Below are 72,089 nucleotides of genomic sequence, written 5' to 3'. Positions count from 1 at the left end.
TGCCTGTTTGTTTTGGCTGAGACTTCCAATACTGTGTTGAATAGGAGTAATGAGAGTGGGCATCCCTGTCTTATTCTGGTTCTCACAATGCTTCCAGATTTTCTGATTGTGTTTATTGGGATCTTTTCTCTTTTTTCTCTATTATTCTACCCAGTAGTCTATCAATCTTATTCTTTCAAAGCAACTTTTCATCATGTTGATTGATATCTTGTATAAATTTTCATGTCAGTTTTATTCAGCTCAACTCTGATTTTGTTTATTTATTTTTTCTGCTAGCTTTGGATTTGGTTTGCTCTTGTTTTCTACTTCCTCTGGTGTGATGTTAGGTTGTTAATTTAAGATCTTTTTAACATCTTAATGTAGGCACTTAGCACTACAAACTTTCCTATTAACACTGCCTTCATTGTGTCCCAGAGGTTTTGGTATATTGTAGCTTTGTTTTCATTATTTTATAGGATTTTTAAAAATTCTGCCTTAATTTTATTCTTTGCCCAAAATTCATACAGCATTAGGTTGTTTAATTTGCATGTAATTTCATGGTTTTGAGAAATCTTCTTGGTATTGATTTCTATATTTATTGCACTGTGTCCTCACACAACTAATTTCTCTTAAATGAATGAGGAAATGTCCATTAAGTGGAGACATGTAGTTGTTTCTATTACCCTTTTCAATCTTGAGATAACTTAGAATCATCCTAATGTTTTATTATCTTCATAATTCCCAATTAAATGAGTCTTCAAGGCATCTTCAAAATATATTAAACATTAATGTTGTACTCATATTCTGTGTGTAGTATAGCTATTTATACAAAATATTTTTTCTGATCCATCTTATTTTGTAGTTTGTTTCCTTATAAGATTAATGTTGCAAGTTTCATGACTTCTTTTCAGAAAATTATCTCACCATTAGTAAAAGGTTTATCAGTAGAATCCTTACATTGATTTTTGTATAAGAAATGTTTTCTTATGTTCTTGTTTCCTTTCCTTCTTTCTTTTTTTAATGAGTTTTTTTAAAATATATACTTTAAATTCTGGGGTACATGTGCAGATCATGCAGGTTTGTTACATAGGTATACACATGCCATGGTAGTGGTTTGCTGCATCCATCACCCCACCATCTATGCTAGATATTTCTCCTAATGCTATTCCTGCCCAATCCCCCCATCCCCTGGTACTCCTACCCTAAAACCTCACCCCCCAGGCCCCAGTGTGCAATGTTCCCCTCCCTGTGTCCATGTTTTCATTCTTCAATGCTCACTTATGAGTGAGAACATGAGGTGTTTGGGTTTCTGTTCTTGTGTCAGTTTGCTGAGAATGATGGTTTCCAGTTTCATCTATGTTCCTGTAAAGAATGTGAACTCATCCTTTTTTATGGCTGCATAGTATTCCATGGTGTATATGTACTACATTTTCTTTAACCAGTCTATCATTGATAGGCATTTGGATTGATTCCAAGTCTTTGCTATTGTGAACAGTACATCAATAAACGTATGTGTGCATGTGTCTTTATATGATTTATAATCATGATTGTGTATTTAGAAAACCGCATCATCTCAGCCCAAAATCTCTTTAAGCTTATAAGCAACTTCAGCAAAGTCTCAGGATACAAAATCAATGTGAAAAAATTGCAAGCATTCCTATACACCAATAATAGAGAGCCAAATCATGAGTGAACTCCCATTCACAATTGCTTTGAAGAGAATAAAATGTCTAGGAATACAACTAACAAAGGATGAAAAGGACCTTCTTCAAGGAGAACTACAAAGCACTGCTCAAGGAAATAAGAGAGGAGACAAACAAATGGAAAAACATTCCATGCTCATGGTTAGGAAGAATCAATATTGTGATAATGGCCATACTGCCCAAAGTAATTTATAGATTTAGTGCTATCTCCATCAAGCTACCAGTGACTTTCTTCACCAAATTGAAAAAAAAACACCTTAAACTTCATATGGAACCAAAAAAGAACCTGCATAGCCAAAACAATCCTAAGCAAAAAAAAAAAAAAAAGAAAAAAGAAAGAAAGAAAGAAAGAAAGAAAAAAAGCTCGAGGCATCACACTACCTGACTTCAAACTGTATTACAAACACACTATAATCAAGACAGCATGATACTGGTACCAAACATAGATATAGACCAATGGAACAGAATAGAGGCCTCAGAAAGAATGCCACACAACTACAACCATCTAATCTTTGACAATCCTGATGAAAACAAGCAATTGGGAAAGGATTCCCTGTTTAATAAATGGTCTTGGAAAAACTGGCTAGCCATATGCAGAAAGCTGAAACTGGATCCCTTCCTTACACCTTATACAAAAAGTAACTCCTGATGGATTAAAGATTTAAACATGAGGCCTAACACCACAAAAACTCTAAGGAAACCTATGTAATACCATTCAGAATGTAGGCATGGGCTACATGACTAAAACACCAAAGCAATGACAAAAAAAAAAAAATGCCAAAATAGACAAGTAGGATCTAATTAAACTTAAAAGCTTCTGCACAGCACAGCAAAACAAAACAAAACAAAACAAAACAAAACAAAACAAAACAAAAAACTATCAGTAGAGTGAAAAGGCAACCAACAGAATGGGAAAATATTTTTGCAATCTACCCATCTAACAAAGGGCTAGAATCTACAAAGAACTTTAACAAATTTACAATAAAAAAATCAACCCCATGAAAAAGTGGGAGAAGGATATGAACAAACACTTTTAAAAAGAATACATTTATTCAGCCAATGAGCATATGAAAAAAAGCTCATCATCACTGGTCATTAGAAGAATGCAAATGAAACCACATTGAGATGCCACCTTATGCCAATTAGAATGGTGATCATTAAAAAATCAGGAGACAACAGATGCTGAAGAGGATGTGGAGAAAAAGGAACACTTTTACACTGTTGGTGGGAGTGTAAATCAGTTAAACCATTGTGGAAGACAGTGTGTGATTCCTCAAGGTTCTAGAAATAGAAATACCATATGACCCGGCAATCTCATTACTGGGTACATACCTAAAGGATTATAAAACATCCTTCTTCTTTCAAGTGCAAGAAATAGCAGCACTGTTTAAATTGCCGTGTTTTAAATTTTCTATGATTTGCATTTTGAGGTTTTGATGAAAAACATCACAGAAATCTATTCAATACAAAAAATAGGCTGTTGCTTTTAAGAGTTAACACAGGTAAGGAAATTACAAGGGCTCTTCAGGTGATTTCTGAGGAAGTATTATTGTTTAGCTTTTAAAACAGAAATGATTGAGGAATAAAACACCAATTATACTTTTGCTATCTGTAGGAGATACTGAGTGCATTAACTAGCATCTCCCTTATCTCTCCTAACTGGCTGATGGGCCACACATGCACCCGTTTCCAGGTGTGACCTCTTTGCAAGTGGCTGCCTCAACAAATATGCTAGCTCTCTTTAGAGGACTATTCCACTCAGGGACTGGATTATACAGGAGTACAAATGTGTAACCCCTGATTTCAACTTGAGATGAGTCCAAAGAGCCATCTCAGCTTAGAACTGCCTGGAAGACTGGCAAAGGCCTCTGCTGCAACTGATCAAAGTTCAAGCTCGTCTTCATCTCAATCAGGCTTCCATCTGCCTTTCTCAGGTATGTTCTATATCAGTCCTCTATAAACTTCCATCACTCAAATATTTATCATGAAGTTGACATTCAAGAAAACTGCATAATCCTCTAACGGTAAGAATGAAATCAGGTCACTTGCAAAGACTTGGACAAATTTGTCCTCTCTTTTTCCTTTCTTGTCAAGTCACATTTATAATACAAAATGGATGTCCTCGGGAGAGTCATTTAATTGAAGAATTTAAGCCTGATGCAAATAGACTGTAGATATTCACTGAGTAGTAAGCAGCACAAAAGTATTCACTTTAAAAGTATGCTTTTTAACCCAAACTCTAGACTAAATAAGTAGATTTTTTTCAACAGTGGATGTTTGTATACAACTGTACAGAATGTGAGAGAGATGAACAATGATGTATTAAGAAGAAAATACGTAAATCTGTGTCAGGATCAACAGGGTTCTGTTAAGTTTTAAATATAGCAAGGGCAGAAACAAAAGCTACAGAGAATTTGAATTATTGACTATGATACCCAGAAAGCGATTATCAAATATGAATTGTGATGATAATATTTCTAGCTGTATTTCTCTTCAATTGAATATCTTATCAATAATTACAGCATGTTTGCTGCAAGAGTGAAAAAGGAAATCAACAGCCTTTCTGAAAAGAAAAATAATCCTGTATTGGGCATAAGCAATAGTGCTTATATAAACATGCTTCAGTATAAAGCAGCTAAAGAATACATAGCATTGCCCTAAGAAATTCATACACCTTCCAAAGTATCAAAAGTATTACTAAAATAAATCCTTAATCCTACAGAATTTAGTTAAATAAACATATTTTTCTCTATATTAAAAAATATATAACTTTTTGATGTGGTGTTATAAACTTGTGGGAGAAAATCTGTCACCCTTGTAATTATCTTAAAATAAAATCATGGCTTTATTTTGTATTAAAAACAGTGCTTTCTAGAAATTGGGCTCTAATATAGAGCAGCATTACATTTAACTGAGTTTAAAATATAGCTATGAAGAAATGCATGGAAACTTCTAGTTTAACTGCAGAAATATGGCTTATATAGATATATACATTTACACACACAGTTACACAGGCATATTTATTGTGTTGTTGTATGAGCATGCATGCATGTGCATTTGTATGTGTGTAGTAATGTGAGGTGCATGTGCATGTATGTGTGTGTGCTGTTGAGCAATTAATCACTTTATACTAGGGCAACAGAAAAAATATTTCACATAATGTAATCGAGAATTAAATATTGATTTCCCTAGAATATAGTGAATTAGGGAATGAAACTACTCTTGCTGCTCTGATATTTCACCGAGGTAACATATACGTTTATTAAAGGTGTCTTTATGCATGCCTTTATATAAAACTCTTTCCCAAATAGGAGAAAAGATAGATATGGACCATAAGGAGTTTGTGTTCTAACATAAAATAAGCTTCAAGGTATAAATATCCTAATTTATAGTATACTGATTAACTTACTATTAGAAAAATAAGTACTTTGGGACTCCTCAATCGAAGTTTTGTTCCACAGCAACTAGGCAAATATTTGAAGAGAATAGCTGCATTATTAACTTTTATTTTCAGAGGTTGTCAGCATTCATAGGAAAACAATAAAGAATTCATTCTGCAAAATGGTTGATTCCTTGGGTGTTTTATGGTCCCCTCACTACCATATGTTACTACTAAGAGAATAGTTTTTCTCCCTCTTTTTTTCCTCCTTGCCTATGAAAAGTTGAAATAATTACTTCAATAGATTATTTTCCCCCAATATCTGCAGTCAGGGAGATATTTGATAAAATTATCACCTAAATATGTTACATAGGGTATTAATGACATAAATTGTTGCAAATACAGGTCTGGAACACAACATTGCAGATTTTCTGGCCATATCATAGGAAGATTGCAACACTGAGACTCATACTGTTGTCACATACCACTCCCACGCCCCCCTCCACTGCACCTCCCTTGCTGTGGTACCACAGTTACATCGAGATGACTATGACTAACAAAACCCTCTAGGCCTCAAGTTCTTTCCCTTCAGCCAGCATATGAAACATAAAGCCCTCAATCTCCTTCATGCATGTTTCCACCTTGTTCTGAAACTTTTCATTTTTAATCCCGGCACTTAATTCCAAAATAAGTAGCCTTCCTAAATCTTCAGCCTCTTCCTTCAACCATCTATCTTCTGCTTTTAAAGACTTGTAGATTTCATGAGGGTAAAGTTTTTATAGTTATTTTGTTTGTTTGCACAGAAGTATATGTTCTCTCCATCTAACAACCATGGTTTAAATGTCTGAAAGTGAGGTAAGCATTCTTCTATCCATTTTTTTTTGGCCATCTTTTCAGCATTATTCTTCTACCCTATGAGGAAAAGTCTTTATCATTTGTGATTGCTACCAAACTTCTATGCCACACCCATTCTTTCTGAATGCAATCAACAGATGACATCTTAGTTTATTCTTTATATCCTATGAAGTCTTTAATATTTTCTCTCTACCACATAATTCCAAGTATTGGAGTGGATGATTTTAGTGTTGATGATAATGAATCCAATACCTTAGTTATTTCTGCTCCCTGACATGCAGGATTCAAATGAAGATTTCTTCCTATCCTACCTCGATCACTAATGTACTTAGTCACTCTGTGGCTTTTGTTATTATTATAATCAGAAATACCAAACTCCAACATGTTACTTTCTGCTTATAGACTGATATGGTTAGGCTCTGCATCCTCACCCAAATCTCACTTTGAATTCTAATAATCCCCACATGTCAAGGGAAGAGCCAGGTGGAGATAACTGAATCATGGGGGCAGTTTCTCCCATACTGTTCTCATGTTAGTGAAAAAGTCTCGTGAGATCTGATTGTTTATTTATAAATGGGACTTCCCCTGCACAAGCTCTTTTACCTGCTGCCATGTAGGATGTGACTTTACTCCTCCATTGTCTTCCACCATGATTGTGAGGCCTCCCCAGCCATGTGGAACTGTGAGTCCATTAAACCTCTTTCCTTTATAAATTACCCAGTCTTGAGTATATATTGTTATCAGCATGAGAAGAAACTAATACAGTAAATTGGTACTGGGAGTGGGATGCTGCTGTAAAGATACTAAAAAATGTGTGTACAGGAGATGGCTGTGCTTTAGTCAGGAGTAGGCTGAGGTGGCCTTTAGCTGCAGCAAGACTCAGTGGGTTTTGAGTGCAGAAACACAACTCTGCACATTATGCAACCAAGTCAAGTGAGGCACATTATGTGACCACTCACATAAGCCCATGCTTGGCTTGGAGCCACTATTGTCTGTAAAAGTTATAACTACCCTGCTGATGCTGTACATATTGCTTGCACCCAGAGAAAGAATAAAGCCATGTCACAACTACCTACGATTACTTGAGTGCTTTTCAGCTACCCCCAACCAGTCCCTTGGACTTTAGCTTGGGCTAGAACCTGACAATATGGAAGTGACGTTGGAACAGAATAACAGGCAGAGTTTGGAAGGTATTGGAAGGCACAGAAGACAAGAAGATGTGGGAAAGTTTGAAACTTCTTAGAGACTTGTTGAATAGCTTGACCAAAATGCTGACAGTAATAGGAACAATGAAGTCCAGGCTGACGTGGTCTCAGATAGAGATGAGGAATTTGTTTGGAACTAGAATAAAGGTTACTCTTGCTATGTTTTAGCAAAAATACTGCCAGCATTTTCCCCCTGCCCTAGATATTTGCGTAATTTTGAAATTGAGAGAGATAATTTATGGCATCTGGGAGAAAAAATTTCTAAGCAGCAAAGTATTCAAAAGTAAGTTGGGTGCTGTTAAAAGCATTCAGTTTTATGTATTTCCGAATACATGGTTTGGATCAAGAGTTTATTTCAAAAGGCAAGCAGAGTATAAAGTTTGGAAAACTTGTAGTCTGATGATGTGATAGAAAATAAAAACCTGTTTTCTGAGGAGAAATTCAAGCTGGCTGCAAAAATTTGCATAAGTAATGAGGAACCAACTGTTAATCATCAAGACAATGGGAAAAATGTCTCCAGGACATGCCAGAGACCTTTGCAGCAGGCCTCAAGGTCTAAGAGGAAAAAATTGTTTCCTGGGTTGGACCCAGGACCTTGCTGCATTGTGCAGTCTCTGGACTTGGTGCCCTGTGTCCCCACAGCTCCAGCCATGGCTAAAAGAGGCAAGGACAGCTTGGACACTGGATTCAGATTATGCAAGCCACAAGCTTTGGCAGCTTCCACATGATGTTGAGCCTGTGGGTATATACAAGACAAGAATTGAGGGTTGGGAACATCCACCTAGATTTCAGAGGATGTATGGAAATGCCTGGATGTCCAGACCTCTGTGTGCTACAGGAGTGGAGCCTGCATGGAGAACCTCTGCTAGGTCAGTGCAAAAGAGAAATGTGGGGTTGGAGCCCCACACAGAGTCCCCACTGGGGCACTGCCTGATGGAGCTGTGAGAGGAGGACCACTGTCCTCCATGCCCAGAATAGATCCACCAACAGCTTGGACCACGCACCTGAAAAATCTGCAGACACTCAATGTTAGCCCATGAAATTAACCAGGAGGAAGGCTATACTCTACAAATCCACAGGGGCAGAGCTGCCCAAGACCATGAGAATCTACTTTTTATATCAGCATGACCTGATGTACGACATGGAGTTAAAGGAGATCATTTTGGAGCTTTAAGATTTGACTGCCCTGCTAGATTTTTAGATTTGCATGGGGCCTCTAGCCCTTCATTTTGGCCAATTTCTCCCCTTTGAAATGGATGTATTTACCCAATGCCTGTACTTCCATTGTATCTAGGAAGTAGCTAAGTTAATTTTGATTTTACAGGCTTGTAAATGGAAGGGTCTCATTGGCTTGTCTCATTGGCTTGTCTCCAATGAGACTTCAGACTGTGAACAATTGAATTAATTCTGAAATTAGTTAAGACATTGGGGGACTGTTGAAATGGCATGATTGTGTTTTGAAATGTTAGGACATGAAATTTGGAAGTGGCCAGGGGCACAACAATATAATTTGGTTCTGTGTTCCTACCCAAATCTCACTGTGTATTATAATAAAGGGTGGGGCCCAGTGGAGATAATTGAATCATGGGGCATTTCCCCCATACTGTTATCATGATAGTGAATAAGTCTCATGAGATCTGGTGGTTTATAAATGGGAGCTCCCTTGCACAAGATATCTTGCATGCCGCCATGTAAAATGTTCCTTTGCTTCTCCTTTGCCTTCTGTCATAATTGTGGGGCCTCCCCAGCCATGCAGAACTGCGAGTTCATTAAACCTCTTTACTTGATAAATTACCCAGTCTTCCATATATCTTTATTATCATTGTGAAAGCAAACTGATACACAGCCTGAATGCTTCTTTCTTACCCCTCAACTCCAACTACTTTTTTAAATCACAGAGGGACTTCTGTTTCCTTGATGCCATGATCTTATGGTAGTTCAGCATTTTTTGGGTCTCCTTAGTGATATTCTCAGGGTATGCCTTATGGTTCTTGATCAATACCATGTCTATGTTGTATTCCTCCCTCTTTCTCATCTTTCCAGGAAAATTACAACCCTGGATTTATACTACCAACTTCCTGGGGCTGAGAGAATTTGAATAAAACAAGTTAGTTCTCAATATTGGTGCTACAACCAAAATTATATTCTCCAACCTCAGATGGAACCTTAACATTGCAGGGTAATTATTTTAGTCATTTTTAATCTTTACTTCTTCAGTCCCTCATAACAGTAACCCTTCACTATTCCCCATCTCTCAGCAGAGGACTTTACTTTCTTGCTCCCTACTTCAAAACAACTGGGGCTTTTAAGAGTTAGTTTCTTCACTCTTCTTTTTAAATGCACTGATAGCAGAAGTTTCTTAATCTCAAATGAAAAGATGTTAGGTAGCACTGGCTTTTAGCTCAGTAACCAGTCACACCTTTGTGCTCATTTTAGATATAGCTGCCACATTTTCTTTCTTTGTTTTTTTAAATTCTCATATTTTATTTTCTTAGCCTAAGAGTAGTTACCTTAAAGACATTCAGAAAAATAACTGAAAAGGCCACATCCTAAATCTGAGATTTCCTCACCTTATTCAATTAACAAGTTTTATTTCTTTTTAATCAAAATTCTATTAATTCTATCTCTCCAAGCAGTAGATTTTCTGGAACATAAACAAAACTAAATGTCTGGAGTCAATTCACTCATATTAATGCTTATAAGCCAGACAGATTTTGTCCATTTTTTTCTTATAATGACTTAACCAAATACAGCATACTGTCTACACTAAAGGTTAGCTTTCTCTTTTACTACTCTCTCCTTAGTAAGAATGTATCTGCCCTCCACGCCATTTTATAAGTGGCAATTTATAAAATGATTACTACTTACTGACATGTTTTCTATCTGCTATGTCAGCTACCTCAGTGACATGGCCAAACTATGAACGTTATATATTTCAGAGTCCAGTTATTGCAGCCTCTCTGCTTATACAAGATTCTTGGTTGACAGCTTTTAAAAATTTTTATTAATACCTTAAATATGTAAGCTTCTGATATGTGTAGATGATTTTTGGATGTGTAAATAAATTTTGGAAGTCTTCAATTATTATATCTTCCAAATGTTTTGTCAGCTGCTTTCTTCTCCCCTGATTCTCTTATTATGCATATTTTAATGAACTAATGGTATCCCACAAGTCTCAACCTCTGATTATTATTTTTCTTTTTTTAAATGTTTTTATGATTGCATTACCTCTATGATTCCATACTCAAATTTGCTAATGCTTTCTTCTGCCAGCTCAAATCTGCTCTTGAGTCCCTCCAGAAATAAAATAAATTCTTTTTTACAATTTATTTTTCTTTTTGAAATTATCTATTTGATGAGACATCATTATTTCTTTTTAAATGGCTTCCTTTCATTTTGTAAATATATTTATACAAGTACTTTGAATCTTTGTCTGTTAAGTTCAACATCTGGGCCTTCTTAAAGCTATTTCTCTTCCTTCATCACACTTCAGTGCTTCTTTGAATGTCTTGTTATTTCTGTAACTGAAAATTGTACATTTTAGATAGTATAGTATAGAAATTCTGGATACTGACCTCCTTTGTCCCTCAACCTCTGGCATTGATTGGTATTGCTGTTTTTTATTTGTTTAGCAAGTTGAAAAGACTAGTTCAGTGAAATCTGCTTTTCATGAAGGGTGCTGCTTCTGTTATCTCACCTCAATTATTTTTATTCTATTTATCTTTAAAACTGGATTTTTAGATGTCACCCTTAGGGTCAGTCCTATTTAGTATTCAAATACTGTTGGCCAGATGTGAATAAGTCCTCTGACCACTAAGGTTTTTGTCTTTTGCCATTAAATTTCTGTGTAGTTTGGATACTGTTTTCATGATTCAGGGAGTTTTCAAGGTTGCCTTATGATTATCAGGAACCTGCAGCTTAGAACTTGCAGCTCCCTCCCTGATTGCTCCTCAGAGGACATGCCCAGAGTATCTTGACTGCCAGAATAACTTTTGATTTTAGCCAGCGTCTATTTGACTATCTCTTTCCTTGATTTTACCATTAAGCTTCTGACTGGACTGCCTTGTTGGTATCACACCCAGCTGTTATCCTTCCCAAAATGCTTACACTGCTGCTCTTAATGTCCCAACTCTAACCTCATTATATTTTATTTAAAAGTTCATTCTATATTATTAATATAATTAACTGACTTTGCCATATCTGGATAACCAGACAATAAACTGTATAGGTTTTCCAATATTTTCTAGGTTTCCTTTACCTCCATGTCTAATTAATGACTAATTCCTGCCAACTTTACCTCTTGGATATGTTTCAGACCTGTGTTCCTCCCTAGTTTCACTACCACCATTCTACCTACAACTATCATAGGTAGTCTTGATGCATTCATTCTTGGACACCTTAAAATTATCTCTTCGTTCCACTCCATGTGGAACAGCTTATGTAAGATGTGAATCATTATAATCACAAAACCTATTGAACAGCCTTTAAGGGTGTTACCTTTCCTATTGAATGAACTACTAAACCCTTTCATAATTTTATGGCCCCATATGTAAAGATTTCGTACAGTCTTATGTCTTCCCACTCATTGTCTTTTTTTTTTATTCTCTGATAATCAAAATAAAATGTCTCTGTTCTCCATTTAGTCCATTTTCTTCACATTTATATTGCTTTATACAGATTGTTCCTTTGTCTGGAATTTCTTTCCATCTTCCTTTCTTTTGATAATTTGCACGCATTCTTAAAAACTCAATTCTGGCATTACACTCACCAGAGAGGCATTTGAGAACCCCCAGATTGAACTAAGGCCCCGTTTTATATCCTTTGAGTTTTCATCAAGCTCTTCCACATCAGCAACTGAAGTTTATTATTTGTGAAGGTTCCTTCTGCCATGCTCTGAGTTCCCTGAGGCAAGAGCTATTTTCCCTGTCTTCAACCATTGATGGCTTCTTATAGTTTTGAGGATGGATGCCGAGATTCTTAAAATAATCTGGAAGTCTCTGAGTAACCCATATAATCTCTTTAATTCAGGCCTCTGCAGATTCTGTTCTTTAGTTTAGAATGTATTCGCACACTCTGCTCTCCCCTCTCTAATACGCAAATTCCTTCCCCTTGTTAACTTGAGCTTCCTTCTGCTTTCACTTCAAATGCCACTTTTTCAGAGAAAGCTTCTTTGAAATTAAAATTATGTTAACTCTCTCATTTATATTTCCCAAGACACCCCTTTATCATTTCTTCATATTAGTTTGTAATTATACATTTACTGATCATTTGATTAACGCCTCCTCCCCACCAACCAGGATGATGTTTAAATCTCTGCTAGTAAGGGTTGTATTTATTGAGGTGTTTCTGTTACCCCTAATGCTTGGTGCTTAGAACACATTGAATAAGTAAATATGTTTTATATATTTATGAATTGCTTGCAGACTTTTATGATGAAGCCAGTGCTTAATTCAAACAGTCTGGCTTTAAATTGTGCTTTCTGAACTGAAATTCATACTGCAAAAGATTGATATTCATGAAATATTTAACACTGATAATAAGTATTAGAAAATATACAAAACAAGTCATATTCATAGTTCAGTTTTCAACTAAATATTTTTATTTAAAACAAGGCATATTTAATTAATTCAGTATTTGGGGCCTGTCAATTAGATAGAATAGTCTTAGATTTCTAAAAATGTACAAAAATGTCTATTTTCCTTTTGCTTAGCAGGAACTTCCCTGTGAAGTTTTGGTTGGAGTCTTCTCCCCTGACCTGTCACATTCTTTGTAAATCAGCCTGGTCCAGACAGGTTTTCTTTATGTACGGAAACTATCTCTATCACCTCACTCATTTGAATACATTGGATTATTTGTTTACATGCCTGACTTCCATGCTGGAATATGGGCTCTTTCAGGAAGCAACTTTGTTACCTTAATATTTTTTTTTCTTAGCATTTATTACAGTGTCTGGCACAAGTAGATTTTCAATTAATATTTGTTCAATATATAAATGAATCAACCAATGAGGATCTCAGAAACACTAAATGCTTTTCATAATTTAAATTATGATAAATGGTCAAGTCTGGAATCACTTTCTCTGAAAAAATCTTTTTCTTCACAATAAATAATCCCAACAATGAATATATTTGCTAATTTTCTTTCTGCCTGGTGTATTTTATGCTTCTACTTTTAATCTACTTATCATTCATTCAGGTATCTGCTTTAGTGTCTTCTCTTCTCTTGTGAAACATTTTTACTGATTTTTGAAAAAAGCTCTAAGTCTGAAATTGTTCATTAAGAGAATTTTGTACAGTTATGAAGGTATGGATCCAATTACTTAAGAATAACTGTTCTTGATTTCTATTCAGCAACTTCATTTGGAGTCTCCAAAACATTTAAAGGAAAGAAGAAATTCTCAGTCTTGTGATCTATTCTTGAAATGGTTATTCTAGTCAAAACAACAAAAATGTAATTATACAGTAAAACATAATGGAAAATACACACAATCATATAACATTTTAAATTAAAAGTTTGGTTATTACTGTAAGGACATTTCACTTGTTTTAAATGTGTGAGCAAGTGCATGCATGTATGTGTGTAGATTGTTATTATACTTCTTTCCCAGGTTGGGCTGCTTTACTGCCTGCCAATAGGTTAGCACTTGCTCTGTATTTATTATCAAAGTAGACTTTGTTTAATGTACTGTCTAATATGGAAATATATTATTGACTAATTGTGTGATGTTGATGAGACACATGATACAGGCAGAATTCTTAACTTCAGGTCAGATTTTAAAGACTCTTTAAAGCCCCTGAAATTGATCACACAACATATTTTTCCATTGACATATTTTGGGGAAAGGTGGCCTTAGAGTCAAAAATCAGCAATTCTGAATTCCAATTCTCATAATCAACTCTTGCTATCCTTTTACTGGAGGAATACAAAGATTCCAATAAAGATTTAGATTCTGAGCTCCTTTTGCTTTAGCCAACCTTGTTATACATTCCATTAACATAATGATTTTTATTTACTCAAATCCTTTATTTGTCAGGGAATTTGAAAATTCTGTCCTTTAGAGGAGACATACTCATTATTTTTATCTTTATTAACTGTATTTTTAATTTTTAAAAAAATTTTTGGTAAGCCTCAGTTAGTCAACTCAATATAGTCTGGTAAGTTAGTGGGTTTCTGGTTTCTAATAAGTAAGAAAGTGCTGTTAATCAGCAGAGATGGTAGCATACAAACTGGAAGATACTGAGAGAATGCTAATCAGGCACACATACTACCCTACAAGCCCACTAGCATGAAAAGCTTTCTCACTGTTAATTTTCATTTCTTCTAGTGTAGACGTGTAAAGAGAACCACTAAAGAGATAACTAATATTGTTAGAGTACTGCAGAACACTCTGAGACAAAAAACACAACACAAGCAGAAAGGGTAAAAGCAACATGCCTCATTAGTCACCTATGTGCAGCCAATTGCAGAGTCTGGCTTGTAACTGTAGAAGAAAAACATTAGCAAAACAACAAAAAACATAGCAGTTTATTTATTTTTATTTATTTATTTTTTTACAGTTTTAAAGCTCATTATTTATTGGATTTGAAAAACTTTACCAATGTAAGCTTTGGTATAAAAGCAAGACTTGGTAAACTGATTCTTAGCATAAATATTTTTTCATAATATTCTTAATTATTTTTAATGTGTATATGTAAGATGTTTTATTATTTTGCATCTTTTTTTCTTTTTTATTGCATTTTAGGTTTTGGGGTACACATGCAGAACATGCAAGACAGTTACATAGGTACACACGTGGCAGTGTGCATTGCTGCCTTCCTCCCCTTCACCCACATTTGGCATTTCTCCCCAGGCTATACCTCCCCAGCTCCCTCCCCCTCGCTGTCCTTCCCCTATTCCCCCCAATAGACCCCAGTGTTTAGTACTCCCTTCCCTGTGTCCATGTGTTCTCATTTTTCATCACCCACCTATGAGTGAGAATATGCGATATTTCATTTTCTGCTCTTGTGTCATTTTGCTGAGAATGATGTCTCCAGATTCATCCATGTCCCTACAAACGACACGAACTCATCATTTTTGATTGCTGCATAATATTCCATGGTGTATATGTGCCACATTTTCCCAATCCAGTCTATCATCGATGGGCATTTGGGTTGGTTCCAGGTCTTTGCTATTGTAAACAGTGCTGCAATGAACATTTGTGTGCATGTGTCCTTATAGTAGAACGATTTATAGTCCTTTGGATATATACCCAGTAATGGGATTGCTGGGTCAAATGGAATTTCTATTTCTAAGGCCTTGACGAATCGCCACACTGTCTTCCACAATGATTGAACTAATTTACACTCCCACCAACAGTGTAAAAGTGTTCCTATTTCTCCACATTCTCTCCAGCATCTGCTGTCTCCAGATTTTTTAATGATCGCCATTCTAACTGGCATGAGATGCTATCTCAATGTGGTTTTGATTTACATCTCTCTAATGACCAGTGATAATGAGCATTTTTTTATATGTTTATTAGCCTCATGTATATCTTCTTTTGTAAAGTGTCTGTACATATCCTTTACCTATTTTTGAATGGGCTTGTTTGTTTTTTTTTTTTCCTGTAAATCTGTTTTAGTTCTTTGTAAATTCTGGATATCAGTCCTTTGTCAGGTGGGTAAACTGCAAAAATTTTTTCCCATTCTGTTGGTTGCTGATTCACTCTAGTGACTGTTTCTTTTGCCATGCAGAAGCTGTGGAGTGAAGTTCTTTGAAACCAATGGGAACGAAGACACAACATGCCAGAATCTCTGGGACACATTTAAAGCAGTCTTGAGAGGAAAATATATAGCAATAAGTGCCCATATGAGAAGAGTGGAGAGATCCAAAATTGACACCCTATCGTCAAAATTGAAAGAGCTAGAGGAGCAAGATCAAAAAAACTCAAAACCTAGCAGAAGACAAGAAATAACTAAGATTAGAGCTGAACTGAAGAAGATAGAGACACGAAAAACCCTTCAAAAAATCAATAAATCCAAGAGCTGGTTTTTTGAAAAGATCAACAAAATAGACGGATCACTAGCCAGACTGATAAAAAAAAAGAGAGAACAACCAGATTGATGCAATAAAAAATGATAAAGGGGAAATCACCACAGATTCCACAGAAATTCAAACCATCATCAGAGAATATTACAAACAACTCTATGCACATAAACTAGTAAATCTGGAAGAAATGGATAAATTTCTGGACACCTGTGTCCTCCCAAGCCTAAACCAGGAGGAAGCCAAAACTATGAATAGACCAATAACAAGGTCTGAAGTCGAGGCAGCAATTAAGAGCCTACCACACAAAAAAAGCCCAGGTCCAGATGGGTTCACAGCCGAATTCTACCAGACACACAAAGAGGAGCTGCTACCATTCTTTCTGAAACTATTCCAAATAATCCAAAAAGAGGGAATCCTTCCCAAATCCTTTTATGAGACCAACATCATCCTGTTACCAAAACCCGGCAGAGACCCAACAAGAAAAGAAAACTTCAGGCCAATATCCATGATGAACATAGATGCAAAAATCTTCAATAAAATACTGGCAAGCCAATTGCAACAGCACATCAAAAAACATAGCAGTTTAATCATTTCCCAGTAAGATTATGTTTAATTCAAACAAATAATCCAAAAGATTTAAAGACAGAACATAAAAAGGTTCCTTATAAGGGTATTTTCCATGCTCTGCTGGTTCACATTTTCATCTGTAGGGACCTGTCACATTATGTCCTGATGTAATGACATCTTTGATAACATGAACAAGTGCAAGCAGAAATAGAGCAACAGCAGCAAAGTGACTGATTTACACTTTATTTCAGGCATTGGAATCAACTCCTCATGTGGATTTTTTCTGCATCTAGTCCAAATGCCATTCCAAGAAGCTGCTCATTTGAACATCTATGCCACCAGTGGGTGTACTTAATATGCTCTGGATTTCAGTGACCATGGCAGAATGGATGCTGAACACTACCCAGTGTCAAACTGTGTTTTCTAGCCCTATGTCAGAGTCCTTTCGCCCTGCAACATTTGTAATTTCTGAACAATTCCCATAAAACCTAGGAGTTGTTGACCTGAGCTAAACTCCTTATGGCTAGCAATGTCATTCTCTCTCTCATTTCACTTTCCAGGTTGATAAAAATCAATACTTTCCTCCATAGAATTCTGACTTTCCAAGAAGCACTCAGGTTCATATGAAATGTATGGAACAGATAAAGGGATAAGAGCTGTTATTTTATCTTCCATAGCTATTTCCTAATTTCATCCAAGCAGAGAAGAATGCTGTAAATGTTACATGAAATAATTATTTTGAAATTAATCAGTCTGGGATTTTTGGATAGTGTTAGAGTAATTTTTAAAAAAATCACTCATGATGTCATTAACATCTAGCTTTATTCAAACTCAGTTAAAATAAATTTTTGAACCTAATTCCCATTATTAACTCCCATGCCTATGTATGACTTCAATGATTGCTGCTTTATTTTTAAAGAAAGTAATGATTGAAAGTTATGATTGAAATGTAAAAATAAATAACCCTAAAAAAACATAGAGCCGTGACTTCTCTTTTTGTTTTACTCTGTATCTCCCTGAAAAATAAGAAAAAAGATTTGCAAGAAATTCTTCAGATTCTTTTTCTTTTGGAAGAAGCTTGTCTAATTTAGCCTTCCTAAAATTAATGTAACTAGTCATTCTGAAAATGGCTTCATTTTCCATTGTCTGGGCTGACAAAAACTAATTTAATCTGCTCCATATGATGAGTCCACTTCCATGCCATGCTCTCAGAACAGAGTTGGCCAACTTTTTGTAGAGCCAGAGTGTAAATATTTTAGGATTTGTGGGCCATATGGTCTCTGTTTCAAGTACTCAGCTTCTGCCATTGTAGAGTAAAAGCAGCCATAGATAACACTAAGTGAGTAAGTGTGGTTGTAGTCTAATAAAACTTTACTCATGAAATCAGGAAGCGAGGCAGATTTGACCCACAGACCATAGTTTACCAACCTCTGCTCAAAGAGAATGATTCTTGAAATTTATCTCATACCAGAATTACCTGGCAAGCTTGGTCATGTCCTGTATTGAAGCTCCACTTTAGACATTTGAAAAACTGTTTTCTTTCTGCTACGTAAATTATATTTACATTATACATAAATATAATATATATAAAAGCAGTATTAGTATGTTTAATACACAGTTTAGGCCGTTCTCTGATGACCCTAAAAGCATATATCATTGCTACAGGACATATAATTCTTGAGAATTTTATTCCATGGTTCCTAGATGAGGGAATCAATTGTTTTCTTTCCATAATTTTTAGGAAATATTCTTACGGTTTTCCACTAGAAAACACTCAAAGTGTTTACACTTAATGTGATTTAAAAAAATCAAGGATGCTATTTCTACAATGACTGTGCTTTAATTGGATTATTTTACTAATGTGAACCGTGACTTCTAAATAAACCAACATGAGGTTCTTGAGAATCTAGGGAACTACCTGTGTGTAAAATGTAGGTAATTAATCTGTTCTGCATCAGTCTATACAAGAAAGGCTGTTAAACTACCAAGGCCTGTGAAATGGTGGCACTCAGAAGGGCAGATGAAAAGCAAGTCTGGCATTTGCACAACAAAGGAAAACAAGTTAACCCAAAGGCTGGAGACCTGGGTCCCAATTCTAGAAAGTATCTGGTATAAGAACTGAGCTCCAGAGGGACACACGGCACATTTTCCTTCCTTATTTTTATATTGCCACCATGCTGGCACCAGAGTAGATGATCATTAAATAAGTACTAATTGCCTGTTTGTCCTGGCAACTAAGATAGAAATTATAACAGATTGAAAAAAATATACCATATGCTTTATTTATATCTATGATACACAATTTAACATTTATAAAGACATCATTGAAATCATTTCCATCCACATAATGGAGTTAAATGTCCAGTGCCCTGCGAGTTTCAGGGCATATGCCACTACCTAAGGTACTTAACTATGCAACTCTGAAATCCAGATTGTTCTATGAACGTTTATTTTCAGTAAGTAAGTAAGAGAATTTTCCACTGCCATTTCATCTTGTTTCTACATCTAAGGAAATCTTTTATAATTGGCGATCAAAGCGCAGTACTTACTTTATTTATATGATTGTGTTTTGACTGATTCAGTTTTTCATTATGTAATAAAAAATAAAAATATACATTAGATATTTTATTTCTAGTTGGTTGACTAGCTTGTACTATCAAAACTGTAAACAAGGCATTACTTAAGTAGTAGAAAAAATAATATAAAATAAAGAAACATTCCCTAGCTAAAGTATGCCATATGACTAATCATTATTTTAATGAAGATATTATTATTATCAATTTCAAAAAATAGACTTTCTTAAGCAAGGAAAATAATGATCTTACAGCAAATTTGAAGAGAGGAAAAAATGTTCTCCCTTTTAAGTATTGTTTGTTCCTAAAAAGCTGAAGGTAATAAAAGCCTATGAACTAACACACATTGAAAATCCAAAGAAAAGTGATTTTTTGAGAAAGTAAATCTGTTTCTTAATGCTGTTACTTAACTCTAAACTGAGTATTATTAAATAAAAATGGCAAGAATACATTTTCTCATCACAGACCATGTTCACTCCAGACCCACTTATGTCCTTTACATTCCTGTTACAATCTCCAAGATCCCTTAAAGGGAAGATTCTGGAACATGGTTTTCATTTTTAACTCCTTATGAGTTCATTTGAGGATATATATGTATGGCTACTTGTGTTTACGTGTGTGTGTGTGTGTGTGCACTCACATGTGTGTATGTGTATGTATGTGTTTTTTATTGTATACTATAGTGGAATGATCTCCTGAATAGAGTGCAAACATATTTTCTTTTCCTTTTTTGATAAACAGTAGTATATTGTAAATCCCATTTATCTTCTCTCCATTTTTATTTAATGTATCCCTGACATCACCCACAGTAGTATACATAGAGATAGTTCTCAATATTTTCTAAAGCTGTGCAGCATTCCATAATGTGAATATGTAATATTTTATTAGAAATTTGGGGTTTGAAAATGGTACCTTGTATATACATCATTTTACATGTTTGCCAGTGTGTGTTTTAGATACATGTCTGGAAGTGAAGTGGCAAACTCAATGGATAGCCTGCATATGTTCATTTTGATAAGTATTACCAAACCAGCTATATCTAAGAATGATTGCTTTCTCACACACAGCCTCACCAAAAGAATATGGATATTTTAATTAGCTTTAATTTGTAATTCTCATATTATGTAAAGGTGGAACATCTTCTTGTTAAGTTAGTGTCTGTATTAGTCTGTCCTCTTGATGCTAATAAAGACATACCCAAGATTGGATAACTCATAAAGGAAAGATGTTTAATTGAATCACAGTTCCAAATGGCTGTGGCGGCCTCACAATCATTGCAGAAGGAATAAGAAGAGGAAAGAAACTTCTGACTTGGCAGAAGGCAAGATATTTTGTACAGGGAAACTCTCCTTTTTAAAACCATCAGATCTTGTGAGAATTATTCACTATTGTGAGAACAGCATGGGAAAGACTTGCCCCCATGATTCAATTACCTCCCGTAAGGTCCCCTTCATGGCATGTGGGAATAATGGGAATTGTAATCCAGGTTAAGACTTGGGTGGGGATACAGCTAAACCATATCATTACACCCCTGGCCCCTCCCAAATCTCATGTCCTTACATTTCAAAACCAATCATGCCTTCCCTAAAGGGGAAGTCTCCTAAAGTCTAAACTCATTTCAGTATTACTTCAAAAGTCCAGTCCAATGCCTCAGGTATGACAAGCAAGTCCCTTCTACCTATGAGCCTGTAAAAGTGAAAGCAAGTTAGTTTCTTCCTAGATACAATGGGAGTACAGACAATGAGTAAATGCACCCATTCCAAAAGGAGGAAATTGGCCAAAACAAAGGGGTTACAGGCCCCATACAAGTGCAAAATCCAATAGGGCAGTCATTAAACTTTAAAGTTCCAAAATAATGCCTTTGACTCTATTTCTCGCATCCTCTTATATTCAGATCATGCTGATGCAAGAAAGTGAGTTTCCATAGTCTTGAGCAGCTCCACCCCTGTGACTTTGCAGTGTACAGCCCCATTCCTGGCTGGATTCATGCACTGACATTGAGTATCTGTGGTTGTCCAGGTGCATGGTGCAAGCTGTTGGTGGATCTACCGTTCTGGGGTCTGGAGGATGGTACTCCCATCACACAGCTCCACTATGCAGTGTCTCAATAGGGACTCTGCATGTGGCAGATCTTACCCCACATTTCCCTTCTGCACTGACCTAGCGGATGCTCTCCATGTGGGCTCCATTACCATATCACACCTCTGCTGGGACATCCAGGCATTTATGAAATCTAGATGGAAGTTTGCATACCTCAGTTCTTGACTTTTGTATATTCACATGCCCAACATCATGTTAAGATGCCAAAGTTTGGGGCTTGCACCCTTGGAAGCCATGGCCTGAGCTGTACCATGGCCCTTTTTAGCCACTGCTAGAGCTAAAGCAGCTGGGAAGCAGGGTACCATATCTTGGGGCTGCACACAGCATGGGGACCCTGGACCCAGCTCAGGAAACTATTTTTTCCCCCTAAGCCTCAAGGCCTGTGATGAGAGGGGCTGCCATGAAGGTCTCTGACATGCCCTGAGGCATTTTTCCTATTGTCTTGGCAAATTATCATTTCATCCCTTGTTACTTATGCAAATTTCTGCAGCTTACTTGAATTTCTTCTCAGAAAATAGGTTTTAATTTTCTACTGTATCACCAGGTTGCAAATTTTCCTAACTTTCATCCTCTGTTTCCCTTTTAAACCTAACTTCGAATTCCAAAACATATCTTTGTGAATACATAAAACTGAACGCTTTTAGTAGTACCCAAGTCACATTTTGAAAACTTTGCTACTTAGAAATTTCTTCCACTAGATACCCTGAATCATCTCTCTCTCAAATTCACAGTTCCACAAATTTCTAGGGCAGGGAAAAATGCTGTCAGTCTCTTTGCTAAAACATGGCAAGAGTCACCTTTATTTTGGTTCCCAACTAGGTCCTCATCTCCATCTGGGACCACCTCAACCTAGAACTTCATTGTCTATGTCACTATCAGCATTTTAGTCAAAGCCATTCAACAAGTCTCTAGGAAGTTCCAAATTTTCCCATGCTTTCCTGTTCTTTTCTGAGCCCTCCAAACTGTTCTAACCTCTTTCTGTTACCTAGTTCCAAAGTCACTTCAACACTTTTGGGTATCTTCACAGCAGCTCCCCACTCTACAGGTATCAATTTATGGTATTAATCTGTTCTCATATGCCTAATAAAGACATACTTGGGACTGTCTAATTTATAAAGGAAAGAGGTTTAGTTTACTCACAGCCCCACACAGCTGGGGAGGCCTCACAATCATGGGGAAAGGAAAAGAAAAAGCAAAGGGACTCCCTACATGGCAGCAGGCAAGGGAGCATGCACAGGGAAGCTCCTCGTTATAAAATCATCAGATCTTATGAGACTTATTCACTACCATGAGAACAACACGAGAAAGATTTGCCTTCACGATTCAATTACCTCCCACCAGGTGTCTCTCATGACACATGGGAATTATGGGAGCTACAATTTAATATGAGATTTGGGTAGGGAGACAGCCAAACCATATCAGTGTCCCTTTGCATTTCCTTGTCTGTGAATTTCATTAAGAAATTGCTTAGTGTAAGGTCAAATTCACTAAAATGACTTAAAAAGTCCTATCTAACCCAGCCTCACTGACCTCATCTATACTTCAGACATACTAGAATCCTTATGGAACCTTGAATACGCCAAATTCACACTTACCTCTGAGATTTTGCTCTTGTTGTTCTCTCCACCTAGCACACCTTTCCCAGATATCTCCATGTTGCTCTCAACCTATGTCCTTCAATTCTATGCTCAACGACCACTTTCTGAAAAAGGTCTTTCTTAAAAGTTTTGTGTAAAATAGAAATTCAGCTCATCACTCTCATCCTGCTTCTTTCTCATAACATTTGTCATCATCTGAAATATTATATGTGGTCTTTTCTTTTGTTATTTTCAACATATCCCAATGAGGGACTTTTATTTGTTGCTGCTGGATCTCCAGTACCTGCAAAGGTATTTGGCACAAAATAGGGCTCTATATTTGTTAGCTGAGTGAACAAACACATAATGAACATGGTTTCCTTAACATAATTAACAGCTGTTACCAGAGAGCATTCCATAGTGCTAATATTTCATTGAGGAATTTCTATTTAGGAAACTGAGTCAAATGCTAGACAATGACTTTCTTATCTAAAAGGAATAGGAAATTCATTAATTTCTATTTTGCTTTGAATTATCAAATTCTATTTTGCTTTCATTATTGTCTGACTAAAAGATGTCATTGAATTAAACCAGTTCTTTCCTGCCTCTCTTTACTTGTGTCCCAACTGCATGAGTTGGTAGCATCTAGAATGTATTCCTTTATCTTTCTGCAAACTCAGACAGACCCTGTTTGTCATCCAGACAAGGTACCCCTCAAAATTGCTCCCCTTTTCTTTTCCTCTCACCTTTAACATAGTCACAAGAATGGGCTAATAGGTATCAATTTGTAAGGCAGCTCATGGATTCATATGAGACTCAAGAATTAAGGTGCTGACAAGGTTTAAGTGGTTTAGTTAGGGCTCAGGGGAAAAGAATGTCTTGAGTAACTTGTTACTGTTAAGAGCCAAAAATGGTGAGTGGTGGCATAATTTTTAATCTTTAACTTACAAAGTAAGTTCCTTAAGAGAATTACATATTCATTTCAGAAAATTTACTTAACACCTAACATAGAACAGTTAGTATATTGCACCTACTAGATACCTCATAACTTTTGCGGTTTGTATGATTATTATGTGAATGCTAAAGAAACACTTGTTTGTATCCTGAGCATAAAATGTATTTCTCTGTTTCCTAGGTAACTTTTTCCTTTATAAGAGCAAAAGATCATTAATCCCTAATATATTGCTAGATAAATCTTTCCATGACACCCAAATGTCACCTGTTTATATATTATTATAACATAGAGTTCTATAAGTTGCCATATGAGAGAAAAGCCTCTCTTTTATGTGTACCTTTCTTGTGCAATATAAAATAATTTATATTCTTGTAGAAGTTAATAGTTGTTATAAGACTTCTCGAAATAATTTATAAAAACACTGCTAAAACCCAATAGCTCAGTGTGAATTCTTAGAACTCTTATCATTTTCCTAACTGAAAAAAAGTAACTGCAGAAGGAATGAGAAGAGGTACAGGTGAAGAGTTCATAGGGCTTGCTTTTTTGAAGTACATTTCCCAGTGAGTTGAGTTGTTTCATTCTCAAAACAGAAACATAATGTAATAAAGACTATGTGTGCATGTTAATATTTAATTATATTTTAAAAATTTAGTTCTTAGTCTCTATGGCAGTGATTTGAAGTAGCAAGTGAAAAACACTCACCTACAAAGCATTTAACAAATGTCGACATAAATTCAGAATTATCTGTGTGTGTGTGCATGCCTCTGTGTGTGTGTGTGTGTGTGTATAATTATTTCTTTTCTAAGTTCTCAACCTAATTGCTGTTTTTGATGGTTTTTATCAGATTTCATGTAACCAAGAGTAGCCCTGTTTACAGACCTTGCTTCTACAATCTATATGGGTTTAATTGATCTTACATCAAAAATAACAATGCATGCACAATAGCCAATTAATGTTCAACTATCAATTGGTAATTACATGTTTATCATTTTTCCCTTTGTATCAAAGTATCTCACTCGAAACCATCAACTCTGTTAATTAAGCTACTAGGAATCCAGTCTCAAAGCTTTTTTATTTCTAAAAGAAACTTTGTTAATTGGATGGTATTTAGCAGGCTGCACGGTGTAGTGCAGGCCTAAGTCAGTGGAGTATGAGAATCGGAAAGAATTTGGTGTTAGCCACATTTGTTAGACCAGGTTTAAAATGCCAGTTTTGTGATTCATTACATGCTTTAACACTTCCAATACTCAGTTTCATCTATAAAATGGAGAGAGAAGTAGCTGGCTTACATAATTGTTATTTCCTAAAGTAATGTTTGGCATATAAGAAGGCTATATATAGACAGAGATGAGCCAATTACATCCTAATTTGAGTACTTTGCCTTGTTTTAATTTAATGTTACTATTTTAATTTTAAGTCATTAGTATATTCTCCATGTTCTCCACTAGTTCTGTGTTATACAGAAACAAGCATAGAGAAGACTCTATACATAAAGCATACCAGTAATGCTTCCTTCTTTGTGTCCATAGATACTTGATGTTTAGCTAACACTAGTAAGTGAAAGCATGTAGTATTTGGTTTTCTGTTCCTGTGTTAGTTTGCTAGGGATAATGGCCTTCAGCTCCATCAATATCCTTGCAAAGGACATGTTCTTATTCTTTTTTATGGCTATATAGCTTTCTATGGTGTATGTGTACCACATTTTCTTTATCTAGTCTACTATTGATGGGCATTTAGGTTGATTCCATTTTTGTTGCTATTGTTAGTAGTGCTGCAATGGCCAAATGTGTACCTGTGTCTTTAGTATACAATGATTTTTAGTCCTTGGGGTATTCACCCTGTAATGGGATTGCTAGGTAGAATGGTAGTTCTGTTTTTAGGTCTGTGATGGTTAATACTAAGTTTCAAGTTGATTGGATTTAGAGATACAAAGTATTAATCCTGCATGTGTCTGTTTGGGTGTTGCCAAAAGAGATTAACATTTAAATCAGTGGGCTAGGGAAGGCAGATCCACCCTTAATCTGGTGGGCACAATCTGGTCAGCTTCCAGCCAATATAAAGCAAGCCGAAAAGTGTGAAAAAGAGATGCTGGGCCTAGCCACCCAGCCTACATTTTTCTCCTGTGCTGTATGCTTCCTGCTTTCAAACATCGGACTCGAAGTTCTTCAGTTTTGGAACTTGGGCTGGCTCTCCTTGCTCCTCAGCTTGCAGACAGCCTATTGTGGGACCTTGTGATCATGCAAAGTAATACTTAATGTCTATACTATTAGTTCTCTCTCTCTCTAAGAGAACATTGACTAGTATGAGGCCTTTGAGAAACTGCCACACTGTTTCCACAGACGTAGTTGTGGAACTAATTTCCACTGTCACCGAAAGTGTAAAACTGTTTCTTTTCCTCCACTACCTCAGCACTACCTGTTATTAGTAGTTTTTTTTTTTTTACTTTTATTTACGTGTTACTTTTAATAATGGCCATTCTGATTGGTGTGAGATGGTATCTCATTGTGGTTTTGATTTGCCTTTCTCTAATGATTACTGATGTTGAGCTTTTCTTCACAGGCTTGTTGGCCGTCTGTATGTCTTTTTTTGCAAAGTGTCTGTTCATGACCTTGGCCCACTTTTCAATGAGGCTATTTGCCTTTTCTTGTAAATTAAAACAATCAACATTTTAAATTAAAGCATGTGTATGAATGCATGAATTATGACTCTAAGAAATAACCATGAAATGGCTACAGATGCAACTTAAGAAATTTACCTAATTTGTATCTCTTTCAAACCAGCAAAGGGTTCATGGAGTGAGCAGACCCCACCTTGCTGCGTTAGTCATATCTAAGGAAGAGTAGCACCTTAGGAACAGCTAGTTTGCATCCAGCAAATCAGAATCACTTAAAGACTCAGATTTTGTTTTTTATGGTTATATACTTAGCAAAATGATATGTGTAGACAGACAATAAATATATATTAGACGATTAATGAATACTCTGTTTATTCGAACATGAAACATCCCAGGAAAAAGCAGGGTTTTTTTTTTTTCTGTGTTTTCACAAACATTATATTTATTAGAAAAAAAATTCTGAGGTTCAAGTTATCTCTCAATTCAACTAACATTTCATGTATTTGATAAATGAAAAGATGCTTAGCTAATATTTAAGGTAAGGTCTATTTTACTGAACAAAATACAAAAAGAAACTCATGTGCACACTGTGTAAGAAATTAAAGAATTTTATATATCCTGTTTTTTTATACCCGAATTTTTAATATTTTTATATATCCTGGTAAACAAGTAGTTGTTTATAGTAGAGAAAGATATAACACATGAACTCAAACATATTCTTCTATAGAGCAAGAACCACAGGTCCCATCATCTCAAAGACTGCCTTCTCAATTGCTAATAAAATAAGGTTCGGTATAACATAAACTTGAACCTCCAGCCATCTGGGAGTATGATTTCAAATTCAATTTCCTCTATAGTAATTTTTTTTTTATTTTTAGTTGAGTAAAATAGCAGACCTCTGTTTCAATTTTTATTTTTCTCCTGGTATCAAGGAGTGTGTGTGTGTGTGTATGTGTGTGTGTGTGTGTGTGTGTGTGTGTGTGTGTGTGGTTATTAGATATATTTCATGAAGTCCTCTCTACCCTACCCATATTTATAAAATTTTTTGTCCAGAGTGTCCAAGACAAATATTGTCTGCATTAGAAGTCTCCCCAGTGTGACTGTTGCTTTCTTGGGATTTAGGAACCCTAGGCGTAAATTGATTTTGAATTAACACCTTGACATATTAATAAACCATAAAACCCAATTGAATTGAGAGTCTTTGTTAGTCTGTTTTACTTATATATTAATATTGTGGTCTTCCATTTCTTGGACAGGGCTAAGAGTAAAGTATTCTCTGCCATGGGGTGTCATGGATATTTTTTCATCTAATCCCAGTGATATGAGCATTTTGTTTGACAGAAACATGGACAGTAGCAGCAAAAACATGTGAGGCCTCCTGCAATTCCACTAAATCATTTGATTTTAGGAGTATAGACCTCTTCTTCCATGTTAATGGCTACTTGATAAGCTCAATTTTTTTAAATCAGATATCAGTCTGTCTCCCAAGAGTTCTATAGAATGGGGATCAGTGCCTGAATGAAACAAATAGCAAGTGGTCATATGGTGTGAGTCTTTCTCTGAATAATATTCATCATGACTTACGCTTGAATCAGACATAAGATTATCTTAGTTACTTTTATATACATAACATATTACTGTTGACTATTGAGACAAAGGGATGGTTGCAAGTTAAGACATATGACCCTGCTACATTTTAAGAAGGGCCCCAATTTCATACTTCTGTCCCTATGTGCCATTATTGAAACACGCAACTTATTACAATAAATCTAAAATAGAAGCATAATAGGAGTTGGCCACAGCACCACAACACAGCACAGCACAGCTCAAAGCCCAAGCTTGCCAGCAGGAAGCAGTACAGCTCAAAGTGCATACTAGCAAGCAGGCATCAGCTCCAGGGGCATGCTCACCAGCAAGGAACAGAGCCTGTGGCAAGTCAAAAGAAAGAGAAAGCTTCCATTTTATCCCTGAAAAATAGAAAAATATTTGTTTTCTTCAACACTGGTAGATGGCAGCACATATTGTAGCAGAAAGCTAAAAATGTTGAGACAAATGGCTCTGGTTTCAAATCCCAGCCTACCATTTACAAACCGTGTGACCTTCATTTGCCACCCTTGAGACTACCTCTGGTGGTGACCATCTTGACTATCCTGCTTGCAGCACCATTTATTTTGTTTTGGCCCCATGGATCGGTAATCAGTTAAAGTGTCAAGATAGATGATGTTACACCTGCACGAAGAAGATACAAAAATGTTTGTTTTTCACAAAATGGGGCTTTCTGAGGTAATGGGCAAGGCAGGTACCAAAGTTGGTCCAGAGTGTCTTGTGCTGAGTCAGAGGTGATGCCTTTAGTTTGTATTGTGGTTAATGGATGGACTAGCAGAGCTGTTCTCACATGGGGGTCATGGTTTTCTTTGTTTGATGTTCTCATGGGTTTCACGGAAGGGAGCACGAGACTTTTGTATGTGTGGAAAGAGGAGATAAAAGAGAGTTGGATCCTGAAAGCTGTCAGATGTCAAACATCAAAAAATGGAGTCAAACTGTTCAGTAGAGTTTAGCATTTAACAAAACCTTAAAAAAATTTTATTTATTGGCCAGGTGCCATGGCTCACGCCTATAATCCCAGCACTTTGGGAGGCCGAGGTGGGTGGATTACGAGGTCAAGAGATCGAGACCATCCTGGTCAACATGGTGAAGCCCCATCTCTACTAAAAATACAAAAATTAGTTGGGCATGGTGGTGCGCAGCTGTAGTCCCAGCTACTTGGGAGGCTGAGGCAGGAGAATTGCTTGAACCGAGGAGGAGGAGGTTGCAGTGACCCAAGATCATGCCATTGCACTCCAGCCTGGGTAACAAGAGTGTAACTCTGTCTCAAAAAAAAAAAAAAAAAAAAAAAATTCTTTTATTTTTCTCAGGTTGCCCTCTAATGATCTCAGGTTTCCCCTTCTCCAAACTCAAATGACATCTGTTGAAAGACAATAATGTGTTTCTCTCAATTTCTCACATTGTTTACAAGAATCGGATCAGTCTTCTGACTCTTACTTACAATTACTTTTTCAGAATTTTTCTTTACTCCTCACTTGTAAGCTCCCAGAAGACAGGAAAATCATTGTTTTCATTCAGCACTGGCAGATGGCAGATGTTTAAAAATGATCCATTAAATGAGTTATGGATATATATTACCTTTTTGGTAACCATTATGTGAAAAAATTGCCAAGTGACTTTGACACAAAGAAGAAATACTGCTCTTTTAAAACTCAGGAAAGCACAATTCAAAAACAAAACAAAACAAAACCCCACAGGTTTCCTCTTTATAGCATAGGTCATCTTTGACAAAGCATATAACACTTTTGAACCTCATTTTCTCAATCTGCAAAATGGAAAAATGGGAAAGTTTTTTTCTTGAAAATCTTTGAACTTCTTTTCTGAGATTTTGTGACTGAAGATAATCTAAATTATAAATTGCTGCTTAAATATTATAGGACTTTGTCAATTCTCCACCCTTATAAGTCATCTTCTATAGATAAATAATGATGACAGCCTGATGGCATTAGGCTCAAAGGTTGGATATGCAATACATTTCAGGAGGGGGCTAGAATGTCGACACCCCCTATAAGTGAGTTCTGTTTACCTAAATGAGAGGTCCTCTATTCCCTCTTAAATGATGCTTCAGAACCTGTATTTATACATATCAACAAACATCACGGAATAATTAGGGAGGGTGGAAATCATTACAATGTCAGCCTTTCCTATTACTGAATTGTAAGCCTTAGATATAGAACTGCCTAAAGCAATTGCAGAATGCAATAGATCCAACTGTATCTCCTTTGAGCCCACAGATCCATCCCGCTATAGCCTACAGGTGCCAAGCAAGGCCCTTCCCCCAACTACTATTTAAACACCTTGGAGAGCAGCTGAGAATTTCAATCATTATTTTTTTTTCCCCAAGGTTCCATAAATCTTGTCTTTTGAAGTAATTTGATTTCTTTCCTACACATGAATACTAAATCTTCTTAGTGGAGAAAAATGATGGGAGGAAATAAAGTGTAAGAAACTAATTTTTATAGAATATTTAAATGGAACTCTTGAAGAATTGTTGTTTTAAACCACTCAATTATACTTCTAACTTAATGCCTTGGGGATGGAAAGATGTCTTTCTAAGGGCCTCCATTCTTATTGCTTTTTGCAGCAATTTGAGCCAGACTTAACACTGAGGTCTAGAGGCAGCACATATAATGGCTAAAATCCAGAAATTTTGAGACAGTTGGCTCTGGTTTCAAATCCTAGTCTACCATTTACAAAGCAAATGACCTTTATTCATTTGTCAGCCTTGAGACTCAGTCTTCTCATGCCTAAAAAGGGAAAATAGTAGTAGCTACTTTGGATAAAGAATGTGAAAATTAGATTGAGTAAATAACCTTAAGTACGTAGAACATTTCCTGGTGCATAATATTATTTTAAGTGATAGCTCCATTTATTTTTATCTCTTATTCTCTATTGCCTTGACATACTTAATTGTATCTTTCTCATGAACCAAATTAGGTCAATGACTGAAATAAGATGGATTTGTGAAGATGAATATTATGTGAGTATCTAGAATGAGTCATCATTCTCATTCTTTTTTTTTTTTTAAATCACAGTTTAAGTTATTTTTTGTTTTGTTTTGTTTTGTTTTTTGGAGTTTTGCTCTTTTTGCCCAGGCTGGAGTGCAGTGGTGTGATCTCTTGGCTCACGGCAACTTCTGCCTCCCAGTTCAAGTGATTCTCCTGCCTCAGCCTCCCGAGTAGCTGGGATTACAGGCATGCGGCCTGACACCCGGCTAATTTTGTATCTTTAGTAGAGAAGGGCTTTCTCCATGTTGATCAGGCTGGTCTCACACTCTCGACCTCAGGTGATCCACCTGCCTCAGCCTCCCAAAGTGCTGGGATTACAAGTGTGAGCCACTGCGACTGACCACAGCTCAATTAATATTTTTAAAAGAGATCTGAAGTGATTTGACCTTTATTTCCTTCATTTTAAGCCAATCATGAAATTTCATAGTAATTTCTGGGGAGGGCCGGAAGCAAAGCAGTGTTAAGAATCATCGGGGCTGTGGACCAATCAGCCCACAGAGGTGCAGGCAAGAGTGGGCCCTCACTGGGGCAGCAGGAGGAGCAGGAACGCCCCACCGGCAAGCAGCTGATGTTCCGAGAACGTGAGAGCTGGTACGAGATGTCCTCAGCAGCTTCCTGCGTGTGCAGCTCCATCAGGCCTCTCCTGCAGTGGCCAGTGTGTTTGGCAGCTGCCTTGGAGTCACCCTCAGCAGAGATGATGGTCACCTTTTTCTGCTGCTCAGCCTTTTCCACCACAAATCTGGCCCTCTCTGCTTCCTGCTGAGCCACCTGTTTGTCTTCCACCACTTCTGTGAACCCCTTCCAGAAAATCAGATATATCAAGGACATGTTGTCCAGGATGAGACCAAAGGTGGCTGCTCACTCTGTAAGGTTGCCAGTCACCTGCCTGGAGACCAGCTCTCTCTGGGTGATTAGTTCTACAACATCAAAGCGAGCCATCACTGACTTGAGGATCTTGGTTGTAATGGACAGCAGCACATGCTCATTATAGTCCCCTTACGCTCATCAAAGCCAGAAAAAAGCTGGCTAGCCAGGGGCCAGAAGAGGATACGCAGTGTGATGTGGACATTCTGTAAATCTACCAGTGATGACTGCCACACTGCGTGGTCAAGAAGGGCAGTCAAAGATAATTGGTTTCTGTACCCATGGGATGAGAAAGGGAGTCCCTTTCCCTACCACAATGTCCTCTACTCCATGGAATCAGTTAGAGATGACAGCTTTAACTGATTGACAGCTCTGTGATGACAGCTCTGTGCCCAGAATCCACATTATATAAGGCAGAGTTCATCATGCCTCATGCAACAGCTAAGGCAAGGCCAGACTTGCCGTTGGACTCAAACACTTTGGCAGCCATGTTTTCTTTGGCTGAATTCTCTCATACCTGCTTCCATTCTGACCTCCACCATTTTAGTTTTATTTATTAGGGAACATCAGCAAGGAGAGAATCAATGCTTATCATTGCTTTGATTTTTATATTTAAATATTTGGAAAATAATTTTAGCAGTATATTAAATGTATTTATTGGCATATAATATTTGGTCATTTATTATCTCAATGTATTGATACCCATTATAGTTTTAATTTTTTATTCTTTGATATACTTCTGTGGGAAAATAATGTGAGGTGAAATTTTTATAATAAACGATCCACACTGTATCATTTAACTTTAAGGCTTAAAGTACTCTTACCCAGTTTTTCATTATTATTTTATGACACTTTGTTCTTCTAATTAGACTAGAAGTCTAATTACATTGCTTTGAAATTATATGTGTGTGTATAATATATATGTGTGTATATATATATATATATGTATATATACCTATGTGTGTGTGTGTGTATATATATATATATATATATGTATATATACCTATGTGTGTGTGTGTGTGTGTGTGTGTATACCTATATATATATACACACACACACACATATATTATTCAACATTGATATCTCTTCAAGGGTAGGGACTACATGACTCATCTTTTATCAGACAAGACCACAAAGAGAATTTATAGTAGATGCTTAATTGCCTTTTACTGATTGAGAAAACAAACTCATGAGTGAATGGGAAGTGCCCTGCTGTCAGGTCAAATTGGAACTTTATCCTTGTGCTCAGGGAATTCCAGATCCTCATGATAGTCAATAGTATGTAGTCTTCAAGTGACCCATCTCAACATGCAATGACACCCATAGGCTCAGAGTAAAGGGATAAAGAAAAATTTACCAAGCAAATGGAAAACAGAAAAAAAATCAGGATTGCTATTCTAATTTCAGACAAAACATACGTTAAACCAACAATGATTTAAAAACACAAAGAAGGGCATTGGATAATGGTAAAGAGTTCAATTTAAGAAGAACACTGAACTATCCTAAATATATATGCACCCACACAGGAGCACTCAGAATTATAAAGCAAATTAAGATACAGACTCCCATACAATAATAATGGTAGACTTCAACACCCCATTGACAGTGTAAGACAGGTCATCAAGTCAGAAAACTAATAAAGATATTCGGGACCTGAATTTAACACTTGACCAAATGGACCTAATAACATCTACAGAACACTTCACCACAGAACAACAGAATATACATTCTTCTTATTTGCACATGGCACATAGTCTAAAATCAACCACACAATTGGACATAAAACAATCTTCAGGAAATTTTGAAAACCCCAAATCTTACTGACTATGCTCTCAGACCACAGCACAACATAAGTAGAAATCCATACTAAGAAATTGCTCAAAACCACATAGTTACATTGAAATTAAACAAGCTGCTTCTGAATGACTTTTGGGTAAAGAATAAAATTAAGGCAGAAATCAACAAATTATTTGAAATAATGAGAACAAAGATACAAGATACCAGATTCTGTGGACAGATCTAAGGCAATATAAAGAGGGAAATTTGTAGCACTAAATGACCACATCACAAAGTTTAAAAGATCTCAAATAGATGGCCTAACATCACAGCTAGAAGAAATAAGAGAAGGAAGGGCAAACTAACCCCAAAGGTAGCAGAAGAAAGTAAATAACACAAATAAAAGCCATTCTAAAGGAAATTGTGTTGCAAAAAACACACAAAATGTCAATGAATTCAGAAGTTGGATTTTTGAAAAAATTCATAAGATAGACCACTAGCTAGATTAATAAAGACAAAAAGACAGAAGATTCAAATAAACGCAATCAGGAATGAGAAAGGGGATGCCACTTATACAACAGAAATAACAACAACAACAAAAACCAAATCTTCAGAAACTATTACAAAAACCTCCATCCACACAAGCTAGAAAACTTAGAAGAAATAGATAAATTACCTGAACACACACAGCCTCCCAAAACTGAACCAGGAAGAAATTGAATCCCTGAACAGACTAATTACAAATTCAGAAATTGAATCAGTAGCAAAAAGCCTGCCAACTGAAAAAAGTCCAGGACCAGATTCTGTGGATAGATCTAAGGCACTGTAAAGTGGTATGAGAAAGGAGGACCAGTCCAGAATTACAGTTGAATTCTACCAGATGTATGAAGAAGTGTTGATACCACTCCAACTGAAATTATTCAAAAAATTTGAGGAGAAGGTACTCCTCCCTAACTTGTTCTATGAGACCAATATTATCATGATACCACAATCCATCACAGTCAGAACAACAATAAAAAAAGAAAACTGTAGGCCAATAACTTTGATGAAGATAGATGCAAAAATTCTCAACAAACTTCTAGCAAACAGAATCCAGCAGTTCATCAGAAAGTTAATCCACCATGAAGAAGCAGGCTTTATTCCTAGGGTGCAAGGTTGGTTCAACATACACAAATTAACAAATGTGATTCATTACATAAACAAAAATAAAAACAAAAAGAACATGATCATTTTAATAGATGCAGAAAAGTCTTTGGATAAAACTCAACACCACTTCATGTTAAAAACACCCAACAAACTAGCATTGAAGGAACATCCTTTAAAATAATAAGACTAATCTACAATGAACTCACTGCCAACATCACACTGAATGGTCAAAAGCTGGGAGCATTTCCTTTGAAAAACCTAAACAAGACAAGACTGACTTCTTTCACCACTCCTATTCAATGTAGTACTGGAAGTCCTGGCCAGAGCAATCAGGGAAGAGAAAGAAACAACAGGCATCTAATTAGGGAGAGAAGTAGTCAAACTATCCTTGTTTTCAGAAAATATAATTTGGTACCTAGAAAAGCCTATAATCTCTGCCCAAAAGCTCCTTGATCTGATAAACTTCAGCCAAGTTTCTGGATACAAAGTTAACGTACAAAAATCAGTAGCATTTCTATACACCAACAACATCCAAGCTTAGAGCCAAATCAAGAACACAATCTCATAATAGCCAAAAGTATAATAAGATATCTAGAAATGTAGCTAATCAGGGAGTGAAACATCTCTACCATGAGAATTACAAAACACTGTTCAAAGAAATCAGAGATGAAGCAAACAATGAAAAACATTCCATGCTCATGGGTAGGGAGAACTAATATTGCCAAAAATGGTTATGATGCCCAATGCAATTTATAGGTTCAATATTATTTCTATCAAACTAATAATAATATTCTTCACAGAATTAGTAAAAACTATTTGAAGTTTATATGGAACTAAAGAAGAGCTAGAATAGCCAAGGACATTCTAAGCAAAAAGAACAAAACTGGAGGCATCACATTACCCAACCTCAAACTATACTACAGGGCTACAGTAAACAAAACAGCATGATACTGGTACAGAAATAGAAGCACAGACCAATGGAACAGAATAGAGAGCCAAGAAATAATGCCACACACCGACAACCACATGATCTTCAAAAAATAAACAAAAGCAAGCAATAGGGAAATAATAACTCTCTATTTTATAAATAGTGCTGGGGTAACTGGCTAGCCATATGCAGAATATTGAAACTGATTCCTTTCTCATACCATATACGAAAGTCAACTCAAGATGGATTAAAAACTAATGTAAAAAATGAGGATGAGGGTCAAACTATAAAAACCCTGGAAAATAACCTATGAAATACCATTCTAAATATAGGACTGGTTAAAGATTTCATGACAAAGATGGCAAAGCAATTGCAACAAAAACAAAAACTGACAAATGGTACCTAATGGAACTAAAAGAGCTTCTGCACAGCAAACAAAACTATGGACAGAGTAAACAAACAAGGTACAGAATGGGAGAAAATATTTGCAATCTATGCATCTGACAAAGGTCTGATACCTAGCATTTATAAGGAACTTAAACATATTCACAAGACAAAAAACAACACCATAAAAGAATGGGCAAAGGATATAGAACACTTTTCAAAAGAAGGCAGGCATATGTCCAACAAACATATGAAAGAGAACTCAATATCACTGATCATTCGACAGATGCAAATCAAAACCACAATGAGATACAATCTTATGCCATTCAGAATGGCTATTATTAAATGTTTTAAAAATAACATAAGCTGTCAAGGTTGTAAAGAACAGGGAGTACTTATACACTGCTGGTGGGAATGTAAATTAGATTAACCATTGTGGAAAGCTGTTTGTCAATTTCTGAAAGAACTTAAAACAGGATTACAATTCAACCCAGTAATCCCACCATTGAGTATATACCCAAAAGAATATAAATTGTTCTACTGTAAAGACACATGGATACATGTATTCATCACAGCACTATTCAAAATCATGATAATATGGAATTAACCTGAATGCCCATCAGTGGTAGGCTGGATAAAGAAAATATGGTACATATATACCATGGAATAATATGCAGTCATAAAAAAAATTATGAGATCATGTCCTTTGCAGCAACATGGATGGAGTTGGAGGCAATTTTCTTAAGCAAGCTAACACAGGAACAGAAAACCAAATACTGTATATTCTTAGTTATGAGTAGGAGCTAAACATCAAGCACATATGGACACAAAGAAGAAAACAACAGACACTGGGGCCTACTTAAGGGTGGAAAGAGGATGAGAGTCAAAAAACTACCTATCAGGTACTACACATATGACCTGGGTGATGAAATAATCTGTACATTATGTTCGCTACTTGAAAAACAGAATCATTAGAAAACCAAGTCTCAGTATCATGCAATATACCATGTAAAAATCCTACACATGTACCCCCCAATCTAAAATTTTAAAATTAATAACTAACTTTTTAAAATTAAAAGACTTTTAATATTGTTAAATAAAAATCTGCCAAAACAGAAAAAATCAATTCTATATTACAATTTCCAATTTAACGAAACTTATGATGTAACTTTTTTTTTTTCTTTTCCCCTATGATTTCCTCTAGGCATTAGGGACCATAATTTGCATTCCTTTTATCTTTACTGAAGGATTACAGTGTACATGCTGTCCAATTTGAAAACATTTAAGAATGCAGTATTCATTAGAAATATGTAACTGAGAAATAATATTTTTCTTATCACTGTCTCCACTACCTTTACCATTCACTTCAGTGGGTTAAATCTAATTTCTCAGTCACGTTAGACATCCATATGTATTTGGCATATTATTTTTCAGATATATGAAATATCAATAATAAAAAAAATATGCTTTGAAAATTTGCAAAAGATTAAGTATTGAAAGCATCAAAGAAGTAGCAATTCTGAGTCCTAAGCTCTTGCACTTTTCACTATGGCTCAGTTTCCATAAACACCATAATGCTTTGTTGTGTCCCTAAGGGGTACCATTCAATGAGTGGTTCATTTTTCAGTTTGTTTCAGAATACAGGAAATATTGTCAGGTATAGTGCCAAAAAATTTTATTGTTTCTTACAAATTGTGAGCATTTTTATAAAGTAGTATTAGACAATGTATAATGAATGCATGTTTTATTCTTAAAATAGTGAAATAAGATTCAAAATGTCAACTTCTGTGAATGACAATTGTTTGAATGTGGAGTAAAATGTTCTCTCTACTTTAGTTTCACTTGGTTGCTCTGTATTAGAAAGTGCTGAAGGAACCCAGCAGTATGATTAACAAGGCTGTCAGATGGAATGTCTTCAGAGGGAACCTAAATTATTATTTAGGTCGAAACAATGGTATTAAAATCACAGCCATTAGGGACAAAGCAAAGAAAGTGTGAACTGCAAAATGTGCAAATCTGTATGAGGGATGTGAATGGAAGGATGTTTTCCTGGCTACCTATATCTCAATTCTAAGACTCTGTAATTGATATACACTTGGAAGAGTGATGATGAGACATTTTCTAATAATGACATAACTCTCATCCATCACGGCTGGCCATCCATCAAACTTTTGTGATGCTTTGATTGATGAAATGAGAAGAAAGCAAGCATTTCCTATTTTAGCTAACAACAGATTCATTTTAAAAATTGCATTCTGCTTTCAAGATTAAAATAAATATTTCTTAATCAAGTGGATGTTATCAAATAAATGGCTAGCTAGTAACAAATCTTTAGGTCTTGTGATAGCAATTAATACTGCCATGGAAACAGGCACAAAAAGGCACTACCATTAGATTGCAATGTTTAGCCCTTCCTGTTGAAGCCCTCTTAACTGATGGGCCTCAATGCATTTGTGCCAGGGGTGGCTTGGAGCTGCCTGACTGTGGGTCACTGTCAGGCAGAGAAGACATCCACAACCGTGGAAGCCAGAGTATCATGTGCAGAAAATTATTTTGAATAAAATTAGTGCCAGGAGTGCAGGTCAGGAGATAAAAGTGGATTAGAAGAAGCAAGAAAATCAAAGGCAAGGTTGTTTGGGCTGAGTCTGAAAACTGCCGTGGGAAGTTGGACAGGGACAATGCCCATGTGTTGGAAGTTCTACTTAAAGTAAGCAGGATGAGATGGATCATGTGTGGATGTTTACCCACTCAGTATTGTGACTTGGAGGAGAAAAACAAATATATATACCCGAGAAAGGCCAAATCCATGAGAGAAACCTATCCACTTAAAAAGAAGGCAAAGTAGTTTCTGGTGAAGTATATTTATTTTTTTCAAACAATTTTAGAGTAAATGAACACTGAAACTGGAATTAATATGTAAACACTGTAATTGATAGAATCACACATTTTCCTACTTATTGTATTCAGAATTAGATTGTATTAGTGGATACAAAATGAGAACTATATTTAAACATCACAAATAATATTTAAATAGATTGTTAAAATACATGATTGAGTCACAAAAGTCAAATAAACATAATAGTCCAAAATTAAGACAGAACAAAATCCTAGGAAATATTTATTTTAATTACATAATCCTTTGCCAAAATTGAGATTATAAAGGGTCAAGTTACTGAAGAATGAGGAAGAGATTCTTTGAAAAGGCTATTCCACATGTCCCACCTTTTACTCCAACTGTACAGGGAGAGGTTGATACATCATCTGCGTTGAGGGAGTGGGAGTGGAGGATACCATGGATTTGTATCTGTATCCACCAATTTGGCCAGAGATAAAGTGGTTTTATGAGGAGGGCCTGCATTCTCTAAGCATATGAAGGCCAAGAAGAGTGAGTATGTCACTTGAAAATGATGTCAGCAATAGTAAGACTAAACTTGAATAAAATTATCTCAAGTCCTGACTAAGTGGGTTACTTAGAAGAGCACACTCAGTACAAACATGCTGAATGTGAATTGCCACTCTGATGGGTTGAGGAAGAAGAATCAATGAGGTAAGTGAATGGCTCAAATTAAGAATATGGTAAATGAGGGGTCCTTAAAAATTGGGGTAGGACCAACGAAGATGTCTACACAAATTGAAACTACTGTTAAATAGTGTTTAGGTCCAGAAAGTATAGAACCAGCGATGATAGTAACAATCAAATACAATTGTCTCTCCCTGGACTTAACTTTTCTCCCTTCTTATGCTCCAACTTTGGAAGATTCAAAAACTATGGTTTGCAACATAGTGGAGGAAGAGAGAGAGAAGAATAAAAGAGCTGAATAGGCCTCCTTCCTTTGTTCACTTATTTTTCTATTTGTAGACTCTAGGAGCAGAGTAGCTATAACTTTGAATGAAAGTGGAAGCCTGGATTATTACATTCGTTTGGACATTCTAAAAAAATGAATCAGATCTATGCATTTGCTGAAGAAAAATCTAGCTTTTCTGAATAAACATTAAAAAAAAACAGGGAAGAAGAACATAAATTTGCTTTGGGATTGGATTCCACTAGTGTGGCTTGTTCAATATACTGATTGTGTTATATGCTGAGTCCATTCAGAAATTTTGTAGCACTCTATACACATTACCAAAAATGCATGCTGGGTCTTCCTAAAAAATCCTCAGACTCAAAAATAGAGCCAGGATGTCCAACAAAATTTAAATGAAGACCAGATTTTTAATTGTTATAGACATTCTAAGATTCTGAGTCATGTTGTGTTTGTCAATTTAAAGTACCATAGCTATTATCTAAGAGCCACCACATAAGCCCTGGAAGTGCCCACATTTTCATCCAATAGCAGCAAAGAACTTACTTAAGTGAATGAAATTCAAAGAAAAATTTGGAGACAAAATGAAGTCTCTTCGTAACTGTATATATGTGTCATGGTTATCGGACTTGGCAATTACAATAAGAAAAAAATGACATACCAAGCATGCAACCAACCAACAAAGGAAACTCACCTCCTTGGAAGCTGAATTTATGTTCACCAGGTGATTTAGGCTCTGGAAGGTTATGTTCTTCCTTTCTACAGAAACTTGAATAAGCTTCTGGATGCTATATTATGGTTATTTGATAAAAAAGATTTTAATGCTGGTCCAAATCAAAATTACATTGAAAAACAACTTTTTCATGCTTGTGGTATTTCTTTCTCTGTACCACCAGGTAGCAAGTCTATACGCAGTTCAATGCTATTTAAAAGTTTAGGGGGAAATAATGAGGACAATGTCTGAGGAAAGCCTTTCTTTTTTTCTCTTGCTAAAAAACATGCACATATGCACTTCAGGTGCACCTGTTGCTTTTGGTGGCCCATTATCAATCCCTCTTTATTAGAGTAGATTTCTCCTCTTTTCAGTCGAGGAACACATTGAATTAGGGTGCATTTGGAGCTGACCTCACCTTCCAAATGGAAAGCACTAGACATGTAACCAAGGCTTGACCCTTTAGCTTACTGTAGTTGTTCATTCAGGTATGGACACGTGACCTAAGCTAGGCCAGGTACGGCTCTCCACATAAGTGGGGAGAGTCCCTTCTTTCCCTGGTACTCTAAGGTGGTGGGGTGTGAGACTTGGGCAGAGGGAAGGCATCATTTCTTCCACATTTCAAGGGTCTGTCTTGATGGTAGGGAGCAGACAGAGCCCCAATATCCTTTAAGCCTCTGGAGCAAGAATTTCTTGGAGCCAACTGTAGCCCTTGATTTTTGGGTAATGTGAGTTGAAAAATTGTCTTTCTCATTTAAACTAGTTCACATTAGGTTTCTATTTGCTGTAACATATGCCCTAAATCACTAATGTTTTCTTACAATTTTACGGGTACCTGAATCCAAGAAATTCATTAACCAACCTCTCAACCCAAGTTAAGAAAGCCTCTCTTTGCATGGCTTGTTGAAATAGAGTCCTGAGAGTTAGTAATGGAAAAAGAAAACATTATCAAAGGAGAGGAAAAAATAGACCTGCAGATATCCTAATTCTTGAGTGTTTCCCAACTCCCTATTTCTTGTTTACCTCCATTACCTCTGGAAAAGAAAATATATGTCTTTTTGAACATTTAAAAAGCCAATAATATGTTAATATTAATGAGAAGAGGGATATGATGGTTAACATATCCCTCACTGAATTGAGAATCACAATCACTGATTTCGTTATAATTACAGGCAGTTGTTTGCTAGACTATCAATGTATTTATATATCTGAAAGCATTTAGTACATAATAGGTGATCAAAAATAATTATAACGTGTGAATAAATTATCAGTTAAGGGTGGACAAAATTTGTAGATAAATATGACTAGTCATAAATACCACGTGTATTTTTACAAATTTGATCCTGCTTCACTGTTTTTTGTTGTTGTTGTTTGTTTGTTTTTTGAGACTGAGTCTTGCTCTGTTACCAGGCTGGAGTGCAGTGGCAAATCTCCACCTCCTGGGTTCAAGCAATTCTCCTGCCTCAGCCTCCCAAGTAGCTGGGAATACAGGTGCACACCACCATGCCCAGTTAATTTTTTTTATTTTTATTTTTAGTAGAGATGGGGTTTCATCATGTTGTCCAGGATGGTCTTGATCTCTTGACCTTGGCATCCACCCACTTAGGCCTCTCAAAGTGCTGGGATTGCAGGCATGAGTCACTGCGTCTGGCCTCATTGTTCTTAAAATGTCAATGACATGTTTATCTTCATGAGAATATGAAGTATTTTTTCTTGAAGAGTAAAATTGTTGGTCATAATGATAAGACAGGATAGTTGTGTGTGTGTGTGTGTGTGTGTGTGTGTGTGTAGGGGGGTGTTGTATAGAGTTTGTATCTATGTTTGGTCTGTTTGTTCTTATATTTATGAAGTAAAAGAAGAAAGCAATAAAGGGGATTTTTTTTTTTTTAAAGAGAGAACTACACCAATGGATGGAAGAGAAAAAAAAATCTCATTTCTTTCTAAGTTGCAAAGAAATGTCACATACTGGGAAACAGTCAGTAAACAATGGCATAATACATTCCCACTATGATCATTATCTCAGGTGAAGATTTTTAAGTACTTTCTCTATAATTTAGAAGTGACTTCTCTTTTCCATGTTTGAATTGTTGAGTTATGGTAAGCTTTCCACTGCACACTTTTCCTTCTTTCTTGACTATTGTGCTCCATATATTGTCTGATTCAAGGCATCATCATCTCTTTGCAGAGCTCTGCAGTTGCCTTCCAAATTGGTCTTCCTACTTCTACCCTTCCTTTCCAGTCTATTTTCCACTGATTAGGCAGAGTAATCCTGTTAAAATGCAAATGAGACTGCCATACCTATGCCCTATCTCTGAGAAAATTCAAACCTTTCTATTTCTCATAGTCTTTATATTACCTGGCCCCTTTCAAATTCTCTGACTTTATCTTTTTATATTCCCCTCTTTGCTCTTACTCTCCCCTAGGCTAAGAATAGTGGTCTCTTTTAAACTATGTTCTGTTGAGAACATTCTTCCTGCTAGATACCAAATGATTCATGGTCTAACTTCCTCAGGTCTCTGCTAAGATGTCATTTTGTCAGAGATACTACTCTGATTGCTTTATATAGAACAGCTACTTCCCACCATTATCATTTGTTATTCTTTTATATTATTTTTTTGAAATCTGACATTATTTATTTATTTGTTTGTTTATTGTCTATCTGCCCTTGCTTGAATATAAACTCCAGGAAGACAAAGCTTTTTTTTTGTTCACAGCTGTATTCCCAGTTCTTGGAAGAATGAGGAACCATAGTGGAAATCTGTTGAAATTATAAATGTTCTTAATGCAGAAGTAACATGCACAGATTTCATAGGAGGAACACTGAGACAATCACAGGCAGATTAAAACAGTAATACCTAACATTTACTAATGCACCTGAGACAGAGTTAAAGGGATTTGCAGGATATTAAAAAGATAGAACCAAGGTCAGAGACCTTGTCTTGGAAATTATTTCTTTCTCTGTTTTTCTTGCACCTTGTAAGAGAGAATCAACTCGATATACTTCTAAAACATAAATCAGTAAAGCTTCTGATACCTGACAAAAGGGCAGAGTGGCAAGCTGCCTTATTTATAAGAAGTTATGCTCAGAGAATAAAAATCCATGAGCAGAGACGAACTGTGAGTATAATGTAACAGAGCTTGGAGGAGCTATCACAACAGTCACAATCCAACCTTCAACTTCTTCTAGAATGTCATGAGGCATAATGCATTGCTAAAGAGCTGACAGCTCCTTCCCCAGAGGAGTCGCCATCTTGGTGACCAGTGAAGTAAATTTTCTCTGCTAATCTGTGAAGGTTCTCCAGTCCTTGAGTTCTTGACAGTACAAATACAAGATATTGTGGGTATGAAATGTGAAAAATAATAATGAGTTATTCATGCCATTCAAAAAAGTAATTTGGTTTTGGGAAAGACTTGGCTTCTTTTCTGAAATGGTATATTAAGTTTTCAAATTAAATACTTATAGGATATATGTTATTTTGTGGAAGACAGTGTGGTGATTCCTCAAGGACCTAGAAATAGAAATTCCATTTGACCCAGCAATCCCATTACTGGGTATATATCCAAAGGATTATGAATCATTCTACTGTAAGGACACATGAAAACGAATGTTCATTGCAACACTGTTTACAATAGCAAAGATCTGGAACCAACCCAAATGCCCATAAATTATAGACTGAACAGGGAAAATGTGGCACATATACATCATGAAATATTATGCAGCCATCAAAAACAATGAGTTCCTCATCAGCAACGGAACAAGCCCTGATGGAGAAGAACTGTGTTCCATTAACAGAAGTAGGCTTCAGAAGGTGGATGATAAGAAACTTCCAGGAGTTAAAAGAACTTGTTCTAACCCAATGTAAAGAAACTAAGAACTTTGAAAAAAGGTTTGACAAAATGCTAACAAGAATAGACAATATAGAGAGGAATATAAATGAACTAATGGAGTTGAAAAACACAACACGAGAACTTAGCAAAATATGCACAAGTTTGAATAGCCAAATTGATCAACCAGAAAAAAGGATATCAGAGGTCGAAGACCAACATAATGAAATAAAACGAGAAGACAAGAATAAAGAAAAAAGGACAAAAAGGAATGAGCAAAGTCTCCAAGAAATATGCGACTATGTGAAAAGACCTAATTTATGTTTGATAGATGCACCTGAATGTGACAGAGAGAATGAATCCAAGCTAGAAAATACTCTTCAGGATATTATTCAGGAAAACTTTCCCAACCTAGAAAGGCGGGACAATATTCAAATCCAGGAAATACAGAGAACACCACAAAGATATTCCTCAAGAAGAGCAACCCCAAGTCACATAATCATTAGATTCATCAGTGTTGAAACAATGGAGAAAATAAGGGCAGCCAGAGAGAAAGGTCAGGTTAGCCACAAAGGGAAGCCTATTAGACTTACAGCAGATCTCTCAACAGAAATCCTACAAGCCAGAAGAGAGTGGGGGCCAATATTCAACATCCTTAAAGAACAGAACTTTCAGCCTAGAATTTCATATCCTGCCAAACTAAGCTTCACAATTGAAGGAAAAATAAAATCTTTTATGAACAAGCAAGTACTCCAAGATTTTATTACCACCAGGCCTGCTTTACAAGAGCTTCTGAAAGAACCATTACACATAGAAAGGAACAACCAGTATTAGCCTTTCTAAAAATATAGCAAAAAGTAAAGAGCATCAACATAAAGAAGAATTTACATCAACGAATGGATAAAATAGCCAGTTAACATCAAATGGCAGTAACCCTAAATTTAAGTTGACTAAATCCCCCAATCAAAAGATACAGACAAAACATAATGCTATGGTACATCCAGACCCATCTCACATTCAAAGATACACAAACACTCAAAACAAATGGATGGAGAAAGATTTACCAACCAAATGGAGAGCAAAAACAAATAAATAAATAAAAAGCAGGAGTTGCAATTCTTGCATCTGATAAAATAGATTTCAAAGCAACAAAGATATAGTGGTAAAAGGATCAATGCAACAATAAGAGCTAACGATCCTAACACCCAGATACATAAGACCCATAAAGAGATTTAGACTCAACGAGACAGAAAATTAATAAGGACATCCAGGACTTGAACTCAGATCTGGAACAGGTAAACTTAATAAATATTTATAGAGCGCTCCATTTTAAATACACAAAATACACATTCTCCACCTTAAATACACAAAATATCGATCGGCCATTATGAGTACCCATTTTTAGAAGAAAGCAATATTCCCATTCTCTCTCCCTCTTTTTCTTCCTCTTTCTTCCTCTCCTTCACTCCTTTTTTTCTTTCTTTCCTTCTCTCCTTTCAAAAGAAAAGAAGAAGAAAGAAAAATGATGAGTTCATGTCCTTTGTAGGGACATGGATGAACCTGGAGACCATCATTCTCAGCAAACTGACACAAGAACAGAAAATGAAATACTGCATGTTCTCACTCATAGGTGGGTGTTGAACAATGAGAACACATGGACACAGGGAGGGGAGCACTACACACTGGGGTCTGTTGGGGGAAATAGGGGAGGGACAGTGAGGGGTAGGGAGCTGGGGAGAGATAACATGGGGAGAAATGCCAGATATAGGTGAAGGGGAGGAAGGCAGCAAATTACACTGCCACGCATGTACCTATGCAACTATCTTGCATGTTCTTCACATGTACCCCAAAACCTAAAATGCGATAAAAAAAGAGAAAAGAAAAAAAAAAAGAAATACGTTACTTTGTATGCATAGTTGTAGATTATCTTAACTCACAATTCTTTTATTATCATTCATTTAGAATGTTTGTTATGATTCTTTACAGCCTATATTTGAACATGAAAAAGGTGTTGAAGTGCGTGTCACCTTAGGCTTCTCTTCTGGCTATCCTCAGCCTCACTATTGCTTTATAGGATCCAAGTTACAGAGGAATATGGTAGAGTACAGAGAGTCAAATTTCCTTCTATTTTTGTCAAAATTTTCCTTTTATTTTTAAGCTCAATGAAATATAAATAAAAGCTATCTTTTAATTTAAAAGTTCAATTAAAAAAGTATTTTTTTTTTTTTGAGACAGGGTCTCTCTCTGTCACCCATGCTGGAGTTTAGTGGCATAATCATGGTTCACTGCAGCCTTGACCTTCCTGGGCCCATGTAGTACTCTTATCCCAGCCACCCCAATAGCTGGAACTCCAGGTGTGCTCCACCATGCCCTGCTAATTTTTCTATTATTTGTAGAGAGAGGGTTTTGCTATGTTGCCCAGGTAGGTCTTGAACTCCTGGCCTCAAGGGATCCTCCCACCTCAGCCTGTCAAAGTGCTGAAATTACAGGTGTGAGCCACGGTGACTGGCTAGGAAGTAATTTTGTTTATAGGAAATTTAGCAAGATAGAATGGGAAAAGAGAGAAAGAAAAGAGCTCAAGCACTGGAATTCGTAGAAGGTGGACAATGGATAGGGGAGATAGAATGAGAGAAAGATAAAAGCAATGGGAGAGAGTAAAAAGTAGATGAGAAATGTGAAGGTGAGGAAGAAGCAATGTTTGCCATTGAGCTTGCCGAGGAGCACTTGCCTGGGAAGACTGCTTCCCTTCTAGGCTGTCTTTTTCTCTAAACACCCAGCTTCCTCTGTCTCCACAGAGCCCACCACCCAAGAACTGTAGCAGTGCAGTTTTGTTTTAGAAGGTGGAATGCAATGAGAAAAATCAAAATAAGAAAAATATGATAGAATATTTTCTCATTGTTTAGAAAGTTGCATGAGGTAATACCTGATGTTGTTTTCTACTTCTAGGTTATGAAGTGATAATTGGCACTTTTAACCGGAATTATTTTTATCTTAAAGCTGTCCCTTCTCTTTTCTGTGTGTTATTAACTCAGATTGTTCAGGCATGTAGCATGTAGCTTTGTATGTAGCTCACTAATATTTCCCCCACTCCTTTTTTTTTGTTTGTTTCTGTCAACAGCACCTGTGAGGGACCTGCTAACCTAAACTTCTGGCCTCCTTGTGCTATCTTCACCTTGGATCCTTGGATTTATTTTATTATTTATTTATTTGTTTGTTTGTTTGAGATGAAGTCTTGCTCTGTTGCCTAGGCTGGAGTGCAGTGGCACAATCTCTGCTCACTGCAACCTCCACCTGCTGGGTTCAAGCAATTCTCCTGCAGCCTCCTTAGTAGCTGGGACTACAGCTGTGTGCCACCATACTTGTCTAATTTTTTGTATTTTTAGTAGACCTGAGGTCTCGCTGTGTTAGCCAGAATGGTCTCCATCTCCTAACCTCATGATCCACCCACCTTGGCCTCCTAAAGTGCTGGGATTACGGGCATGAGCCACCATGACCAGCCTTGACCTTGGATTTAGACTCAAGTCATTCTGTTGCAATGAGCATCAGTGTAACTGGTGAGGGAATGTTTCATAATTTCCTGCTCAGAGTTAGCCCAGTATGGCTACTCTATATTTTTCTAGGACCTAATCACAGGGAAGGGATATAATGTTGACAAGACATGACAAGGTTTCTGTGATGACAAAGTTTCAAATTTCGAAGAGGAGACAGACAAGAAATTGTTAAAGTAAGATTTCTGTGATAAAAGAGAAATACAAAATATATGCGTGTAAAAGACTGGGGTCCTGAATAAGTGATATTTAAAGAGAGATCTGAGAGTTGTTAAGAGTTCATAAGTGAAGGATGAAGTGGGAGGAACATTCTAGGCAAAGGCAGGCAAAACTCTGTGATGAGAAAATTTATAATGTATTGGAAATGAAGAAAAAGTTGCTGGAGCAATGAGTAGGAGAGGGACATGGCATCTAACTCAGATGGGAGATGTGCGTAGAGGCCAGAATATCGAGGTCTTAGAGGGCATGGAAAAGATTCTGTATATTTCCCTAATTGAAGTGGAAATTCACTGAAATTATTGAGTAGATGGCTGACATGACCAATTTAAATATTTTAGCAGTTTCTCTACTTTCTCTATAAAGAGTATATCAGAGGAATTTAAACAAATAAACGTGGAAAACCAGTTAAAGAAGGATTGTAGACAATAGTCAATGGTGGCGTTAGCTGGTAGATGCAGGTTGGTTTGGAGAGAAGTTAATAGCTTCAACGGATGCTATAGAGTGACTTAAACACTAAGCGGTTTAAATACCATTGGAAGCAAGGGCAGATCAGTGGCAAAGCTGAGTTATCTGAATTCAAAATTGAGATTTATTGCATGATGATTGTCATAATATTTATGGAATAAAAAAGAGAGAATGCTTGAAATAAATGCTACAGTTTGGAATTGAGGCGTTCTACGTTCATATTCTCCAAACCTCATGCTGTCATTTGATCTCCAATGTTGGAGGTGGGGCCTAATGGGAGGTCTTTTGGGGACTGGGGCATATTTCTCATGCATACATTAATGCCCTCCCTTGGAGGTAAGTTCTCACTCTATTAACTCCTGAGAGGGTTGTTTACAGTAGCCTGTACCACTACCTCTCTTGCTTTTCCTCTTACTCCGTGATTTCCACACATGCTGGCTCCCCTTCACTTTTCACCATGAGTGAAAGAAGCCTATGGCCCTCACCAAATGCAGATACCCAGTCTTAAACTTTCCAGTCATCAGAATCGCGAGCCAACTCAACCAGCCTCAGGTATTTCTTTATAGCAGAACAAAACAGATGAAGACATTAGGTATGTCTCAGAAAATTAGAGAGGTATGGTGACTGTCTGTGTGAGGATCCTAACAGGTTACACTACTATAAAGAGAGTTTTCATACTGACTTCATGCTCTGTCTAACGCTACTAGTTCTAAACATAATAGTTACCAATTGATTACCACTGGTCTAGTAATTGTTAACAGCTTCACTTACACCATTTTGATTGTTTTTCCAATTCAAGTACTAACATTTTTTCAGCATCAGTTCTTTCTAATATCAAATGACTTAAAGTTACTAAGTAATTGCCTTAAAAAAAAAGGAGGAATAGAATGTAAGCATTTACATGTCTGCCATTTTTGCAAATACATATAACATTTCAGTCTAGACTTTGTTCTAATGCCTGCACATAGCAATAAACAGTGCAAAAAGAGAATTTTGTAAAAAAAGGTTGACATTTTCTTCTATCATGGTGATAGCAGTTTAAAGCCCTTTAAGTAGAGACTACTTAGTGGGAATTAAAATCATGTATTAAATAATTTAGAAAAGGGGGCATTACTAAAATGAAATAGAATGCTGTAACTTAAAATTCAGCAAATTAAAAACTACCACTTTTAGTGAGTGATTTCATCTCATTAATGTCTGGTAGTTAAATTCCATATTTTGAAAATATCCTTTTTTGAAAAACTTTTTAAGCTAACAACAGACAAACAATTGGCAGTATATTTATGACCAATAAAATGTTTTCTTCATAATTTACTTTCTAACATTCTAAACTAATTGCATTATTCATATTAAGCACTTTAGGATTGGCTCTATTTAAAATCCCACTTACTATTAAAAAGTTCCACTATTAGTTCAAGGACAGTGGGGAGGTTTTTATGTCATTTTCTTACCTGGCATTTCCTTTAAAGTGTCCTTGAATACTTAAAAAATTATATGTTTTCCCCAAATCTGCAATATCAATACAGGAATTCCTTTAGATAACAGACACATAATTAGTAGGAGCAAATCATGAAGAGAAATATTTTCATTTGTTCACACAGCTTTGTTTCAACTTACTTTACATCCTCACACAGACTCATCTACTCACTCAATATTTCCTTTGACAAACATTGAGTAAGCACACCATGTGGGTTTTAACACAAAGATAAACACACAGAAGTTGCCCATGAGAAAAAGAATGTTACATAGACATCTGTGGAGGAAACTGTGGGAGACAGAGAATCTCTCTCTCATTTTATTTTTTTGGGTTTTTTTTTAGAGATAGGAGTTTTGCTATGTTATCAAAGTTATCCTCCTGGCCTCAAGTTATTATCCTGCCTGAGCCAACAGAGTAGCTGTGAAAGACTGGCTAATTTATAATAAAGATAAGCTTATTTGGCTTATGGTTCTGGAGGCTAGGGAGTTCAAGAACATGGTCCTGGCATCAGGTGAAGTCGTCATGGAGCATCAATCCTTGGCAGAAAGCAGGAAGGCAAGAGAGGATGAGATCTTATCGGGAAACAGCTATCACCAGTTTTAGGTGTTTTCTACGTATTGGGAGACTGCCTTTCTCTGGAGCCAGCTGTGACTAATTACTATTTTAGAGACATAGTTAATAACCGTCTGACCATCACCTGATGATTACCTGACATTCTGGGGTGTGTGTGTGGAGGTGGGCCCTTTCCTGCCCAGCTCATGCCTGATTAGCTATCTACTATAACAAAGCTTTGACTCCATTTCAATGTTTTTATTATCATTTCAGTGGAATAAAAAAAATGAATTAAATAAGTAACATGACAAGTATTTTAATGCTTCTGTCAATTCATATATTTTTAAGGTTTTGTAAGAATGATAGACTTATTTCCACTATGTCAGTTATATGTTTTACCTATCAAATTCTGTATAATCACTACTGCATTATAGTTTCTATCAGGTTTATTAAATAGGTGGCTAAGTGAGAAGGAAAGCTCTTAGATGAGATCCATATTTCTATTTCTTTCATTAGAAGTAGATTAGAGCATGTTTTACTGAAAAAGCATTGCTGTACTCAAAGGCAGATTTCCTTGTGATATGATTTGATTTTAATTAAACCCCTACTACAACTTTTAAAAAAATTTCGGATTTCTATATCATTTTTAACAACTTTTAAGTTTTGTTTTGTTAAGTACAGCTGCAGGTTTGTTACATGGGCAAACTCCCATGTGTCGTGAAGGTTTGTTTTGAATTTTTCATCACCCAGGTATTAAGCCTTGTACCCATTAGTTATTTTTCTGGATCCTCTCCCTCCTTCTCTGAAAGGTCCCATTGTGTGTTGTTCCCCATGTCCATGTGTTCTCATCATTTAGCTTCCATTTATAAGTAAAACATGTGGTATTTGGTTTTATACCTTCTTAAAAGTGCTGATATTAACAATATGTGCAGGTGATTTTCTGTGTGCCAGTCATGAGCCTGTCTATAGACAGCATGCACTGCTGAAAGTAGAATCAAATCACAGTAAGAAAATACAAAATTTCTAACAGTTCTAAATTGTACAATGCTATTCTCTGTTATTCTGTAAGTGTGCCTATATAAATAAAGAAATGATGACATAGAACTATATTTAGAAATTCTTAGTTTTTTTTTACCTTAGCCTATTTCTAAACTCTGTGTCTTCCAGTTTTAATAGTAAGTCATTTTCACTGTACACACTTCTGTGTCACCTTCCACAGCCTTATTATTCTCTGAGTTGCTTTGTACTTGCCAAAGACATTCACTGTTTTAAAGTTTAGTACTTGATTCCTTTCTTTTCTCTATGGAAAACAGACTACCTGTCATTTGTTGAGCAAATTTTTTTTTTTTTTTTTTTTTGAGATGAGGTCTCACTCTATCGCCTAGGCTGGAGTGCAATGGCCCAATCTTGGCTCACTGCAACCTCTGCCTCCTGAGTTAAAGCAATTTCCTGCCTTCGTCTCCCAAGTAGCTTGGATTACAGGAGCCTGCCATCACACCTGGCTAATTTTTAGTAGGCACAGGGTTTCAGCATCTTGGCCAGGCTGGTCTTGAACGCCTGACCTCATGATCCACCTGCCTAGGCCTCCCAAAGTGCTGAGATTACAGGTATGAGCCACTGTGCCTGGCCTGAGCAAACTTTCTATTTCTAGTAGTGAGCTAAATTACATTTTATTCAGTATATTACTTAATCCTTACAGCATCTCTGAGTTTGCTCTTATTATTTTAACTAATTGACTTAGAAGATAAATTATAATGGAGTGAAGTGTCTGACTGCATAAGTAGGTGTCAGAACCAGGATTTGCATTCAGATCTAGACTCATGAACGCAAAGTATTTATACTTAACCTTTTCTAGACTATGCAACTTTTCAATATCTCTTGACTGTCAAGGGTAAGACTCTTAGATTGAGTCAATATTCTGTTTGCATTCAGTGATACTTGGAGAATTAGAAAGTGGGTCTATCAGAAATCTGTTTATATAATACATCTTAGGTAATTATTTATACTAAGGAAAAAGTCAAAATCTGTGCATCTGGGTTCAGAGCAATAGGTAATTATCGTTAAGATAGGTGTATAACTTGGTTCTGTGAGAAGCTCCTATAAATATAAGTGAGCTTAAAGGGAAATGAACTTCTCTATACATTTTGGTAGATAATGAAAACAGAATTCTCAAGTGGTTCTGATAAAGGTAATAATGGTTGGAGTCATTTTGGAAATGCTATTGGTTATTGTCTTCCCAAAGGATATCAAATCTTTGGCAGGGGGAGCACTGGCAGTTGTCAGGCAAAGAACAGTAGGCTGCTAAGAACAATGTCAGGCTAAGCCTTTGGTAGCTCATTTAGTATTTTTATCACTGGACACTGGTATTGTTGGATAAACACTGCAGTTGTGCAATTTGCAACTTCAATTGTCATTCTTGAAATTGCTGCCTCCTTTGACTGAGTTTGCCTACAAGTGTTGTCTAATTTTTCTTGAATTTCTCTCTTTTTACTTCATTTATTTTCCTTCTTTTTTTGATGTCTGCCCTTACTTGGATAGGAGACACAAGAAAAAATATCATTCCTGCTTTTAAGAACTTAGGGCTGGGAATATGCCAGAAGCCAAATTCAAAGTCATGATTTCAGCCCTATTAACTAAACTCAACTCATTCTAAGATAAAGTACAATGTTGCCTATTGGGCAAAGGTCTATGCTACCACTCAGTAAATATTAGGATCAATTTTTAATAATGCCAGGGGAACTCTCTAGATGCTACTTCCTTTGATTGCAGCTCACTTATTAACTTTTTCACCACAAAATTTGGGAAACATGTTATATGCATAATGCCATGCAAGGCCATGTATCCCAAAAGTGCTACTATTAATCTTTTGTTTGTTTTATTTAAAAAAAATTAACCTATTTCTGACATCTCAATTCTGGATATCACCATACATTTTTAACTAATCACATTCTGTTCAATGTCCCTGCACAAAAATTAAATCTAGAGAATCAAACATGTTTAATCCTCTAAGAATCAGTGATTCTTTTCTGGCCACATTTTTACTTTTTCTGGCCATAATTCTGTATTAAAAATCTTAAAGTTTACTTTATCACCCCTTATTATCCATTTTGAAAATGAAGGTAAAATTTCTAAAACTGGGATTGAAGGCCCTTCACAACAGGCGACTGGTGGCTAACTTTTAAAACATATTCTTTTCTATTGTTTTCATTAACTTTCAAGTAAGTAAGTTTTTAAAGAAGACTTGATAAATTGCCATCTCCAGCCATTTGATGTTACCATTTTCTCAACCACCGGCCATTTTTCACTTTTAATTTAAGATGCAGTCTAAGGTTGATCTCCTCTACAAAGTCTTTCTCTAGTCCACAATGACCTTCCTCCTTCACTTCTGTAATTCTTCTCACATTTTATGTTGGCCATTCTTTCAAGACTTAAATAACCTGCAAGTGTCATATGTGTACTTTTCCATATCTCCTATAACACCTCAATAGTACTCATACATAGTAGACTTTCATTATATGTTTATTGGTTATTTGACTAGTTGATTTACAAAAGCAATATGAGTACTATGTATTGATCTTTAAGAGCAACTATACTATTATACTACTGCATTTTTTTTTTGCTGGCTATTTCTCAAGGGATATACAAGTATTCTTACAATAATTCATAGGATGAGTCAGGGTTAACATGCAGAATCTTTTTCCCCCAAAATGAAAGTGTTATTCTGTAGTATTCACCAGAGTTTTATCTGCTTTTGTACTATGGTCTACAGAAATGCAGAGAAAGAATATATTAACCTGGAGAAGATGAGACTTATTTTAAGGTCTTGAAGAATTTAAAAGGTCACAGAGGAAAAAGAAGGGATTCTAGGTGGTAATATCCCCAAAATAAATAACTGAGACTAAATCATGAATAGTCTATATTTAGGGTATTATAAGGAAGGTAATCTGGTGTTAATGCAGCTTTTTGAGTTGGCATGATGAGACAGAAGCCTGGAGAAGTCAGGTTGGGACAGATCCATATACTGCTTCCATCAAAGACATGTAAAATGGGACTACTTAAGATGTAAAGACGAAGGAATAAAAGAGAAAGGTTATTTCTTGGTCACAGTGCTGCTGCCACTCAGGAAAAAAATAAGCTTCAGAAATCATTGTGTGGCTCTCTGCTTTGCAAGTCTGTTATATGTGGGTTTTATATGCCTCTCAATATAATTTTAACAGTCAGATTTCTTTTCTTTTTCTCTATTGAAGTTCTCCAACTTACTTAAAAAATTCACAAATTATTTTAGAACATACACAATATATCAAAGGTTCCCAGAATTGACTTGAGGAAAGCTCTGAACATGACTTCAACTAAAGGAGAAAAAATTCACATAGTTTATCAATGCTTGCTCTATCACCTGTATCAGTAATGCAGCTGGAGAAAATTCCTGCAGAAACAGGGTAAGACCTGGTGGTACAGTGAATTGTCTGAAGCTGGTCGTCCAATAGTTCATGAAAGTCATGTCATCTATGCCAAGATGAACTTTCAGTGTTCAGAAGAATATTACTGAAAGCCAACAGACTTGTTATATCCATTTCTGTGAAAAATTGAATATTCAGATGCGAAGCCCATCAGGAATGGCTAAAAACTGAAACATACAGTTTGCCTCCTGAAGTTGCTTACTGACCAAATATGAATAAAAATATTGAAAAGGTGGCAGATTTACTGATGCCATATCTTAAACAGTAACATATTCAATTGGCAGAATTCATTAAAGCATTTTCACAATTTTAATTCCTTAGAGAGAAAGAAAAGATCCATGTTTTCAGGTAAATAAATATTTGTTAATATTCATTGAGTAAATATTTTTGTGCTCATGTAATGCCTGAGGAATATCAGTGCTTCTTAGATGGCTCTAAGGAAATGCTTAAAAGAAAATTCTCTTTGAAAACGAAGATGAAATTGTACATTTAGTTTCATGTACCTCTTCAATTTACTTGCTTTCCCCAAATGGTTGTTCACAGCATCCAAGCACAGTTAATCTCTCTGTTTAGTGGGCATGGCTATTTTGCAGTGCCTTAAGAGTTTTGTTGGTTGCCAGATCATTAATGGGCTATGAATTATGCAATAAACTTCTCCTGCACCAATAAAGAAGAAGCCAGCAGTGAAATCTGGCCTGAGAATAGATGAAATAGAACAATAAAAGCCATAAACACATTTTTTCATTTGGAAGGCCTATTAAGAATTAGAAATAATTCATGTTCAAATGGTTTTGTATGGCAGAGATGCTGTAATGAAAGAATTTGCAGGACTTTTACAAAATTAAGAAAAAAGAGAAGATCCCTGGACCTGAAACAGAGACTGTGGCTAGGAATGGGGGACTTCACTGTCTTTGTTTCCTTCTTCCTATTAAAGTTTCAGGCTAGTAAAAGTTACATTTATATCACAAGATTATGAGTCAATATGCAATGTACCAGGCAGTTATTTTTCTGGAAGAAAATAACCACTTTATGTTTTGTAAAGCACTTTCATGTCATGTAATTTTAAATTCATGTTAAAGATCTAAAACTGGTTTTTTTTTTTGTGTTTGAAACTACTTCTCTTAATAATAAATATAGTCCTTCCTAGGTCTGAGAGTAAAACATGAAAAGTGAATAGCATTTCTTACTTAGAAAAATAACAATTAGGGATGCTTTAGCTGGGAGTTGCAGTTTATTTTAAGTGAGTCTGGCATTATGTGAAATTTGGTTATTTACTTCGGGTTTCTATGTAGTGAAAAAGGTACTTAAAATAAGCTTGTGTAGGGTTTAGAAGCATGACATAAAATATGAGACATGCATGGTTCATGTACTCTGGTTTTCCCTCTTACTAATTGAGCATGGGAGAATTGAGTCTTTTTTTTTTTTTGGAATCCCCTTACTCTCCCAATATGGTTGGAATCTCCCTGCTCTCCAATCCTTTGCTTTTAACCAATCATTTGTTTTAACCCCCAGTACTATACAATGTGACTTTACTTCAAAACGGAGTTAGTGGGGATGTCAATAGTTAAGATTAAGTGATGAGGGTGGGCCCTAATATGAATTCTGCCATTATAAAAGGAGGAAATTTGACTATAGACACAAAATACAATCTGCCAGTTTAGGAAACCACTTTACAGAGGCAGTAGGGAAAGGAAACAGTTTTATTATTGAATAAGCGTTTAGCCAGAATATGGTATACATAACAGGCAATGTGCTAATATATTTCAAAGATAAAAATAAATCTTAACTTTTTACATAGCCAATGAGATAGAACCCATTACATATATGTTCTCAAGGTAAACAGTAACTAGTGCTCAAGAGAACTTGACAGCACTGTTTGACGTACGTAATTCATTCTACTTTTACCTGGTATTTGGGATGACCATCTGTGTTAACAAATTGGCTTTATCTGTGGAAAAAACAAATTTCTCATGTCTTTATGGGAGAAGGTAGTTTTGCAACCTGGAGCAAGGTACTCATTGAAGTTAAGCCCTTTCCCTCTCACAGAAACTGGGAGATAGGGGTGCTGTCTTTCTTTATATTTACATTTTAGAGGGATGGCTCTGTTGTCCTAAAGAAAGATATTTCTGAGTGAAGAGAGGTGACAAATTGCCTATATAGTTTTCAAAAGGATTTATACACCTTTCAAAGAGAGGGTAAATGAAAAGTTTTTTAAGGTCAGTGCTCTAAGAAACAGGAAGAGAGAAATTATTTACTTCAACATAGAAAATAAATTTCTTATTTTAAATTTGTATTTTTCCCTTTGACTTGCAAACTGGAAGAACACCCTGTGAAGAGGAAGGCAGAGAATGGAATGATATAGAAGCTAAAGAATGCCAGATTGCCAGAAAACCACCAGAAGCTAGGAGAGAGGCATGATTTCCCCTTCATAGTCCTTGTAAGGAGCCAATCTTGCGGCACCTTTATCTCAAATGTCCAGCTTCCAGAACTGAAACACAGTACATTTCTACTGCTTAAGACACTCAGGTTTTGGTACTTTGTTAAAGCAGCACTAGCAAACTAGTATATCCTTAATATCTCGTTTTCCTCTTGGGGTGAATGGAATTTGGGAAGGCATAAGAACTGTAAAAAGAATATTGTAATGATGTCTACTTCAGAGAGTTATTAAGAAAATTAAGTAAGTGAAGGCAGTGGTCTTTAACCTTTTTGGCACCAGGGACTGGTTTAGTGTAATAAAATTTCTCCATGGACCGGCATAGGGGAGTGGTTTCAGAACGATTCAGTGCATTATATTTATCATGCACTTTATTATTCTTGTACTGTGATATATAATGAAATAATTATACAACTCACCATAATGTAGAATCAGTGGGAGCCCTGAACTTGTTTTCATGCAACTAGACAGTCCCATCTGGGGGTGATGGAAGACATGACAGCTTATCAGGCATTAGATTCTCATAAGGAGAGTACAACCTAGATTTCTTGCATGTGCAGCTCTCAATAGGGTTCAGGTTCCTATGAGAATCTAATGCTGCCACCAATCTGACTGGAGGTGGAGTTCAGATGGTAATGCAGCAGTGGGGATTGGATGTGAATACGAGTGAAACTTCCCTAGCTCAATCACCACTCACCTCCTTCTGTGAGGCCCAGTTCCTAACAAGCCACTGTCCAGTACCAGTGTATGGCTTGGGGGTTGGGGACTCCTGACTTAAAGCACACAAAGTGCTTGGTAAAATGTCTGGAGCATAATACTCAATATGTCTTACTTGTCGTTACTATTATTTTTCCATTGAGCAAGTTACATGGTGTTTTTGGATGTAAAATCAGAGGGTTAGGCAAAATTCTCCCACATTCTTTCTTTCTCAGAAATTCAATTATTCCATGTTTTTCTATTTTAAGATTATAAAACTCGTTCATTCATGTCACTACAAATCAATCCATAAAACTATATTACCTTCCATTCAATTCAACAAAGCACAGGAGAGGGAGAAATCAAATCTAGAGAAAAGATGAAAAATTGATGGCTGGAGTAAAATTTGGAGGTTGAATTTATCACCCAGAAAAGAGCAGAGATAACCATTCCAGGTCTTGAAAGCACCAGCATATATATATATATATATATATATATATATATATATATATATATATACAGTTAAGATAGAATATTGCTTGTTGCTGCAAATATTTCTGGAGCCTAAAATTATAGGGAAAGCAAAAGGAGATACAGATAACAGAAAAGATATGGGCCAGATTATGCCAGAACAAATGGAGACCACTGAGTTAGAGATGAAAGCTTCAAAGAAGAACAGAGAAAAATGCAATATGTAACATAATTTTGAATTCTAATGATCTGTAACATGTAATGAGAGCGTACCGTTTGCCAGGCCCTATTCTAAATACTTTTACATATATCAACAAATTTAAAACTCATGGCAACACTATTAGATGAATGTTATTTTAGCTTCACTTTACAAGAATAGAAACTCTGGCACTTAGAGCTCAAATAAGATGTAAAAGATTGTATAAACTAGTAACCAAGCTATAGTTTGATATAGTTTTGATATAGTTTTATAGTTGGATATAGTTTGGATTCTAAAAAATAAACATGTGTTCACATCCATTATGCTACAGCAAAGTTTATCAGGTACTAAATACAGGCTAGATGGGGGGACGTATATCAGAATAGACACTAATTATCATGTAGGAATCCTATACTGTGTTTTTCATTTTGCAGTTCAAATGCCACATTTGTTTTGAAAAATTTTTTCCCAATACCCTCACCAGAAGTAATCTCCCCTCCTGTATATTTATTTACTACGTTTTTTGGTGAATAGTGTATAGTTTATATCATTTTTGAAATTTGTACCGGGTGGACTTCACTACCTTAACTTTTAAACTTTTTTACATGGGTTAACATTTTAACGTTGAGACTGAATATGAACAGTGTTTTGTAGATAAGAAGTGCAAAACAAGCATCTAATGAATGACTAATAAGAAAGAAAAAATGTACGATAACAGTGATATATTTTTGGAAGTCAGTAGTCAACAAAAGAGATGATAACTGAGTGACCTGAAGCACTTTCTAAATCAGCAAAGAAAGGTGGAAAGTAAACTGGTTTCTAGGAAACCTTTTCTAAAGATTTAGACGCTGCTAGCCTTGTGTTTTGGGATTAAGGAAGGATGGCTACAATAGGCAGGGAAGATGAGGTGCAGTAACTTATACCTGAAACCTTACTATCTATTTTATTCTGTTCTCATATTGCTATATAGAAACAACTGAGATTGGGTAATTTATAAAGGAAAGGGGTTTAATTGACTCACAGTTCCCCACATTGTACAGGAAGCAGCCTGGCCATCTGCTCAGCTTCTTTAAAGGCCTCAGGAATCTTACAAACATGGCAGAAGGCCAAGTGGAAGCAGGCTTGTCTTACACGGTGGGAGCAGGAGGAAGACAGAGGGGGAAGCTGCAACACGATTTTAAAATAGCGCTGCTGAGGGGAATGATACTAACCCACTCATGAGAACTCTGCCCCCATGATCCAATTACCTCCTACCGGGTCCCACCTCCAACACTGGGGACTACAATTCAACCTGAGATTTGGTAGGAAAACACGTCCAAACCATATTCCTGTCCTTTACTAGAAATCTAAATATCTCATTTTGCTGGAAACCATGTATTGACATTTCCATAGCACATTTTTGGGCATCACATTGTTCAGCTTCATCCCAGGTTAGCAACTCACTCTAAGCATTTAAGGGGCATAGAGTCCTTGCTCTCATTTTTCTTTGGTACACTGTCCTGTATTCCCTCACTTGGTCTTCACTAGTACAATCGTTCCTGTTATCTGTATTTTCTACAGAACTTAACCTGAATTGTAAAAACAAATCCTGTATGTGAGATGATAGTGACTAAATTTGCTTTATATAAAAAAAACAGTTCAAGATGTTTACGTAACATGGGATTTCCACTGACCTTTCCCTTATTTTATAATTCAATTTTAATGATATAAACTAGAAGTCCTTGAGAAAATTCACTGAGTGACTTTTCCCAATTAAACAAAATAGCCTATCAGATCTACATCCTCAATGGTCAAATAAAACATATCCCTTAACTAGGGGTTTTGTTCTTTACCTCTCCTTATCTATACTTAAAAGAATTTCCTGGTGTTCACACATTTCTCTCCTAAGTTCTATTTTTGAAAGGTTTTTTTTTTTCCCCTTGGCTGTTATTTGTTTTACTTGAAAAAATGATGAGAATGAAATTGAAAAAAATACTATTATATATTATATTTGAATTGAATCATTATTTTAGTTTAAAACTTTTCAATATCAAAATAAACTTATACAAAGGAAAGGTGTAGAATTATCATTTTTCATATGCTAGCTGCTTTATGACTATTATCTAGTAAATCAGTATCTCTATAAGGTACTTAATGTCTCTACAGATAAGGAAGCTGAGAGTGATAGAGACTAAATTGTGTATTCTATTCAAAGCCATACAAGTAAGTGGCATGGGTATATTTTGGACTCAATTTTGTCTGACTTCAATGCTATGTTTTTTTTTTAAATAATATACCACCTTGCTTTTGTTTTAATAAGGAGTAATGACCAGTGTTCACATGTACTGTTGTAAAAGGGAATTTGGTGGCTATTGTATCAGAAGAATTTTAAACTATTGAAAATGTCATGAAGTTAGAAGATTTGGTTTTATATAATTTCCTTCTCCATTACCAACATTGGTGTGACCTTGAACAATGTATTTTGTTATAAAATAAAAATGGTATTAATACATGTTCTTTTGATGTAAGAATTTAATAAGGGGCTGCATATAATCATGGTTTATAAATTCTAAAGTGTTATATGAATTGAAATGCCATGATTTATAAATTATAAGGTGTTATACGAATTGTAATGCCATGATTTATAAATTATAAGTTGTTATATGAGTCATAATTTTTACCATTATTGTACATATTTTAATGTAGGATAATTCTGAGAAAATCAAACTATCATAATAAATGATGTAAATATTTATATTTTAAATCTGATTATAATTTATGCTCTATTCAAACGATTGTGAAACATATGATTTCAAATTGCTCTTGCTATACTTCAGAACTCTTCCCTACAATTTTTTTAAAATATTACTACATCTTGAGGTATGTGTTTTTGTTTTGCACACAATTTTTTCCATTTTGAATTTATATTTTCTCTTTCTGAATTAGAGACAATTAAATGCTTAATGTTTTCAGTATTTTTCCATATAATTTAGGCAATGGATGTGCAGGATAAATTTTAATGAATGTAATAAAAATAGTTTTAGTAAATAATATCATTGTACTTTAGGTACTAGTCAATCCATTTTTTCAAGAATAGGTGATGACCAAGAAATAACCCATAAAGGATAAAGCACTGTGTCTTTTATACATAAGAATAATGTTCAATGAGCTTCTATTGCACTGGCAGAGGAATCTTCATTGGAAAATCATTTTCAAAGCAAAATGGGAAGGAAAGCAATGAAGAGAGGTGGTTATTTTGGTCATGTTCAATGTACTGTTTAAAACTATCAGAGACCCATAAAGATAATGTCTTGTTTCAAGTATATTTTTTGTTTTAACTAATTCTTTGTACCATAGGAAACCATTCAGGTTTTATTGATAGTATTTTTCAAATAAACTCATGGTCGTTTTATTAAGCCAGCCCTTAGGCCCTCTGAGTTTGGCTTAAGCTTTTGGGTTTTCGTTCTAGCATACAAAATAATATATGCTGGCACATGCCTCCAACAGCTACTTCCAATCTGGGGTCACCAATACAATCTTCAAACTTTCTCTTTAATTACATTTAGACATAATTGACACGTTATAATGCAAATTTATAATGCAAAATATCTCATAAAATAATGAAAAGCAAAAATCATAAAAAGTGGGATTAGAAAAATATCTTTATGTGGTTTACCATTTATTGGTATAAAACAAAACATAGTAGTATAGAAAAAACGACACTGGCTGAACCTCTGCCATTCTGAGACACTGATTTTTTGTTAACTCATTTATGTCCATTTACATTAATAGTGAGTTATAGAGAATTAGAAGATATTTCTGAGAAATATAATTTCTTTCTTATTTTCTAACATATTTTTAAATCTTTATTAGGCCAGATTCAAAATAACTTGGAAAAATGATATTGAGAGAGTGAAAGTCAATATCTCCAAGGCCCTCTTTTGACTAGTTTGGAAAACTGGTTAAAATAATAACTTTTATCATGATGGCTTTAACCAACTCTAGAAACAATAGCATTTCTTGACATAGACATTCTGATCTTATTCTTTCAATCTGAGATTAATAGGTGAATTCAATTAATTTAGTTTTTTGGTGATTACTGTATAATAAAGTTCAAAATTCTGCATGGACTTGGTGTGTTAACTATCTTCGTAATGCTTCTGAATTGAGATATTTTGGGGTGGAGTGAGACACCTGCCAAAAGCTCCTATTTCTGCCTCATTGCATTTCTTGGGTTTTATCCACATATCTCAGTTGTGACTGTTGTATAATGTCACAGAGCTTCTGTTTGCTAGAGTTCACTGGCACTATGACATACAAAAATTTTCTTTTAAAAAGTTAATAGAAGTAATCATCTGTGAGAGCCATCAAGATCCAAAATTTGAATATTTTAAATTCTCATCTCATATCTTTTTTCTTACCAAAAAAAAATTTTTCAGCATGTGCAGTTCTTATTAGATGACTTGATAATGTGATTTTTAGTTTAATCATTTATGGAATTTAATCAGTTTAAGAAATTTTCACAGCTCAGAAAGAGGCTGCTTTTTAAATTTATTTATTCATGAATAATATGGTTAATATCATTTTACTATTAATCAATATTGCTTATTTTCTCTGTACAATATGCTTTTCATTGAATCAGATATCGTATATGCATTGCTTTTAATTCTTATGTCTGTACTTTGAGATAAGTATTACTATACTCCCTAACTGATTTCACATATTAAATAACTGAGGCTGAGTGAGGGAAAAGAATTTTCATGCTTAATTAATTTTCTGAGGACCAGGTAGGTATAAGAACTTGGGGATATATTCAGTGCTTAAGTTATGCTACTACAAACAAGACAAGATACCATGCAAGTATTCAAAGATCTGAAACTTGTTTTTTCAACGTTCTGAAGGAGCAGCTAAGATGTTTGAATCTTTACTTTTGTTACCTTCAAATGTCTATGTTGTCTACTTTAAAAACAGTTTCCTTTCAGTTGAAGTAACAGAAATACAGCTCATTCTATTTAAGGAAGAAAGAAAATTAATAGACTCCAGTTTTATTTGAAGACTTGGGACTGTTAAGATAATTGAAAGAATTATAGAAACCTGGAAAAATGTGAGGCCAGGAAGCTATTGATAAGCAAGAAGTAGGCTTGTGACAACATACACGAGTCAGTAGTTAAGGATCTTCCCAGTGAATTCAGGATACTTTCTGAACTCAAATATAAATCCTGACTCAAAAATGTCTTTTTTTCCTGTAGAATTAAATGGATTCAATGATAAGAAGTAGTAAAAAGGAAGCCACACACAATATATATATATAACATGGTACATTATTATTGTATCAAAAAAATAAATGAGTGCTCCACTCTGGTAAAATATTAAGTCACCTACAAAGAGAGAGTTCAAATTAGCTTTAAGGCTTCTATACAGCAACTGTAACATACTAGAGTATGATTACCACCATATCTCAAAAAATCTTCAGGGAAAGAAAGTATGGTATATTTAATAAAAGATAAGAAATGGGCCAGGTATTGTGGCTCACGTCTGTAATCCCAGCACTTTGAGAGGCTGAGATCACTCTGAGTCTAGGAGTTTGAGACCAACCTGGGCAACATGGTGCAATCCTGTCTTTACTAAAAATATAAAAAGTAGCTGGGTTTAGTGGTGCATGCCTGTAATCCCAGCTATTTGGGAGGTTAAGGCTGGAGAGTCACTTGAACCCTGGAGGTGGAGATTGTAGTGAGCTGAGATTGGGCCACTGTACTCCAGTCTGTGTAACAGAGCAAGATTCTGTGTCCAAAAAAAAAAAAAAAAAAAAATAGAAAAGAAACAATAAGAAATGCAAAACTTATTTAAAACAGATATTCTAATACAATCCAATTCATCAGGACTTAGATGAAATACTTTATAGCAGATAGAGAATCTTTTCCCCATTGCTTGTTTTTGTCATGTTTGTTAAATATCAGATGGTTGTAGGCGTGACGTTGTATTTCTGGGTTCTCTGTTCTGTTCCATTGGTCTATGCCATCTTTTCTTGTGTGAGTACCATGCTGTTTTGGTTACTGTAGCCCTAGCATATAGTTTGAAGTCAGGTAACATAATGCCTCCAGCTTTGTTATTTTTGCTTAGAATTTCCTTGGATATTAGGGCTCTTTTGTGGTTCTACATGGATTTCAAAATTGTTTTTCTAATTATTTGAAGAATGTTAATGATAGTTTACTAAAATGACATTGAATCTGTAAATTGCTTTGGGTAGTATGATCATTTTCACAATATTGATTATTCTTATCCGTGAGCATGGAATGTTTTCCATTTGTTTGTATCCTCTCTGATTTCTTTGAACAGTGTTTTGTAGTTCTTCATGAAGAGCTCTTTCACTTTCCTTGTTTGCTGTATTTCTATGTATTTTATTCTTTTTGTGGCAATTGTGAATAGGAGTTCACTTGTGATTTGACTCTTAGCTTGCCTCTTGGTGTACAGGAATGCCAGGAATTTTTGCACATTGATTTTGTACCTGAGATTTTGCTAAAGTTGCTGATCAGCTTTAGAAGCTGTTGGACTGAAGTGATGGGCTTTCTTGATGTAGGATCATGTCATCTGCAAACAGAGATATTTGACATCCTCTCTTCCTATTTGAATACTCTTTATTTCTTTCTCTTGCCTTATTGCCCTGACCAGAACTTCCAATAGTATGTTGAATAGGAGTGGCAAGAAAGGGCAACTTTGCCTTTTGCTAGTTTTCAAGGGAAATTCTTCTAGCTTTTGCCCATTCAGTAAAATATGGGCTGTGGGTTTGTCTTAGATGGGTCTTATTATTTTGAGGTACGTTCCTTCAATACGTAGTTTATTGAGACTTTTAACATGAAAGAATGTTGAATTTTATAGAAGGCCTTTTCTGCATTTATTGAGATAATCATGTAGTTTTTGTCCTTAGTTCTGTTTATGTAACAAATCACATTTATTGATTTGCATATGTTGAACCAACAACTAACCTTGCCTCCAAGGGATGAAGCTTACTTGATCATAGCGGATAAGTTTTTTGATATGCTGCTGGATTTGGTTTGCCAGTATTTTGTTGAGGATTTTTGCATCAATATTCATCAAGGATATTGGCCTGAAATTTTTTCTTTTCATTTTTTTTTTTTGCATCTCTACCAGGTTTTGGTATCAGGATGATTCTGGCATTATAGAATGAATTAGGGAGGAGTCTCTCCTTTTCAATTTTTTGGAAAAGTTTTAGTAGGAATGGTGCTAGCTCTTCTTTGTACCTCTTGCAGAATTCAACTGTGAATCTGTCTGGTTGTGGACTTTTTTTGGTTGGTAGGATATTTATTACTGCCTCAATTTGAGAACTCAATTCAAGGTCTATTCAAGGACTCAATTTCTTCCTGGTCCAGTTATGGGAGGTTATATGTGTTCAGGAATGTAACCATTTCCCTAGATTTTCTATTTTATGTGCATAGAGGTACTTTTAGTATTCTCTATGGTTGTTTAAATTTCCTCAATTTGACAAGTCAGATGAAAACTAGCTTACAATGGCTGTAGTAGGTCTCTGATCAGTGTATGTCTCATAGTCAAACACTTCATATCTACTGGGACATTAACATGGCAGAAACAGTTTCTCAAATGCTGTGTCAAAGATGCCCTGTCCTTGTTCCAAGTTTCCATAGACTTGCATTGTGATTCTCCTACTGGGGCTTGCCATAGGTCCACAAGACATCTTAACCCACTGCTGCCACCACCAATTCACAGGGACTGCTAGATTGCATAACTCAAGCAATAAAGTTGCTTGTAACACAGTCTGAATTTGCTGCACAGTCTTATCCTCTGGGACTGACTCAAAGTAGTCCAGTACATGTTCTTGCTTATTATGTATGAATATAAAATGTGTTAACTTCAGAAGTCAAAGACTGTTATGCTTCCCTAATTGTGATAGGGAATAAATGACAGCAACTTTTCTTTTCCTTTGTCATGCACCTGATGATCGAACCTCTAAAGCCTGCACAAGAGTGGCATGTCTTGAGCATTCATAGGATTTACTTTTTACACTCCAGTGTGCATTTGTCTTTTAAACTTTCAACATCCTAGCCTCCTCTTCCTCATTTTATCATTGAATGTGATATTGATGTAATGAGTCAGCATGATGTTTTCTTGAATGTTCAGATTGTCTAGGTTTCTTCATAGTAAATTATGACTATAGGACAGGAGAGTTAAAAAGCCCTAAGGCAAATATGTAAATAAATATTGTTTGCTGACATATTGGATGCAAAGTTTTTCAGAATCTCTCTTTTAATTGGAATGGAAAAGAATGCATTCACTAAATCAATAGCCACATGCCATTTATCTGAAGTCAAATTAGTCTACTCTAACGATGATACTACACTTAGCAAAGCAGCTGTAATAGGGGCTACTATGTGGTGTAGTCTGAGATAGTCTACAATCATTTTTCAGGATCCATTCCGTTTGTTAAAGGGTCAGGCTGTTTCTCTACTATATTCCAGGGCAACTCGAATATGCAAGGTTTTCTGAATGTTGCCTATCACTTTTACTGTGTTTCTAAGAGTCATTCCAGCAATGAGTTAGGCCCATCCCCTGATATCCTTGCTGTTACATTCTGTGTCCTAAGAAAATACCCTAATAAATGAACCCTTATCCAATCTGATATTCCAAACAGCTTGATCAAGCACTCTAGAAATTTACTCCTAGAAATACTTCCTTGGGTCCCGCTGGTACGCACCACTTAATTCCTACAATTATTTTTGGTATATAGGCTATTTCCTTTCTTGTCAGTCACAGAATGCCTCAGCCATTTTCTGCTGGCATTTAATCACTGTTATTGGTCTGACAGCTAAGAAAGAAGGTAGACGTAGCTTCTGAAAGGCCATCTGCAGAATTCTAGGGGAGAGGCCTCTGTAGTGACTTCCAGAACCGCGGAAACGCTATGTCTTACTAGGGAAGTGGTGCAACCTCTGCAAGCCTCGAGAGTTTGAGGGGTGACAACGCAGAGTAGACGTGTAAAAGGAAATGCAACCTCTTCTTATGACCAGGGTTCTGAGCTTTCTTTAACAGGGTCCCAACCTTTGTATAACAGGCCTGCTTTGTTTGAAAATTTAAATGTCTGGAGTTTCGGGATCCTAACAAGTAGATCATTGACCTGTATCTCAACTGGGTCTGTCCTCCTACCGAAGGAGATAAGGCCTGTATAAAAGTTACAACAAAGACCCTCTGGCTGTTGGCTGACGAACTAATGCTTCATCAGTTTTGACACCTGTAGGAGTGGAACAGTGGATCCACAAGAATTGCAGAAGGCCCTGACAATAATGGGATTTAGGTTGAGTCCCCAGACTGTGAATTCAATTGCAAAATGATACACCACAAATAGAAAGATCACCTTCATTGACTATATTGCCTGCTGTGTCAAGCTCAGGGCTCTGACAGACAGCTTTGGAAGATGGAATACTGCTCAGCAAGGCATTGTAAATTTCCCATATGATGATTTCATTCAATGTGTCATGAGTGTTTAAATCAAGAGGAAGCTGCGTGAACATAATCGACATTCCAACTGGGGCTCTCGTTTGCTCTTCTTTTTGCCTTCAGTAATGTTTGTAAACTTACATCACCACTTTCCTTCAAGAGTTATTGTAAAGGTTTATTACCTTATGCACACCTGAAGTTTGGTTTTTAGTTTTGATAATAAAGTCTTTGAAACTTTGATTAAAAATATGCATTTTCTAGAAATATCTATTTGAATCCTGCTGGTACATGCCACTTAATTCTTAATTAGTTGCTCACACTGAGCCCCTAGTTACATTTTAGAATCTATTGGACGCTGTGGGTCTGTCCAAAATCCCCATCTAACTGCATGTTTTCTCTGACCTCTCTGGGTACACATATGATAGTTTAAGTCTGAGTTGTAAACAACAAGACAGCATCAGACATGGAAGATATTTATTAGGGGAAATGACCATGAAATAGAAGGGGAAGTGAGATGAGGCTGGTAGAGCCATCAGACTGCCTTGAGTGTCTGACCCTTAGGAAGAAGAAAAGAAAGGAAAAAAACTTTCAGGGAGGATGAGTCTTAAATTTTAGCACAGTTCTAAGGAAATTCAGCAAGGCCCATGGGGAATCTGAGAGAAAATCACTTATCCAGGCTGCACTCAGTTATTAGCTGGCAGCAGTCCATGGGATGCTTGGCACTGGAGCAAATGATGGATGTGCGAATATAGCCACTGGGGTCATGAGTTACTTACAATCCTAATGTTAAAGATTTGAGAGACACATTTTTGAGACTGGAACAGTGTCATCATGTGTTTATATCTACACAGATACATACATCCTCCCATATAAAAAATTACACCTATGAAAATTTCTTTAATAAAATATGGGCTGGGCACAGTGGCTCAAGACTATAATTCCAGCACTTTGTGAGGCTGCAACAGGTGGATCACTTGAGCCCAGTAATTTGAGACCCTGCTGCTACTAAAAATATAAGAAGTAGCTGGGCATGGTGACAGTGTGTACCTGTTGTCCCAGCTATTTGGGAGGCTGAGGCAGGAGGATCACCACCTGAGGCTCTGGAGGTTGAGGCTGTAGTAAGTCGTGATCATGCCAATGTACTTCAGCCTGGGTGACAGAGTAACACCCTGTCTCAAAAAACAAAATTAAATCTATTTACTCATATACTCATGTTACTATGATATACCAAAATGTATTGTACAGTAATATTATATAATATTATGACACAACATTAGTAATTCTTGTTCAAATGGGCATTCAAACAGGCATGTAATCATGTTTGAATAATAGAAAATTTGTTAGTAATAATATTAAATCAAATTTAAAAATTACATATTTGCCAGAAATGCTAAACATACGTTTCATATACTTGCTAAATATTTTTTAGCTATTATAGATACATATAATTTTTTTTTGAGATAGAGTCTTGCTCTGTAGCCCAGGCTGGAGTGCAATGGCATGATCTCAGCTCACTGTAACCTCCACCTCCTGGGTCCCGGCTCAAGCAATTCTGCTACCTCAGCCTCCCAAGTAGCTGGGATTACAGGCACAAGCCACCATGCCTAGCTAATTTTTGTATTGTTTAGTAGAGACAGGGTTTTACCATGTTGGCCAGTCTGGTCTTCAACTCCTGACCTCATGATCTGCCCACGTTGGCCTCCCAAAGTGCTGGGATTACAGGCGTGAGGCACCGTACTTGGCCTGGATACATATAAATTTTAAAGCTATTTTAGATTTTAAAATGCTTAGTAAACAGGAATATATGGGTATCTTTTAAATGAGATTATACCTATATATGTCATTAGATCTTGTAATAAAATACCAACATTTCATAATCAAGACAAGCAAACATGTTTAATTTAATTTTAGTTTAATTAATTAATTAAAAAATTGTTCTAGAGTTACTAGTGCTACAATTAGTTGTGAAAAAAATAAATGAAGGAGAAAATAAAAATTTATCATCGCAGATGACACAATCACATAACTCAAGACAATGAAATAGAATATTATTATTACTTATAGGAATATTCAATACTGGAGCTGCATCCATTTTTTATATTTTAAAGTATTTCTCTTCCTATATATGAAAAATTTCAATGACTAAATCAAATGAAAGAAAACAACTTCATATTGGGCATATAATGTATAAAATACTTAGACATGAACTTAACACAGTGTGGATGATTCATGTGAGAAAACAAATTATAAAGCTATGTAGGGTTGTACAAGAGGGCTTTAAATAATAGAAAGACATAATATACTATGAAATTGAGCAGCTAAATATAAATATGTCACTTCTCTCCAAATAATATATTAATTTAACAGCATACCCTCCAGATATTATCTTATTTTTGTCAGATTATCTCACTTTTAAAGTTTTATTAAGAAAGAAACAACTGCCTGTGTAACCAAGGAATTTCTAAAAATGGAGGGTCATGGAGATAATATGTAATAGGTCTTATAGCTTATCTGAAAGCTAATTAATGTAACTCCCAGTGACAGAACTGAACCTTGTTCCATTTCTACAATTATAAGCCTGGCTGACCTGAGTTAGCTCAAGACATTGAGAGTGATGCATAGAGTTGTTTCCAGTTGAAGTATGTTGTGTGCTTTAACCCAGAGAATTCTTTCCATCTGTGTATTCTTCAATCTGCAATTGTTTTTATTTTCCTATTCTATGTGAGGCTCAGTTCTTCATCCTGGGAATATAGAACAATTGCTCTACATTCCCAGGATTCATCTCATGCCATGCACATTCTAATTGGAGTCATGCAGTGCACTGTATAAATGTAAAGGTACATACATGGCAATGTGGTTTGCTGCCTTCCTCCCCATCACCTATATCTGACATTTCTCCCATGTTATCCGTCCTCAACTCCCCACCCCCACAGTCCCTCCCCTAGTTCCCCCCTACAGACCCCAGTGTGTGATGCTCCCCTCCCCTTGTCCATGTGTTCTCATTGTTCAACACCTGCCTGAGTGAGAACATGCGGTGTCTGAACCATCATTCTCAGCAAACTGACACAAGAACAGAACCATTTTTTTTAAAGAAATCACAAGAAGAAAACATGGGAGACAATATTTGTACTTATTTCTAAGCACTTCACAAAATTATCATGCAACACTAGAGATCATTGTTGAATTCAATTGAAACATAAAATGTCTCCTTAGAAAATATATTCTTAACTAAAATCAAATTACAAAGGAAAGTAAAAAATCAAAATATTTGCAACCCATATCATAAAAAGGTACTAAAAAAAGACACTGTGATTGTTATTTCTTTTGTTTTCCTTCCTGACTTTTTTTTCATCTAATGTTTGCCCTTTAGGGAATTTAAGTATATTTTACTGTTATGTCTACTTTGATACTTTAAAAAATGACATATCGGTATAAAATGAATATTTGCTTCTTCCTTTTTAGTAATTTAATGATAGTAAATTCAACTTTGGTTAATGTGACACAAGCCTTTAAATTTTTTTTAGAAGTTTAAAAGGTTATGT

Source organism: Callithrix jacchus, chromosome 3 (assembly GCF_049354715.1).
Source record: "Callithrix jacchus isolate 240 chromosome 3, calJac240_pri, whole genome shotgun sequence".
Taxonomy (NCBI): domain Eukaryota; kingdom Metazoa; phylum Chordata; class Mammalia; order Primates; family Cebidae; genus Callithrix; species Callithrix jacchus.
This window is presented reverse-complemented; position numbering follows the sequence as displayed.